Source organism: Daucus carota, chromosome 9 (genome assembly GCF_001625215.2).
Source record: "Daucus carota subsp. sativus chromosome 9, DH1 v3.0, whole genome shotgun sequence".
Classification (NCBI taxonomy): domain Eukaryota; kingdom Viridiplantae; phylum Streptophyta; class Magnoliopsida; order Apiales; family Apiaceae; genus Daucus; species Daucus carota.
In genome coordinates, this window is record NC_030389.2 from 10,664,762 (window position 1) to 10,725,709 (window position 60,948).

Below are 60,948 nucleotides of genomic sequence, written 5' to 3' on the forward strand. Positions count from 1 at the left end.
CAAACGCACTTTGATTTATTGAAATCAATGTAGGCAGACATCTCTTGAGCCTATTTGCCAAAACTTTCGACAAAGTTCGAACCAAAACGTTGCACAGAGAAATCGGACGTAAATCCATCACACCTTGTGGATTTTTTATCTTTGGAATAAGGCATACCACAGTCCGGTTTACTTCGTTCTGCATCACTCCTGTTTCAAAAAAATTTCCACAAAACTTATAGACATCATCACCAACTATATTCCAATACGTTTGATAAAAAGCAGGATTCAGACCATCTTCACCGGGAGATTTTTCTGGATGCATTGAAAAAATAGCTGCTTTCACTTCCTCTTTCAGAATAGGTTGTATCAACATCTCATTCTGTTCCTCGGTAACATGATTAACAACCTCTCTTTCAGTTAAACTTTCTGTACTCGTAGTAGCTTTAAACAAGTCTTCGAAGTAGTTAACCACAATGTTCTGCATCTCCTTATCATCATCTGTCCATTCCCCATTTGCGTTCCGCAACCCCTTGAGTTGATTTTGCTTTCTACGACCATTGGCGAAGCTGTGAAAAAATCTAGAGTTTTGGTCACCATTCTTGAGCCAGAACTGTTTCGCTCTTTGACTCCAAAATATCTCACGTTTCTCCAATAATCGAAGATATTTATCTCTTTCTTCATTATATTGCTGAACTCCATAAAAATCCCTCCTCGATCTTAGTCTTCTCAGCATTCCTTTGCTTTGCTTAATCTGCATCCCCAATTCTTTCAGTCTCCCTCCACCCCACTCCTGTAACTTTAGCGTGCAATACTTAATTTTCTCCATTATCTCCATTCCCTCATGCATATTCCAACTTTCATTTATTAAATTGTAACAATCATCCTCCTTTATCCAGATATTCTCAAATTTAAAGCGCCTACCTTTTTGAACGTGCACTTGTCTATTCAATTCTAGCACCAATGGGAGATGATCCGACGAGGACACATCCCATACTCTTATTTTCGCATCTGGAAACATGTTTTGCCATTGTTGATTTGCTAGCCCTCTGTCAAGGCGCTCCTGTATCCATTGTTGGACTAACTCCTTAAAAAATTCAACTGCGCGTAAGGTGGCCAGCCCACGACAGTTCCATCCTATTAGACTCATAATCCTTGGCGGGCCTGGAGACCAGAACCCGCCAGCTGCACGTTTTTTGGATCGTTTACTATATCATTTGAATTCATTGGCCCATCTGTTGTCATACTCTTCGGCCCATCAGTCATTGGTCCACTATTTTCAACTCTACGTCTCTTCGTATCGAACACAATATTATCTCCCTGATTTATCTCATTTTCGATTTCCATCACCCTTGATTGTTCAACAGAAACGTTATCCACTCCCTTATTTTTCTCCAGTACTGTTATTCTTCCCCCCTAATTTTGAATTTCACTTATCCTCCCATCTACCTCCTCAAATCTCGCCTGAATATCCTCCTTACTTCTGCTCTCTTCCGAGGATTGCGTTTGACTGTTTTTTCCCGCCCACTGTGATTCCCCACTGCCACCATTCCTCAGCCACCTAGAACCGGCGTTGTTCTTTGTCCCCCTGCCTGGCGCCCTTAGCCATGTCCCGTATGCTTTCTCTACTACTTTCCCTGCATTAGCATATACCACATTACAATCTCTTTCACCATGTCCCAGTATTCCACAAACAAAACAGAACGTTGATAGTCTCTCGTATTTGAAGTTAACCCAGCTCCAATCCCCTCCCGATTTCTTGATTTTCATCCTTCGCTTTATTGGTTTATTGACGTTCATTTTAACCCGAATACGAACATGTACTTTCCACAGGCCATCATAATTAGCAGGATCAGACTTTACGTAGACACCAATATAATTACCAATGCTACAGAGTATATTTTCCGAAATGAATCCGGTTGGCAGATCATACACTTGTACCCAGATTTCTGTATCATCTAACTTTGTTTCCCTTGGATCACCATTCTCTTTCACCTCATTAACAAGTAATAAACTTTGTTCAAACGACCACGGACCTCCATCAATTACCTTCTGTAGATCCATTGGATGATAAAAAGCAAAAGTATACCTCATTCCTCCTATGTCATGGATTTCAACACCCTCCTTCGGACGCCATAAATCTGCTAACATATTCTGCATTGCCACAAAGTTAATTTTCTTCTCTGTCAGGAAACGTCCCACCAAAACAAATGCATCCTTCTTTTTCACAATCTCCTGCGGAGCGATAACAATTCCTCCTTCCTCCTCGTCTTCTATTGACAGTTTTGCATATAATTCCTCCAACGTTTGTTTCGAATGTTCCATGTTTAGTGTAAAAATGAAAGACAAAACTTGAGATGAAGAAAAAACTTGTTACTAGAACAAGACAGAGAAACTCTCACTCATTGGAGAGACGAATATCTGATTGTTTATTTATTTTAATTCTTTTCAACCAATATATTTAAATAACTTAGTTTACTACAATTATATTCTTTTAAAAGAATCTACTCATTGCTGTCATATTTTTTTTAATAATTGAATTTTAATAATATATTAGATTATAAAATATTTGTCATTAAAATATATTGATTATTTAAAATAATATTAGATTTTATTAGATTTTGTCATTAAAATATATTGATTACTTAAAATAAATTATACATGTAAACAAATAAAATTAGGTGAGATTTTTAGATACTTTAATAAATATAATTTTAAAGCAATACTAGTTTCCCTTAAGTATATTTTATAAATTTCATATAATTCTACCACATATTTTCATTGTGTTGATATATTTTTTCAAATTTGTACTTTGTTGAAATAAATTTTAAGAAATAAAATATTTAAAATTTTAAGTTTTTTTCAATAAACATCATACTTTTGTTTGCTTTTCTTTCAATAGCATCATTTATTTTGTACAAAAATTCTTAAATTATTTATTACATATTTAGTTATATTATTACATAATATAATATGTTGAGGTTCATTACTTCAAAAAAAAAATGTTGAGATTCTAATAGATGTACATTTAAAGATTCTTAAGGAAATTTTACATTTTATTATTTTCTCTCAATTGGAAAAGTAACATTTAATTATAGACTCTGTTATATATTATTAAATATAATTGGGTTATTAGTTTGCAAAGTATTCAATATTCTGATATGGATTCTATAAATATGAAATTTTGAGATTTTTTAACAAGTTCGCTTAAATATGTAGAATGATATATGGTAGAATTGGTTAAATATTATTTATAAAATTGACAAAAAAAACCGTTATAAGTAATCTTAAAAATATTAATACCGGAACTATATCTATGTAATTCTTGTAAAGAATCTCAAAATTTTATTATTTTTCTTCAAAATTTTATTATTGAAATTAAATACTAACTTAGTTTATATTTAAAGAGCACTTAATAGAACTCCTAATATGAAAAATATATAAATGAATATTTTAAAGAATCTTAATTGATTGTGTGCTACAATAGATCTTGCAATATAATTTTGTAACTAAATATTTATAAATATTTTAAAGAATCTTAATTAGAAAACAAAATATTTATACAACATTTAAAAGAATCTTTGATAGAAAATAAGGTACATTAAATACTAAATACTTTCTTAATGGTAAATTTTTTGAAAATTTGAAATTTGAAATTCAAATTAATCTACATTAAATGCTTTGGGTTATTTTTTGAAAGAATTAAATGCAATGGTTGATTGATTAAGATACGGAGTATATAAAAAAGGAAATCAAGATTACATATCTTGTTATTTATGTTAATTAATATATGGTCATAAATCAATACTTGCCCAAAAGATCTTTTATTATTGATGCCCGATTATGCCCTTTACTAATTGTTAATATAAATTTATTAAATCTTCTAATTATAGTAGCCATTGGATTTAAATGGCTGATCTACGGTAGATAGGCTAGTTTACAAAGTAATAATTATTTATGCGTGCAGGGGTCTGTTTCTTTATGCATACATAATTATTTAGCTCTTTAATATACAGGGGTCTGTTTCTTTATGCATACATAAGTCCTTTTATTTGTTACAGACTAGGAAAATGAGTTGCAGATATCATTTACAAAGTAATAATTATTTATGAGTTTGTGTGTATTCATTTATATAAGTTATTTTAGATACTAATAATACCCAAGAATAAAAGAATAGTCTATCCCAAATAAAAATTGATCTTAGTAGAATTTGCGGATACAGACTCATTGCACTAGCATCGATATTTACATTTACATGTGTGCGCGTTCAGACAGAAAGAGTCGAGATAGTGTTGAAGGTGTTGGATTGTACACCGGCCGATACATATAGCATCTATGCAAGGTGGGTTTAACACTATTGTATTGAAACATATCGCAACAGATTTTATGTTCTGCGGATTCTCTCTCAACTTGCTTAGGCCGTCACCTGTATATCGAAAATGTCATTTGATTATTTATAAAAATGATGACACACACACAGATATATATATATATATATATATATATATATATATATATATATATATATATATTAGTTTTCTGCACATAATATGATACATTTTACAGACGTTATGATGAAAGAATTAAATAATAACCTTCGTTCTTGTTAGCGGAATGGGCATTTGGGAAATAAATACTATTTACCAATAATGTGAGAAGAAATAATGAAAGAAATTTGGTCATTTTAGTTTCTTTGTAAATGCAGTTGTGTGTACAAAGGACCAGGACCATCCTGGCTTTTATAATATACTTAGATAGTGTTTTGGTAGTTATGGGCTCGGTTGGCATTAATTATATGTTAGTTTGAGATTTAATTTGTGAGATTTTTTGAACTAGTTGACATTAATGATATGTTAGGTTAGGATTTAATTTTTGAGATGATTATAATTGTAGAAGTAGGTTACAATTAATAGATGGGTCTTTCTAATGAAGGGCACACAATAAACAATAACTTTGATGAGTTTGGTGGGTTTTTATTGGGGTATTTGGTGCAAATGCAGGGGGGCCATCCATATTTATGATTCGAGGACCAATAAAAATGCATCATACTCATGAAAATTAGCGCACACCACAGAAAAACCGTTAATAGAATATAGCCAAATTCTACCGAGTTCCCATTATTTTGAAATTCTTGTAGTCCATTTATATTTTACAAATAAAATATCTCGTAAAATCTATTATCTTTCAAAAAATACTTGACATATGTCATTATTTCAATAAAATCTCAATGATAAATGTACAAGTATGATATGCAACACCAACGTTCTACAAACTAAGCATGTTTAATAAAATAATTTATTTTACAATGTTCTACTTTTACTTGCAAAATGTATCGGATCTGGCAAGATTTTCAATAAAATAGTGATGTTAGTTGAACACCCTTCCAAAAATAATATAGTTTGTAATATTTTAAGTTATATCTCATTTGCAGAACATATGCATTCCAAGACCTCAATAGAACGGAGAACTTAACTCTAGAATTATAATATATTAAATAAATATTTGTACTACATTTTGTAAATCATTTAATTATTATAGGAATCTTTCTTTAAATAATATTTAAATTACTCTAAGGTACACGAATAAATAATATTACTTGTTTATGATTAATTTAACAATTTAATACTTAATTATAATTTAATATACTCATTTAGTAAATTATTAACATATGTTATGCGTTTTCAAACAGTACTACAAATTTCAGTAATAATGTAAAGAACTAGAATAATTGAAATTAAAAATGTTCATCCATATACTTAAAAAAATATTTTCTTTCCTCATGATTTTTTTTATTTCAGTATAACATTATTATTTATAATCTAATTAGAGATTATAATAAATAATTTTGAGATAAAAATGTGTATGTATTATAAAATCCGAAGAAATAAGTATTTAATAATTAATTAACTATGACACTATAAATCATTTTTTGAATTAATAACAGTAGAGTATATTTTAATATTTATGAAATTAAAGCCAGATAAAACAAATTGACAATATACTAGTTCTGTATTCCCATATTACATTACATGAAAGTAATGCATGCATTAAAATCAATATTTATGTCTAATAAAATTTAATATTAGCATATTTGTGGTATTATTTTTCAGTAATATTGAAAATTTTAAATTCAGTTCAGATTTTTAATGATTTGTTTTTCATGAAATCTAGGTGTAAAGGTGTATTTAATTATTTAATTAGGATTTGAGCCGAAAGTTGAAATTATTCTTAAAAGATTTGGTCATATTCAATTAATAGTTTAAAATTGTGCTTAAAAATCTAATGGTCTTTAATGGAGATTATTCAAAAGACATTAAAATCTGATGGTATTCAAAAATTGAAAAATCATTTTTCATTTTATAAAATTATATATTTTTGAAATTGTTGATTGAATTCTATGTTATTAGAAATATATGCATGATTGACAAGATTTTGGAGAACTGTGATTAAATCTTGAATACATGGTTAGATTGTCCATAAGATCAATATGAACTACACCTCTTTTTTTTTTTTTACAAGACTTTTTACACATACTTTTATGTGTTTGACCGTGTAGTCAAAAATATTATTTTTGATTGATCTTTATTGTGAATTAAAATTCTGATTATATATTTTTATTCAGAGAAAGAAAATTTGAAAATAATATATTTAACTTCCCGGTCAAACGACTTAAAAGTGTGTGTCAAAAGTCAAAATGTCAAATAATAAAACACAGAGGGAGTATAATTTATTGAAATTGATAGACTATTATTGATGCATTAAAATCTGAATCTATTACATATACTAATGAGATATTATTATGTCATTAATGGTTGATTGGTGTAGACCGAATTTGTATTATAATGATAATGATAATAACTAGCTCAAATCGTGATACATTTTTTTACCAAGATTTTGTCTTATATATAAGTAGATATTTCTTAACTACGTTTTCAATTTTCAATTATATTTACTTATTTATATTTTAAATATTTATTAATATAACAGTAAGCTATTGTTTGATGGGATTTATTATATTTTATTTTATTAGGTATGTAAACAAAGAGATCTCATTATCTCTTTGGTGTAGATTTTTTTAAATAATTTTTTATATAAGTGTTTGATTGTATTTTCCTTATTTTTAAAAAAATTATATTACATTCATAGTTTTTTTAATTATGAATTTGTTGACTCTTTTCCAGTGTCGTTTTATAAAGTTTTATTATTTTTTGTCAGTATGAACTTATTTTCGTTCTTTTTTGTATTGTGTTTTTTAAGGGGAAGGGGACCAGTGGATCAAAGAATGATAGGTGTTTTTTTATTGAACATAGATTTATTGTCAAATTGTCCGAAGTTATTTCTGCATGAGAGGGTTAGATGATAAACTTTATTGAACCAAATAAACTCCTAGTTGGGCTATTGTGCACTAATACGATTCCTTATAGGTCAAAGTATCTTGTGAAACAAATGTAAATACACCTAGAGGGGGGGGGGTGAATAGGTGTAAATGGCTAACTATATCAATTTTAAACTTTACCGAATATTTCAGCTTACTGTTTTCAGATCAAGTGTGATTATAGCAGGCTATTATGCAAAACAGTAACGTGCAGAAATATAAATCAGACACAAGCAATTTTAGCCAGGTTCGACCCCTATGTCTAATGGTCTACGTCCTGGTCCCTTACCAACTTGGTAAGAGAATATATTATTACTGAAAATCCAACAATTACAGAATAATAATATATATCCCTTTACCCAGTCACCTAAAGCAGCTTGCTGAAACCTTGAGCAGACAGAAAACAGCTCGACACTTTAGTCCCCTGTGCACCTGTTCTTGAACCTCTGAATTCCTTGAGCTTCCCTCCTTGAATTCACCTTGTTCCTCGAACCTTAGCACCTCAGACCTTGTGAAGACTAATTCTATCTAACTCCCCCTTTGTTCTATACTTAGAACCCCGCTAGCTTTAGTGACTAATCAAATACAAACTTTTAATAACAATGAGAGATTACAACTCAAACTATATTCTCTAATAAGATATGAATCAAACACACGATATAAGCTCAGAAGAGAATTTCAGAATGTTTTCAAGATTGTGAGTTGTTAACTATTCTTGAAAACAGCAAGCCGTTTATATACTGAAAGCTATAACGGCTATATTGAAACAAACCTCCATGAACGTTGCACAAGTGAACGTTGCAGGTTGTTAGTTCAATATTATACTCCATAGAAATAGAAGACTGAGTTTTAGAAAGACGTTTGAAGCAACAGTCCCTATTAAAATGGGATAAGGAAGTGTGTTTGAAAAAGATAAGTTTAAAGCATAATCACTTCCTTGAATTTAGGAAACGTTTTCATTTAAATAATCTGAGCTTATAATATGTATATTTAACTCATATTCAGATTAGAAAACGTACACCTTAAGTCCTATAAATTGTAGAAGTCAACAGCTGCATTCTTTGAAGTGTTCTGCTTCTGGTAGGACTCTATCATAGCTTGCTATTATAAAATAGCTCGCTATAATTCTGTTATAGTAAAATTCCTGCAACACAAGGTTAGCAATACAAAGCAGCAGGCTATAACAGTATGTCAAGCTAAAATAGCTTGCTATCTATCTGTTACTTATAAATCCTGCAGGGTTAGATTGTCAATACAATATAGCAGGCTGTAACAGAGTAAATACATTATGTTAAGCTGAAATGAAAGTAGCTTGCTAAAGTGTGTCATCATCAAAACTTGGGATTTACAATCTCCCCCTTTTTGATGATTACACAAATATCAGGAGTAATACTCCCCCTGAATATGATATCCATGCATGTTAGTTAATAACAATGATATTCTAACAGAGATTATCAAAAATAGCTACTCAAGCAATTTAACACAATAATAGCTTAACATATCATAAACTGACTTAATCAAAATCCAGCAAATCAAGTCATCAAGCTGTTATCACAGCATAATCCACAAACCAGATAAACCATGTCTTGCTGATATCTCAGCATACCAACACAAAAACCATATTAAGTCTTAACACAAAGTAGCATGGCATAAAGTCTGATAAAAATAATATTTAAAACTAAGTAATTAAATTCCCCAGCCCCCAGCCCAGAGTCAAGTACTCCTGATTTTCTCCCCCTTAATCAGCAAAAAGATTATCCACAGCCTCAGTGGTGTCCTCTGGATCCAGATGAGCTGGAGGAGGAGGAGCATCTGACGAACCCGAAGCAACCATAGCAGGAGAAATAACTGGAGAAGCACTGGAGAGTTCCTTATCAGCTGGTGGAGGAAGAAGCTTTGAAGCACGAACTGCAGTCTTCGCTTTCTGAAAATATCCGAGCAAGTCAGTGGCCATTGTCTTTATCTCGGCATTTTGTGCTTTCACTTCGCTCACAACCTGTTTATACTCTGCAAAGTCCCTCTGGATAGCAGTGAACTTATCTTCTAGCTTGGCAAATAGGTCCTGAATGCCAGTGGCAGCAGAGGATGACTCTGGCAGGCTAGAGGTAGACACAGGAACCTGCACAACTGGTGGGGGAATCTTCTCCAAAAAACCAAGTTCATTAACTTGAAGACTAGACTGAGCCAAGCTGGAGCAATCGATAAACTCAGTAGCATCCACTGCTTCCTTCTCTTCCAACTTCACACCAGAAAACTCAAATACCTTCGTGAGTAACAAAGCATATGGAAATGAACGAGTTTTCTTCTTCAAACAATCAACCATGTTATGCAGAATTAATCCAGAAATGTTGAATTTCTTCTTTTTCAGCAACAGAGAAACCAAAATGAGATCCTGACAAGTTAACAAGGACCGACTACCAACGCGAGGACTGATATTGGTACGACAAATTTTAAACAACAGATGTGCCATTGGTTCGAGCATAGCAGTAGTGGGTAAGGAAACATCAGTGTTATCAACATCACCACGAACTAAAGCATGTTGTTCTAATTCAGGCAAATCCTCAAACAAATCACAAATACCCTTTTTAGTCAGGGGCACAATCAAATCATCAGTCAAATTCTTAAATTCCAACATCCCATTCAAAATCGTGGCATTAAGAACAATACCCTGATCTCTAACCCTACTGACATACCGACCCTTAGATGGTTCATGCAAATTAGCATAGAATTCACGAACTAAGAAGGGGTAGCATACATCAGGTAAATCGATTAAAGATCTCATGCCAATAGACTCAAAAATATCAACTAAACCACAATCAGCGAATTCAGACCCAACAACAGATTTACCATAAATCACCTTACGATTAACAAAGTTGTAATCGCGATACCTGGTTTCCAGTTCAGTGTTGATGAATTTGATAGCATACCGAGACTTTTTGAGAATGGGAACAGCAGCCGAGTCGTCATCAGAACTGAGTATGTCTTCGGCAGAGTGGTTGGACGATTCAATCTCTTCAACGGTGGTGTCGATGATCACACGGTCGGGTTTGGTGTCGCGAGGGCGTTTCCTGGAACTGGAAGTCGGAGTGGTGGTGTTTCTGGTTTTCGCCATTGTTAGGGTTTTAGAGAGAGCTTGATTGAGAGTGTAGAGAGAGACGAGAGCGACTGCAGCTTTGAAAATAAAACCTTTGGGAGACTTGTGTTGAGGAGAGGCAGTTGGCTTTAGATATTCCCAAATAGATGAATAATATATCTCCGCAAAAAATCTTTTTATCGAAGAAGTAGGAGAATTTCGGGAAATACTTGACTTGATAAGATAAAATCCCCGCTTAATAAGATAAAGCATATTTGGAAATTAAATCTAGCAAGTAGCAGATAAGCATATATAACAATAATTTTAAAATTCAAATTATGCACATAATACGGAGCATAGATAACTACAATACCAATTAAGACGCACATGAACCCGTGTTGACTACCAACAGCCAAATATCTGAAACGACACATGCATCTCAGCTTGCTAGAATTAAGGGAAAAGCAAAGAAGTAAGCTACTTACCTGTAACAGCTTGCTGATTTAGATAGTGCACATACCCAATTCCCTGCGAATGATGAGAAATCTTTCTTCTGGCAGAGGTTTGGTAAAAATGTCAGCGAGCTGATACTCTGTAGGAATGTAGACTAGACTGATTTTTCCTTTGGCCACATTATCCCGCAAGAAATGATGTCGAACGTCGATATGTTTTGTGCGAGAGTGAAGAACCGGATTTTCTGAGATATTTATTGTGCTAGTGTTGTCACAATAAATTGGAACTTTGTCGCATTTGATTCCAAAATCCTTGAGAGTCTGCACCATCCAAAGTATTTGAGAACAACAGCTCCCCGCAGCTAGATATTCACCTTCAGTTGTAGAGAGAGCTACGGATGTTTGCTTCTTGCTTTGCCAACACACCAAGCTAGAACCAAGAAAATTACAAACACCACTAGTGCTTTTCCTATCCGTTTGAGAACCAGCATAGTCTGCATCACTATACCCCACAAGATCAAAAGTATTTGAAATAGGATAGAAAAGTCCAAGATTAATAGTACCACTTAAGTATCGAAAGATCCTCTTAATAGCATTCAAGTGGGACTCCTTTGGATTAGCTTGAAACCGTGCACAAACACATACACTATACATGATATCAGGTCTAGAGGCTGTTAGATATAATAGAGATCCAATCATACCTCGATATCGTGTTATATCAACACTTTTACCTGATTCATCTGAAAACAGCTTGCTGGTTTGAGACATTGGAGTGGGTTTTGACTTGACATTTTCAAATTCAAATCTCTTCAGCAACTCTTTCACATATTTGCCTTGGTGTACATAGATACCATCAGAAGTTTGCTTGATTTGAAGACCCAAGAAATAGTTGAGCTCACCCATCATGCTCATGTCAAATTCACTATGCATACACTTTGAAAACCACTCACAAAGTTCATTATTAGTAGACCCAAAGATAATATCATCAACATAAACTTGGACTACTAAAATTTCACCATTAAGAGATTTTGTAAATAGAGTAGGGTCAATCTTGCCTCGTACAAAACCATTCTTAATTAAGAACTTACTGAGCCTCTTGTACCATGATCTAGGAGCTTGTTTCAATCCATAAAGAGCTTTCTTCAACTTGTAGACGTAGTCTGGATATTGTTCATGTTGAAAACCAGGCGGCTGTTTTACATAAACTTCCTCTTCCAGCAGGCCGTTTAGGAAAACACTCTTCACATCCATCTGAAACAGCTTGATCTTTTTGTAGCATGCATAAGCCAAGAGCATTCTGATTGATTCCAAGCGAGCAACCGGAGCATATGTTTGATCAAAATCGATTCCTTCTTGCTGGTTGTATCCTTGAGCCACAAGCCTTGCTTTGTTGCGAGTGATAGTACCTTCTTCATCAAGCTTGTTTTTGAATACCCATCTAGTACCAACAACTGATGCATTCTCTGGACGCTTTACCAATTCCCAAACATCACATCTTTCGAATTGGTTGAGTTCTTCTTGCATAGCCATGATCCAATTTTCATCTTTGAGAGCTTCTTGAACAGATTTTGGTTCTTCTTGAGCGAGAAAAGCAGCATAGGCACAGAAGTTTGCTTTTCCTTTTCTTGTCTTGATTCCTTCTGAGATGTCACCAATCACTAACTCGGGAGGATGATTCTTTACTGTCCTTGTAGCCTTGGGCGGAGTTTTTTGAGATATTTCTTCATGAGATGTTCGAACCCGCTTTGTAGGAGGTACATCATCATCATAAGATCCATCAAGCTTCATTTGAGATAGAATGTTGGAGAGATTCCTCACTGCAGAGGAGAGTCCAGCTTGCTGAGATTCTTTTTCACCTTGCTGAGATGAAGATCCAGCTTGTTGAGATGTCATTCCAGTAGGCTGAGATGATGTTCCAGCTTGCTGTGATGGAGTGACAGTCTGTGAGGATGGAGTTTCAGCTTGCTTAGATGTTGGAGTAGCATCTTCCTCTGATTTCTTCTCACCAGATTGAGGTGAAGCATTTGGATCAATACTTGCATCATCTTCCTCATCTCTTGGCAGATCATTGTTAGGTTCTTTGAAGACAATATCAATAGATTCTTCAACAGTATGTTTATCTAAATTATAATATCTATATGCACGACTAGTTGAAGAATAACCAAGAAAGATAGCTTCAAAAGATTTAGCATCAAATTTACCAACTCTATCAATCTTTTTAAGAACAAAGCATTTAGAACCAAAAACTTTAAAGTACCCGATATTAGGAGTTTTATTTCTCAGCAGCTCATATGGAGTCTTGTTCAAGATAGGCCTGATGATCACCCTGTTCAGAACATAGCAGGCTGTATTGACTGCTTCTGCCCAGAAACTTCTTGGCAGCTTGCTTTCTTGCAATAACGTCCTTGCTGTTTCCTGAAGTGACCTGTTTTTGCGCTCTACGACTCCATTTTGTTGAGGTGTCCTTGGAGCTGAGAATTGGTGAGTGATTCCTCTTTCTTCACAGTATGTAATAAAGTCCTTTTGGAATTCACCTCCATGATCACTCCTTATACCTATAAGCTTGGTTTTCAACTTATTCTCAAGAAGTTTGATTAGAATTTCAAATTCTTCAAATGCACAATCTTTAGTACGAAGAAATAAAGTCCATGAATATCGAGAATAATCATCAACAACAACCAAACAATATTGCTTACCTCCAATGCTTTTATAAGCCTCAGGACCAAACAAGTCTAAGTGTAAGAGTTCTAGAGGTTGAGAAGTTGATACCATATTCTTAGCCTTATGAGTGCTTCGGATTTGCTTGCCTAGCTGACATGCTGAACACACCTCGGTCTTGGCATACTTTAATTTGGGCAGACCCCTCACTAGCTCCTTGCTTGACAACTTCTTAAGCAAGTCCATGTGAGCATGACCCAATCTTCTATGCCAAATGGTTGGATCAGCATCCACAGCAGCTAAACAGCAGGCTGTTTTCTGCAACTCAAAATCTAAGATATATATATTTCCTTTCCTTCTAGCAACTAGAGGAATCTGGTTAGTACCAACAGTAATAACACATTTATCCTTAGAGAATTCAACTTTATGACCATCATCATGCAATTGACTTACACTAAGCAAATTATATTTTAAGCCTTTAACAAATCTAACATTAGAAATAGAGGCAGTGTCATTACCTACTTTACCTTTACCTAGAATAGGGAGAGTCTTACTATCACCAATAGTTACTCCTCCTCCTCTTTTCAACTTAAGACTCTTAAACTGAGTTTTGTCTCCACACATATGCCTTGTACAACCACTATCAATGATCCATTGTGTAGACTTGATCTTAGCAGCAAGACACATCTGCAAAACAAAGAAAACAAAACTCAACACTTTGGTACCCAAGTTGGTTTGGGTCCACTTTGGTTAGAAGCACGAACAAATACATCATTTAAATCAGTTTTCTTGATCCACTTTTGGACCACAGTAGGATATGTATGCTGCTTAGTTCTGTAGCTTCTGTTTGGACCATTCTGGTAAGCTGTCTTCTTGTTCCAGTAGGCTGTTTTGCCTTCTGATCTGTTCTGGAAGTACTGTCTTTGAGGATGTTGCTGGGTTCTATAGCCTCTGTTGTAGCTTCTGTTGTAGCTTCTTCTGTTGTAGCTTCTGTTGTAGCTTCTGTTGGGACCATTGAAATTCTGGTAAGCTACTTTCTTGTTCCAGTAGGCTGTTTTCTCTTCTGGGCTGTTATGGAAGTATTGTCTTTGAGGCCTGACTCTGCAATAGTGAGCTAGATGTCCTTGTCCTCCACAGTTTGCACATTTCTTCCAGGGCATAGCATATTTGTATGGTTTGCCACGCCTTCCTTCATACTTGAGAGCATTTGCCTTCTTGTTGAAGTTGTGACCAACACCTTCTTTGTCCAGTGGAACCTTGATGCTCTTCATCATGTACTTTAGACCTTCTTCTCCTTGAACAAAAGTTCCCATTCCTTTTCTGAGCTTCAATACTTCTGTTTCGAGAATTTTGATCTTTTCAGCTTGCTGTTTTGTTGTAGCAGTGGGCTGTGAAGTACTTGCAGCAGGCTGAGATGTACTGGGAGCAGACTGAGATGTATGCAGCTTTGTGGATTCTTTTAATTTGAATGTCTCTAGGCATGCATCTCTGGCTTCTACTTCTTGTTTCAGCTGGGAGATCTCTTCTTTCTGAACTTCATTTCGTCTCATCAAAATTTTATGAAACCCTTCAGCTTGATCTAGCTTTTCTTGAAGTTCCTTTATTCTGGCTTGAGTAGGCTCTTTGGAGTCAAAGAATTTATCTATCTTCTGCATAAGCTCTTGAACCATGTTCTTAAGATAGTTATTCTTTTCAATCAGCTTGCTGTTTTCTGCCTTGAGGGAATTATATTCCTCATTTGGAATATGATCTTGCTCCTGCATGGTTAGTTGTTCTAGCACAAGATTATCATTGGAAATATCAAATTTAAACGAACTAACCTCACTGTTGTCATCCTCGGAGTCAGTTTCGACAAGACCATCATCGGTGAGTCCTCGAACATTGTCATCCTCCATGCCAACAAGTGCAAGGTTGATCATTTCCTCACCAGAGCCATCACTGGAAGCAGAATCTTCTTCATCATCACTCCAGGTCAGAAGTGCTTTAGATTTCTTCTTCTTGTCTCTGGAACCAGCAGGCTGTTTTGACTTGAGCTTGTAGCAGTCCTTCTTGAAGTGACCATGCTTTCCACATTCAAAGCAGTTCTGATCCTTTGGTTCCTTGGAGGGCCTTCTGCTACTTGAGTACTTAGCCTTATCCTTGCCTTTCTCCCTTTTCAGCTGACTATGCTTGTTAATCATTCTTTGAATCTTCTTGGAAAGGAGTGCAAGATCTTCGTCTGATTCCTCATCTGATTCTGGCTTGCTCTTTTCAACAGTAAGAGCCAAGTTCTTCATTTTCTCAACTGGAGCATCATGCTTCTTGGAATGCATCTTTCTCTCAAATTGTTCCAATTCAGCAAAAAGGGCTAGATGATCCATTGTATCAATATTGTGAGCAGCTTCCAAGGCAGTTACTTTGGATTGAAAGTCGAATGGAACAGAAGCAAGAATGTTCATGTTGAGTTCTGATTGAGGAATTATCTTTCCAAGTCTCCCTAGGTTATTGACAATGAGTTGAAACCTAGCTTGAGCTTCTTTGATTGTTTCTCCCTTTTGCAAACCGAAAGCACCAAGTTCCTTCATGAGTTGTCCTAACTTTACTTTCCTTAGACCCTTTGATCCTTCATGATAAGCTTCCAAAGCATCCCATATCTCCTTTGCAGATTTGAGAGATGACACCTTGTCATATTCAGCTTGATTAAGACCATTGATGAGAGTACTTCTAGCCTTTCCATTAGCAGCCATCTTTGTTAGCTCGTCGGTAGTAAGTTCATCAACATCTTTGACCTTGCCATCTTTATCTAGGAACTGATAGGGACCTCTTTCAACAACTTTTTGCATGAGAGGGTCTCTGGAGAGATGAGCTTCCATTTGTCCTTTCCACCAGTTGTAGTTGTCCGAACCAGTGAGGAGAGGAGCTCTAAAGTCTGATTTTCCCTGAAATTGGTCAGCCATAGGATCTATACTATTCCTGTTACAGAAATGTTAGTAAACACAGCTCTGATACCACGTGTAAATACACCTAGAGGGGGGGGGGGTGAATAGGTGTAAATGGCTAACTATATCAATTTTAAACTTTACCGAATATTTCAGCTTACTGTTTTCAGATCAAGTGTGATTATAGCAGGCTATTATGCAAAACAGTAACGTGCAGAAATATAAATCAGACACAAGCAATTTTAGCCAGGTTCGACCCCTATGTCTAATGGTCTACGTCCTGGTCCCTTACCAACTTGGTAAGAGAATATATTATTACTGAAAATCCAACAATTACAGAATAATAATATATCTCCCTTTACCCAGTCACCTAAAGCAGCTTGCTGAAACCTTGAGCAGACAGAAAACAGCTCGACACTTTAGTCCCCTGTGCACCTGTTCTTGAACCTCTGAATTCCTTGAGCTTCCCTCCTTGAATTCACCTTGTTCCTCGAACCTTAGTACCTCAGACCTTGTGAAGACTAATTCTATCTAACTCCCCCTTTGTTCTATACTTAGAACCCCGCTAGCTTTAGTGACTAATCAAATACAAACTTTTAATAACAATGAGAGATTACAACTCAAACTATATTCTCTAATAAGATATGAATCAAACACACGATATAAGCTCAGAAGAGAATTTCAGAATGTTTTCAAGATTGTGAGTTGTTAACTATTCTTGAAAACAGCAAGCCGTTTATATACTGAAAGCTATAACGGCTATATTGAAACAAACCTCCATGAACGTTGCACAAGTGAACGTTGCAGGTTGTTAGTTCAATATTATACTCCATAGAAATAGAAGACTGAGTTTTAGAAAGACGTTTGAAGCAACAGTCCCTATTAAAATGGGATAAGGAAGTGTGTTTGAAAAAGATAAGTTTAAAGCATAATCACTTCCTTGAATTTAGGAAACGTTTTCATTTAAATAATCTGAGCTTATAATATGTATATTTAACTCATATTCAGATTAGAAAACGTACACCTTAAGTCCTATAAATTGTAGAAGTCAACAGCTGCATTCTTTGAAGTGTTCTGCTTCTGGTAGGACTCTATCATAGCTTGCTATTATAAAATAGCTCGCTATAATTCTGTTATAGTAAAATTCCTGCAACACAAGGTTAGCAATACAAAGCAGCAGGCTATAACAGTATGTCAAGCTAAAATAGCTTGCTATCTATCTGTTACTTATAAATCCTGCAGGGTTAGATTGTCAATACAATATAGCAGGCTGTAACAGAGTAAATACATTATGTTAAGCTGAAATGAAAGTAGCTTGCTAAAGTGTGTCATCATCAAAACTTGGGATTTACAACAAAGAGTATAACATTTAACATACTAAATCCATAATTCTATCATATTTATAAAATATTACATTATAAATATATATATATATATAGAGTAAGGTTCGAGGGAGAACCTCACTATCAAGAGAACCGAGAGAACTCCCTTAGATGCCGTTCATTCATTAGATAGAATATATTTATTATCATTTTTAAATTCAATCAGAATATGTCCAAATCTAATATTAACAAGGGCAATTTTGGACAAAATCTGTTTGTGAATATTTTCATATCTTCTAAGTTTGGTATTTTCCACATCTCAAGCTGTAAAGTAAATAACGCAAATTATTACAGAATCTGGAATCCAAATCTTGTATTTTTAAAATATCTTCTATTTTTGGCATTTCTGCCAACTCAACCTATCCATCATTAACTTAAATCAATTCACATATTTTTGTTTGCGTAAATCTAGTCCCAATTTACAGATAACCTTAAGATATTCTAAATTATTTTAAATCAAATCCTACCTTATTTAAAAAGAACACATAACAAAATCGTATATTATATGTTAATAATTAAAGAAAGATCTAATAAAACTTTTAGTAGAATCTTGTATCTATTAAATAAACTTAATCAAATATTTGATTTATCTTACCCCTAAAATTTTTAGTAGAATCTTAAAGTATTTATTAAAAACTTGATCATATAGTTAAAAAAGTTATATTAAATTTTATATTGTTAATGGAACCTTTATTACAATATCAATAAAATTACTAAAAAAAATCTCTAATACACATAAAATATATTTAATATTAAAATAGTAAATTATAGTGAAACACTTAATAGTATCTTAATATTATCAATGTAACACTGAGCAGAGTATCAATAAATTTTTTACTAGAATCTTAATTTACTAGAATCAAATACACATTAGAAATATATCATAAATCTTGATTATCAAAATAGAAAGTTTAATACATCAGTAAATAGAATCTTCATTAATGTATCTCTAAATGATTTTAATTTAAATTAAATTTTATTTGAGAAGATCACATATCAAAACTATATAATATATATGACCAAATAATGAAACACCTAATAAATTTTTTGAATAGAATCTTAATGTACTTGTTAAAATACATCTAAATTATATTCAATTAAATTTTTTGTTGATGTACCACCTAATAAATTTAATAATGAAACACCTAATAATTTTTTTAGTAAAATCTTCGTTGATGTACCACTAAATTATATTCAAATAAATTCTATTTTATTCAAAAAGAACACATAACAAATTTATATGTTAAATATGATCAACTAACGAAACACTTAATAAAAAATTTAGTGGAATCTCAATTCACTTATTACTTACACTTGATCACGTAATTTACAGAATTATATTAACTTTTATATTGTTGGTAGAACACTTGTTATAATTTTAATAATATAATATTAAAAATGTCTCACACACAATAATATTATATTAAAAAAATCTTGCTAGGTGTTCTAATATGTTAAATCAGATAATAAAAAAAATCTATTAACTATGTTCGAAAGTGTTTAAATGCCTTTTACCAATATTAATTAAGTATTCTATAATAAAGAAAAAGTATTTTTAAAGCATCAATTAGTAGAATCGTATATAAAAAATTTAATGCATCAATTAGTAGAATCGTAATTAATGTATCATTAAAATTAGTTTTATAAAATTAAATTTTACTTCAAAGAACACATAAGAAAATCATAGTATATTATATATAACCAGCTAAATGAAACATCTGATGAAATATATTTATTATGGATAAAAAACTTAAGAGAATCTTAGTAAAATAATAAATGATGAAAATGTTTTACAAAGTATCTTTGAATATTTTGTACAAAGTCTTCTAATATTTTAAATCTTCTAGGAATTCTGGAAGTAGTAAGTAATGAAAATATTTTACTAAGATTCCGTTAAGTGTTTTTTTATATTTCAATTAAGAGAAGGATATATATGGAGCATTATATATAAATTTTATGTTTTAATTGAGAAAAAATACAGAAAATACAGAAGTATTAAATCAAAGATAAGGAAGATATGAAAGCATTAAATATTAATCTCAATAAATACGGATAAAATACCTAAAAGAATCTTAGTAAAATAATAAAAAATGAAAATAGTAAAATATTTTAAATCTTTTACGTAATCATGAATTAGTAAAGAATGAAAATATTTTACCAATGGATATTTTACTAAGATTCCGTGAAGTGTTTTCCATATTTCATTTAAGAGAAGAATATGAAAAACACATAGAAAGATATAGAAGCATTAAATTAAAGATAGGGAAGATATGAAAGCATTAAATAAGAATCTCAATATATATATGGTAATAAATTGTCATTGATTTCTTGTTTTTCGATGGTACAGAAATACCCCCGACATCGCTAGATTTGATTGATTTTGTAAAGATATTATTTCAGAATATAATTATAGTAAGATTCTTAATCAACGATAGATGTAGGAGTTCTCTCGTTCTCTTGATATATATATATATATATATATATATATATATATATATATATATATATATATATATATATATATATATATATATAGACTCATGATCAAATAGAAACCACTCTTAGAATAAAAACTAGAAACCAATACAAGTTAGTGATATTCTCAGTACAGTTTAGTGATATTCTTTTTAGGATTTAGTGATATGTGTTGCAAGAATTAGTGAAAACTTGCAGAAACTGCCCAGAATCTCTAGATTTGTTCCAGAAACTGCTCTGAATCTCCAGATTTGTTCACGTTTTCAATTCAGATGATGGTGACGGTGGTGGAGATTGTGGAGGTGAAGGTGGAGATGGAGGAGGGATGATTGTAGCGGAGGTCTGCGCGGCTTGAAGTAGGGAGTTAGAGCGTCGCCGGAATAGTGGCGGCTCCGCCACGTTTTGAAGTTGAGCCGAGGTGAAGAAGGAAGTATGAACGGGGCTAAAGGTGGTTGAAGTAGCAACCAAGATGGGGATGGTGAAGATGGAGGTGGAGATTGTTTTGTTAGAGAAATAATGGAGGTGGTGGTTATGGAGGGGGCGGGCGGCCATGAGGTGGTGGTGGTTATGGAGGAGGCGATGATAGAGGTGGTGGCAGTGGCGGATGGGGAGGTGGGGTTGGTGAAGATGGAGATGGGGTTGTTTAAGAATTTAGTGATATTTGCTTTAGGATTTAGTGATATTCCAGCTTGGTTTTTAATTTTTAAGATAAGGAGGTTTCTATTGGACTAAGACTATATATATATATATAGGGTTGGGTTCTAGAGAGTCAGTCTTAGGGGAACCTGACCCATATATATATATATATATATATATATATATATATATATATATAGATATAGAGAGAGAGAGAGAGAGAGGGTGAGAGAGTGAGTGAGGTTCCAGAGAAAACTCTATTATCAAGAAAACCGAGAAACCCTCTTAGATTCCGTTGATTAATAAAATAGAATATTGAATTAAATTTAAAATTAAGAGGGGTAATCACGGACATAATCTTATTTATATATCTGCATATTTTTTACTTTTGGTATCTTGCACCCGTCAATATGTCAATCTAATATCAATCAAATTATATCCAAATCAACAATTGGGACAAAATCTTGGACAGAATATTCTTCAAATATATGCATATATTTTATTTTTGGTATCTTGCACAACTCAATATACCAATCAAATAATGATAAGTATTTATTATAACGTTATGTTTTTTTTCAAATTTATTCTACTGACTTATAAAAAATATGTTTCTAATAATACATTTAATTACGATTCTGTTAGGTGTTTAAAATTAGAATTATCAAAAATTTAGTTAACTGAATATTTTAAAAAATCTTAAAATTATAATAGTATGTTGAGATTCTAGTAGATGTTTGATATTGGATTCTAACAAAGAGTCGTTGAATAGAAATTGATTCGAATGAATTTTTTAAATCAATTTCTACAAGTACTACTACGTGTTTTTCCAATATTTAAATTTTATATTAAAAGCAAAAGATAATTAAAGACCTTGAGTCATTGCATATAATTTTTAGTAATTTCTACAAGATTCTACTACGTGTTGTTCCAATATTTATATTTTATATTAAAAGCAAAAGATAATTAAAGAACTTAAGTCATTGTATATAATTTTTGGTAAATTTGTAATATTAATATTATAATAATAATTACGTGAATCTTAATTAATTATCACTTAATTAAATAAATTATGGTAATTCAAATTTCAATTTATTTAAGAAGAACACATAATAAATCATATATGATCAACAAACGGAACACTTAACAACTTCAAATTTAGTTATAATTTTACTTACATTAATCTCATAATCCTATGTTGAGATTCTAGTAGATGTTTGACATTGGATTTTAAAGAAGAGTCGTTGAATAGAAATTGATTTGAATGAATATTTTAAATCGATTTCTACAAGATTCTACTACGTGTTGTTATTATATGATATGATAGGTGTCCTTGTAATCGAACATCATCAATCAGGTATTTATTAAAAATTTAAAAAATGCTTTAAATAAAAAATTAATATATTATTTTTTACTTGGATTTTTAGATTCTGCTGTGTGTTTGATATTGGGTTCTAACAAAACAAATAAATCAATTTAAAATTTCAAAATAGAAAAGAATTAGTAACTTAATTGAGAACTTATCTATAGTTTCTTATGAAAATAATTTTTTAAACAAATAAATTTTTATTTTAATTTCCAATAACTATTCCATATATCATGATTCTTTTAAATATTTTAATATGACTTGTTATTTTATTTGACTTCGAATAAGGGTTCTTATTATTTTTTTACACAAATGCTGAGGTTTTTAAAATGGTTCACTACAATAAAGTAGAATAATGCACAATAGATTATATCTCAAGGTTTAGTTAAATTACTACATATTATAATATGCTGAGAGATTCAAATATATATACACTTCAAGATTCTCGTAAATATTTTATAATAGAATATGTACACAATATTGGAAAGAATCTCTGATAATTAATTATCTTCGATCATGGTGAATATTTTGAAAATTTGAAATTCAAACTTAATATACATTAAATGCATTAAATGATTGATTAAGATAGAGATAATATAGAAAATGAAATCAATTGATTACCTATCTTATTATTTATGTTAATTAAATCAACTGTATATATGGTCATAAATGAGTACTTGCCTAAAAGATTTTTTATTATTGATGTACGATTATGCCCTTTACTGAATTGTTAATAAATATTTACTAAATCACCTAATTATAGTAGCCTTTGGACTACAATGACTAATCTACCGTGGATAAGTTTTCTGCATAAATTGGGTTTTCTTAGGATCTTCCCCTATATACATATATATATATATATATATATATATATATATATATATATATATATACTATACCCTCTTATATGGAGTTACATAGCACACCATTATAAATATATACATAATATATATTCTATTATATTTTTATGAAATATAATTGCAAATTTTGATTATTAAACCGGAAACGAAGTTATACAATATTTTTATTCCAAAGATCATCTAAAATTATGCAATATCTCAACATGATTCTATAACAGAATAATAATCATCCAGAATTATTCTGTTGTAGAATTAGTTTTGAAAATATACTTTTTTTAATCAAATTTTAAGTGTTAAATTACTTAAAATAGATTTATTTTATAGTATTTTATATTAGAATCACGTTTTATATGTATTCTATAACAGAATTTATAATAAAATTGATGATTTATAATGACGCACTATGTAACTCCATATAAGGAGTCCCTCTCTGGAGAACCTTCTTATCAAGAAAACCGAGAGATCTATTTAAGACCATTGATATATCCTAATTTAAATAAATTGGTTTTATATATGACAAAGTTATTTGGGTGAATAAACTAAAATATATTTACTAATTTAAAACAACCTATATACAACTATGTATGCGCATTTAATTCACGAGTTAATGCAAAGATTTTAATATCAGACATAAGCAATCAAATCTTCTAAATAAGGTAATCATTAATCATAGTTATTTTGTATATATTAAGATTTTAAAAATAAGCGATTCTGAGTTGTGTTCCTTACACGATTCTAAGATTTATATGAGCACTTTGTACATTTTATTAACAATTAAGTGAATATATTAAAGAACACAAGCAAAATTTTTAAAGAACACTGAAAAGCATTGCAATTTTATTATTTAAAATCATTCAAAAAATTAATGAAATAATTAGTAGAACACTTTAATATTATTTCAATCTTATCAGCACACTAAATTATTTATTATTATTTTTTGGAAACAATAACATTAACTATTTATTAACTATTTTAAAGTAAGATTTAATAAAATTTAGTAGCACACTTAATTTTAAAGTATGTTGAAGATTATGTTAGAGAACTTAGTTGAATTTTAATACAGTTATATTTACTAAAAAAATCTACTAATTACTACTATATTTATCATTGTTATCAGTAGAAGAAAATTTATGAAATCTTATTACTAACGAATTTCTCATTATTAAAATATAGTTTAATAAATCAAGATTTTTTTTTATTTTAAACACTTAAGAGAATCTCCCAACAAATAATAATTTTAAAATAAATACTTGTGTATTTAGTTTAATACACAGATTTATTCTCTCAAGTGTTTTAAATAACTTAGTTTACTAAAATTATATTCTTTTAAAAAATATACTCATTGCTGTCATATTTTTTTTAATAATTGAATTTTAATAATATATTAGATTTTAAAATATTTGTCATTAAAATATATTGATTATTTAAAATAATATTAGATTTTATTAGATTTTGTCATTAAAATATATTGATTACTTAAAATAAATTATACATGTAAACAAATAAAATTAGGTGAGATTTTTAGATACTTTAATAAATAAAATTTTAAAGCAATACTAGTTTCTCTTAAGTATATTTTATAAATTTCATATAATTCTACCACATATTTTCATTGTGTTGATATATTTTTTCAAATTTGTACTTTGTTGAAATAAATTACAAGAAATAAAATATTTAAAATTTTATGTTTTTTTTTCAATAAACATCGTACTTTTGTTTGCTTTTCTTTCAATAGCATCATTTATTTTGTACAAAGTTTCTTAAATTATTTATTACATATTTAATTAGATTATTACATAATATAATATGTTGAGGTTCATTACTTCAAAAAAAATGTTGAGATTCTAATAGATGTACATTTAAAGATTCTTATAGAAATTTTATATTTTATTATTTTCTCTCAATTGGAAAAGTAACATTTAATAATAGACTCTATTATATATTAATAAATATAATTGGGTTATTAGTTTGCAAAGGATACAATATTCTGATATGGATTCTATCAATATGAAATTTTGAGATTTTTTAACAAGTTCGCTTAAATATGTAGAATGATATATGGTAGAATTGGTTAAATATTATTTATAAAATTGACAAAAAAAACCGTTATAAGTAATCTTAAAAATATTAATACCGGAACTATATCTATGTAATTCTTGTAAAGAATCTCAAAATTCTGTTATTGAAATTAAATACTAACTTAGTTTATATTTAAAGAGCACTTAATAGTACTCCTAATATGAAAAATATATAAATGAATATTTTAAAGAATATTAATTGATTGTGTGCTACAATAGATCTTGCAATATAATTTTGTAACTAAATGTTTATAAATATTTTAAAGAATCTTAATTAGAAAACAAAATATTTATACAACATTTAAAAGAATCTTTGATAGAAAATAAGGTACATTAAATATTAAATACTTTCTTAATGGTAAATTTTTTGAAAATTTGAAATTCAAATTAATCTACATTAAATGCTTTGGGTTATTTTTTGAAAGAATTAAATGCTATGGTTGATGGATTAAAATACGGAGTATATAAAAAAGGAAATCAAGATTACATGTCTTGTTATTTATGTTAATTAATATATGGTCATAAATCAATACTTGCCCAAAAGATCTTTTATTATTGATGTCCGATTATGCCCTTTACTAATTGTTAATATAAATTTATTAAATCTTCTAATTATAGTAGCCATTGGATTTAAATGGCTGATCTACGGTAGATAGGCTAGTTTACAAAGTAATAATTATTTATGCGTACAGGGGTCTGTTTCTTTATGCATACATAATTATTTAGCTCTTTAATATACAGGGGTCTGTTTCTTTATGTATACATAAGTCCTTTTATTTGTTATAGACTAGGAAAATGAGTTGCAGATATCATTTACAAAGTAATAATTATTTATGCGTCTGTGTGTATTCATTTATATAAGTTATTTTAGATACTAATAATACCCAAGATGAAAAGAATAGTCTATCCCAAATAAAAATTGATCTTAGTAGAATTTGCGGATACAGACTCATTGCACTAGCATCGATATTTACATTTACATGTGTGCGCGTTCAGACAGAAAGAGTCGAGATAGTGTTGAAGGTGTTGGATTGTACACTGGCCGATACATATAGCATCTATGCAAGGTGGGTTTAACACTATTGTATTGAAACATATCGCAACAGATTTTATGTTTTGCGGATTCTCTCTCAACTTGCTTAGGCCGTCACCTGTATATCGAAAATGTCATTTGATTATTTATAAAAATGATGACACACACACACACAGATATATATATATATATATATATATATATATATATATATATTAATTCTCTGCACATAATATGATACATTTTACAGACGTTATGATGAAAGAATGAAATAATAACCTTCGTTTCTGTTAGCGGAATGGGCATTTGGGAAATAAATACTATTTAACAATAATGTGAGAAGAAATAATGAAAGAAATCTGGCCATTTTGGTTTCTTTGTAAATGCAGTTGTGTGTACAAAGGACCAGGACCATTCTGGCTTTTATAATATACTTAGATAGTGTTTTGGTAGTTATGGGCTCGGTTGGCATTAATTATATGTTAGTTTGAGATTTAATTTGTGAGATTTTTTGAACTAGTTGACATTAATGATATGTTAGGTTAGGATTTAATTTTTGAGATGATTATAATTGTAGAAGTCGGTTACAATTCATAGATGGGTCTTTCTAATGTGTGCCCAAGGGCACACAATAAACAATAACTTTGATGAGTTTGGTGGGTTTTTATTGGGGTACTTGGTGCAAATGCAGGAGGGCCATCCATATTTATGATTGGAGGACCAATAAAAATGCATCATACTCATGAGCACACCACAGAAAAACCATTAATAGAATATAGCCAAATTCTACCGAGTTCCCATTATTTTGAAATTCTTGTAGTCCATTTATATTTACAAATAACATATCTCGTAAAATCTATTATCTTTCAAAAAATACTTGACATATGTCATTATTTCAATAAAATCTCACTGATAAATGTACAAGTATGATATGCAACACCAACGTTCTACAAACTAAGCATGTTTAATAAAATAATTTATTTTACAATGTTTTACTTCTACTTGCAAAATGTATCGGATCTAGCAAGATTTTCAATAAAATAGTGATGTTTGTTGAACACCCTTCCAAAAATAATATAGTTTGTAATATTTTAAATTATATCTCATTTGCAGAACATATGCACTCCAAGACCTCAACAGAACGGAGAACTTAACTCTAGAATTATAATATATTAAATAAATATTTGTACTATATTTTGTAAATCATTTAATTATTATAGGAATCTTTCTTTAAATAATATTTAAATTACTCTAAGGTACACGAATAAATAATATTACTTGTTTATTATTAATTTAACAATTTAATACTTAATTATAATATAATATACTCATATGTTATGCGTTTTCAAACGATAATACAAATTTCACTAATAATGTAAACAACTAGAATAATTGAAATTTAAAATGTTCATCCATATACTTAAAAAAATATTTTCTTTCCTCATGATTTTTTTTTATTTCAGTATAACATTATTATTTATAATCTAATTAGAGATTATAATAAATAATTTTGAGATAAAAATGTGTATGTATTATAAAATCCGAAGAAATAAGTATTTAATAATTAATTAACTATGACACTATAAATCATTTTTTGAATTAATAACAGTAGAGTATATTTTAATTTTGGTCAATATAATTATTCGGTCAATGCATAAATCTTAATGAAAATATGTAATATATTACAACAAATTTTTAATATTTATGAAATTAAAGCCAGATAAAACAAATTGACAATATACTAGTTCTGTATTCCCATATTACATTACATGAAAGTAATGCATGCATTAAAATCAATATTTATGTCTAATAAAATTTAATATTAGCATATTTGTGGTATTATTTTTCGGTAATATTGAAAAATTTAAATTCAGTTCAAATTTATAATGATTTGTTTTTCATGAAATATAGGTGTAAAGGTCTATTTAATTATTTAATTAGGATTTGAGCCGAAAGTTGAAATTATTCTTAAAAAATTTGGTCATATTCAATTAATAGTTTAAAATTGTGCTTAAAAATCTAATGGTCTTTAATGGAGATTATTCAAAAGACATTAAAATCTGATGGTATTCAAAAATTGAAAAATCATTTTTCATTTTATAAAATTATATATATTTGAAATTGTTGATTAAATTCTATGTTATTAGAAATATATGCATGATTGACGAGATTTTGGAGAATTGTGATTAAATTTTGAATACATGGTTAGATTGTCCATAAGATCAATATGAACTACACCCTTTTTCTTTTTACAAGACTTTTTACACATATTTTATGTGTTTGACCGGGTAGTTAAAAATATTATTTTTGATTGATTTTTTTGTGAATTAAAATTCTGATTATATATTTTTATTCAGAGAAAGAAAATTTGAAAATAATATATTTAACTTCCCGGTCAAACGACTTAAAAGTGTGTGTCAAAAGTCAAAATGTCAAATAATAAAACCAGAGGGAGTATAATTTATTGAAATTGATAGACTATTATTGATGCATTAAAATCTGAATCTATTACATATACTAATGAGATATTATTATGTCATTAATGGTTGATTGGTGTAGACCGAATTTGTATTATGATGATAATGATAATAACTAGCTAAAATCGTGATACATTTGTTTACCAAGATTTTGTCTTATATATAAGTAGATACTTCTTAACTATGTTTTCAATTTTCAATTATATTTACTTATTTATATTTTAAATATTTATTAATATAACAGTAAGTTATTGTTTGATGGGATTTATTATATTTTATTTTATTAAGTATGTAAACAAAGAGATCTCATTATCTCTTTGGTGTAGATTTTTTGAAATAATTTTTTACATAAGTGTTTGATTGTATTTTCCTTATTTTAAAAAAATTATATTACATTCATAGTTTTTTTTAATTATGAATTTGTTGACTCTTTTCCAGTGTCGTTTTATAAAGTTTTATTATTTTTTGTCAGTTTGAACTTATTTTCGTTCTTTTTTGTATTGTGTTTTTTAAGGGTAAGGGGACCAGTGGATCAAAGAATGATAGATGTTTTCTTATTGAACATCAGATTTATTGTCAAATTGTCCGAGGTTATTTCTGCATGAGAGGGTTAGATGATAAACTTTATTGAACCAAATAAACTCCTGGTTGGGCTATTGTGCACTAATTGTAAAGCATAATGTAACCTAAATGTAATTACGATAACTCAACACAACAAAAGGACAGGAAACAATACGTAAGTATAATACAAGAATCTATAGGTTGGAGATCCGATACGAACAGACAAAGACAATCAAGATATCTGAGACGAACATCCGTCCACTGGAAGAAGTTCATTCATATGTTCAAGCCTCAGTGATGAATAAAGTCCAATCAGTTTCTGCTATCAAGATTGCCTGAAGACCAAGTTTCAAAGACCAAAAGATTCTAGTATATTTATTTTGATTATTTAAATCAAATTTATCGAAGCAACATCTAACCCGGAATGACTGATCAAGTATATTATCAAGCAAAAGGATTCAAGGAATTATTTCAGTTCGAGTCGTTCGTGAACCAGACCAGTGCACAGGACGTCAGGCCGTACGAAATTATTTAGTGGATTCGATCAACAAATAATTGATCAAGACAGTCAAGATATCCTATTAGGTGTCAACAAAGAAATAAATCTGTATCTGTACATATACTTATATATATTGGTAATTGGAATTTACTTGAAAGTAATAAATCAAGTAAATTCATAAAACAATTTACAATATATGTATATATAGTACTCCTGGCGGAAGTTCACTATTTCAAGTGAATTTGTCCAAGGCAAATACATACACCTTCAGTATATCCCTGGAGACGCAACATTTGACTTAGTCAAATGTTGCGCAACCCTCACCTAGAAAATAATCTAAGTACACCATGTACTCCCTCTGTGCTCCATTGGAGCGCAACTTTTGACCAAGTCAAAAGCATACTCCATTTGACAATACTTGGCGCAGCATTTGACTTCCAAGCGCAAGTATTGACCAAAGGAGAGAATTCGCACAAGTTCAACAACTCAGAAATTTTTTAAGTACTCTACACAGTGGGCATTCCCTTGGCGCAGCCCTTTGACTAAGTCAAACCGCAAGTTTAATTGATTAAAAAGATTCTAAGTCACATACACAGGGATGTACTACTGTATGGCGCAGCTTTTGACTTCCAGGCGCAAGGTTTGACCACCTCTGGTCAATTGGCGCAAATTTAGTATTATGGAGTTAGTTTTTGGACAATTTGTATTTAACTAACCACAGTTAAATATGAATTCGTCCAGTACGAACTCGTTAACCATGGTTAGATGTTGAAAGTCTATAAATAAGGCTTTGTTGTTTCATTTTGAAACTAACTACACACTTTGTAAGTGCACACACTATACACATTCTCGAGAGCAAAGTTAGAATATCGATTTAATCGAGAGTTTGTATTAGAGTGGTTGTAGTCTCTGTAGCCGACATACGTGTTGGATTTGTAGCACCCGAGGATTATTTCTAATATAAGAATATTCCCCAACTTGCTGGAGTTGTTTGATTACGATTGATTTAACTGGACTTAAACAGAATTATTCCGTAATCAAATTAAATCGAAGATATTGGTATAGGCGTATTCAACCCCCCCTTTCTACGTCTGATTGGACCTAACAATTGGTATCAGAGCTACGCTGATCGATATACAAATCTGAGATCCGTTACCAATCTGAGAAGCTAGTTGTTCGTACAATCGTAATTTTATCTGATAACAATGTCGACACACAAGTTAGGAATCAAGGTACCTCCATTTGACAAGGATGACTACAACAACTGGAAAATGAAGATGTTGATGTATATTAGAGTTGCTAATCCCCTGTACATTGGGATTCTGGAGAATGGTCCGTTTGTGCCAATGAAGATTATTCCTGAATCTGTTGAAAATGGTGTTCGCATTCCACAAAAGTCTGTTCCCAAAGAGAAAAGTGAATACACTGAAACTGACAAGGAATATATTGCACATGACCATAATCTGCAACTCATAATTGTTGAATCAATGACCAAGACTATGACACATCTAATTCTGATTCTGAAAACATCAAAGCAGATGTGGGATACTGTCGAGGCATTGATGGAGGGATCTGAAGAAGTAAGGGAAAACAGATACGATATGTTGATTGCCAGATATGAAGCATTTCAGGCAATACCTGGAGAGAACATTTCTCAAATCTACGAAAGGTTCATGTTACTGTTAAATGAACTCACTCTGCAAGGAAAGACTTATCCACAGAAAGAGATTAACAAAAAGTTCTCATTTGTGATGGCACCTCATTTAGTTGTGAAGACTGAGACCATCCGGGAAAGAAGCGACTTCAGGACTATGACTCTGGAAAAACTGTTTGGAAAACTGAAGACGTTTGAGATGGAACTCAAACAAAGAAAGATTATATATGGTGGTGGATCATATGAAGCCAAGAGTATGGCCTTACAAAAGACCACTGCACTTATTGCTGATGAACCGTACTTTGGTTACCAGTAACTAGTTGAATATGGCATTAATGATCACACTGTTGCACAGAGTGACTGTTCTTCTATCAAAGCTGATTATTCTTCTACCAAGTCTGAAATTGTAGAAGCTGAAATTGATGAAGTTTCTGTGGAACTGGAGGATGAGTTTATACTCCGGAAGAGCTGGAGCAGCTGGAGGATAAGTCTATGGCTTATATGGCTGCAAGGTTCAAGCACATCAAGTTCAGGAAGTAACCCCGGTACAAGAAAACTTCAGGGAACAAGTTTCAGAACAAAGGAGGATACTCAGGATCAGGGTCTAGAAGCACTGGCAATTACAAACCAATCATGTATGACAAGAGCAAAGTCAGATGCTACAACTGCAATGACTTAGGGCACTTTGCAACGGAGTGCAGGAAACCCAAAGCGGCTCCTGTCAAAGAAAGAAGCAACTCATATGATAAGAAGAATTCTTATGAGGATCTGAAGAAAGAGAATGAAAAGCTGAAAGCTAAGTTGGAAGCAATGGTTGACAAGCATAAAGGAAGGGCAAACATTGCTGAGGGAAAAAGCTGGGATGACACAGATTCTGATGATGAACCTGTTCAGAGTAATTATGCATTTGCATTAATGGCTGACACTGTCGAGGAATCTCCATCTCAGGTATCTCCTGAAATTTCTGTTGATGACATGACTACTGCTGATTATAAAAAGACTATAAATGAACTAGGTCAAGAGATGTATAACTTGCACACTAGTTTATTAGCTTCAGAATCAGATAACTGTAGTCTCTCTCTAAAGATAGCTAAACTTGAAGAACGGATAGACGAGTTAGCTTTAGAGAAACTCATGAACACTAACCTTAAAGAAAGAATTGAATATCTAGAGAATAAGGAAAAGTGTAGTGCAGAAATTCGTAATGCTGTTCTTAATTAATTCTGTACTGATAAGGGTATTTCTCGTCAGTACTCAGCTCCAAGGACTCCACAACAAAATGGTGTCGAAGAAAGAAAGAACAGGACCTTGATTGAAGCAGCAAGGACAATGATTAGCCAATCAAGACTTCCAATCTATTTCTGGGCTGAAGCTGTGAATATTGCTTGATACACTCAAAATCGTACCCTTATTAACAAAGATTTGGATAAGACTCCTTATGAAGTAATGGCCAACAGAAAACCATCACTGAGCTACTTTCATGTGTTTGGTGCAAAATGCTATGTTCTAAAGGAAGAGCATCTAGGAAAGTTTGATGCCAAAGCTGAAGAAGGCATTTTTCAGGGTTATTCTTTAGAGTCTAAGGCCTACGGGGTTTATCTGATCAATGACGACAAGCTGATTGAAAGCATCAATGTAAGATTTGATGATACCAAGCTCCCAAGTCTTCAAAAGGAAAATGAATCTGATTCTCTAGAATTTGAGAATTCAGATGACATCTACATATGAGAAGATGAACCTGAAGCTGATACTAGGGAACCTAATGCAAATGAAGGAAATGCTGATCCTGAACCATCTAGAGGAAGTATTGGCAACAATACAAATGACCATCATGATCACAATGGGCAAAGTGGAGGATCATCAAATAGAATTAGCATCAGCTCAGGGGGAGCAAGTCACATTAGTGGATCTACTAGTCATCACACTCAACACAACTATGATTACAGTGAATCATCAAGATTGAATCTGCCAAGATAAAGGGTATGGAGTAGAGACCATCCTGTTGAACAAATCATTGGTGATCCAGACACAGGAGTGCAGACTAGCAGAGCAACTCAAAATGAATGCAACTTTGCTGGATTCTTGTCTCAGACCGAACCAAAGAAACTTGAAGAGGCTCTAAGTGATCCAGATTGGGTATCTGCAATGCAGGAAGAACTCAATCAATTCGAAAGGCAGAAAGTTTGGAAGCTGGTGCCAAGACCTAAAGGAAAATCAATAATTGGCACTAGATGGGTTTTAAGAAACAAGCTGGATGAAGATGGTATTGTTTGAGGAATAAGGCAAGACTGGTAGCAAAGGGTTATTTGCAAGAAGAAGGAATCGACTATGATGAAACCTATGCTCCAGTTGCTAGGCTTGAAGCAATCAGGATGTTCTTAGCATTTGCTGCACATTCCAACTTCAAAGTATATCAGATGGATGTGAAAAGTGCATTCCTGAATGGTGATCTAGAGGAGGAAATCTATGTTAAACAACCCCCTGGGTTTGAAGACAAGGAATTTGTAGACTTCGTATACTTTTTCTTCAAAGCACTCTATGGCCTGAAGCAAGCCCCTCGAACATGGTATGACACTCTTTCCAAGTTCCTACTTTAAAATGGTTTCACCAGAGGTATCATCGATAAAACTCTTTTCCATAAAAAGCATAAGGATGATATAATTCTTGTACAAGTATATGTCGATGACATTATATTTGGTTCTACTAATGATCTTTTGTGCGAGAGATTTGCTAAACTTATGCAGAGCAAGTATGAGATGAGCATGATGGGAGAATTGCCCTTCTTCCTAGGACTTCAAGTTATTCAGAAGCCTGACGGTATTTTTATCTGCCAATCTAAATACATCAAGGATCTTCTGAAGAAATATGGAATGGAAGAAGCATCTCCTGCCAAAACCCCTATGCCAACTGCTGTCAAACTTGATCAGGACAAATCTGGTAAGTCAGTTGACATCACGAAGTATCAAGGTATGATTGGCTCTCTCTTGTACTTAACTGCTAGTGGGCCAGATATCATGTTCGCAACTTTTTTATGTGCTATATTCCAGGCTGATCCTAAAGAGTCTCATCTTATAGCTGTTAAGCGTATTTTTAGGTATCTTAAGGGAACCCCCAATCTAGGGATATGGTACCCTAAAGACACAGGTTTTAATCTGATTGGCTATACAGACTCTGACTTTGCAGGATGTAAGATTGATTGGAAAAGTACTTCAGGAAGCTGTCAGTTCCTTGGACGAAGGTTGGTGTCATGGTACAGCAAGAAGCAACACTCCGTGTCTACGTCTACAGCAGAAGCTGAATACATAGTTGCTGGAAGTTGCTGCGCTCAAATCTTGTGGATGAGAAATCAACTACAAGATTATGGACTCATGTTGGATAAAATTCCGATTCTGTGTGATAACACGAGTGCCATTGCCATTGCCAACAATCCTGTTCAACACACCAGGACAAAGCATATTGATATTAGGTATCATTTCCTTCGCGAGCATGTCATGAATGGAACAGTAGAGTTACATTTCGTACCTACTAATCAACAAATTGCAGACATCTTCACTAAACCACTAGATGAATCCACTTTCTCTAGATTGGTTGGTGAACTTGGGATGTTAAATATGTCTAATTAATTAGACAAGAAATAACTGCAATTTGTTCGTAAGTTCACAAGTTTTAAAATGTCCATACTTTCAGGACTTGTGACTTTACAAAGAGCATCCAGTATTTTACATATTTTTCTGATAATTAATTTTAATTATTTGCCATGATTTATGTGATTTGCATGATTTTATATATTTATGTGATTATTTGTTATGTGGTAGATATTTAGAATTAATTTTCTTGAATTAATTAAGTACTTATATTCAATTAATGAATATTAGTGTTTATTTGATTCATATTTTAATTATATTTGATTAATGAATTTGAAGCAATTCAAATTATTTAAGTTATCCATTAATTAAATTTTGATTAAAATATTTGCAGCATAATTATTTAAATTTTGTTTAACTAATATTAATTTGGTTTAACATTATTTAAATTAATTGTGAATTTTTCAACACTTTATTGAATTATTTTGTTTCGATCAAAATTATTTGATAAAATGATTGAATTTGTGTGTATTATCAACAGAGCGCAACCTTTGACTTTTCAGTCAAACCTTGCGCCTCTGTTCAGTGTATATGAGCTGAATGAGATTTTGACGTAGAAATTTTTCCCAAGTCAGCAAAGTTGCGCCTCTATACACCTTTATAGAGGGCAAAATTGTCCGTTCAGAACTTGCGCCACACTCCCCTATCTATGTTCACTGGGGGGGCAATATTATAATTGTCCAAGTTGTGCCTCTATGCACAAGGGGCGTGTATAGAGGGCATCTTGGTAATTACAATTGTTGCGCCCCGTTTTCCCGTGTGTTACACTGTACACACTTAGAGTTTTTCGGTTCTATATGAGCATATAACAGTTGTTTTTCTTTTTAAATTATTCATTCTTTCAAAAACTGTTATATACGCATATACACACACGGAACCAAACCTCTCCACTGCCTTCTTTTTTCACGAACTCGCCTGAGTTTAATCGAACAAAAACACACCGAAATCTTGTCCATTTGAAATTCAGAGAGTAGTTTGTGATCCCCTTGACAAACTCTTCACTTTCATATAAGAATATTTACGATCCGTCGTCATTTTTCGAAAGGGTTTTTCGAGACTTTTGAACTTCTAGGCTATATTTCTACGTGTTTTTGTTGTCGAAAATTTGCAAGACCGATACCACAATTCTTAGAATTTCGAGAGGAACAACATATTGTAATTTCATCGAAATATGAAATTCTTGAATTTAGAGTTTTTCGGAGCGTATTTAACTAATTATTTTCGTAACAAAAGTGAATATTTGTTCGTTATTTCTCTTGAAACGAAATTTCTAATCATTTTTAATTTTAATTAAAAATGGCTGCAAATTTTGATATTCCGAACACAAATTTCACAATTGTTGAAAATAATAATTTAATTACGGTAGCAAATTATCGACGCTGGGTTCGATATATGTCTGAGTTTTCTTTTACTAGATTTGATTTAACTGAATCTGTAATGCTTAACAAGTCTCTACTTCGAGATTTTCTGTCTTCTGTTTCCGTTGTAAATGAAGGACAGGTACTTGGCATTAAATGTGTCATCCAGGGACGAACACTGATAATTACTGAAAACACCCTGAACACTACACTTCAACTGCCAACAGAGGATTTCGAAGCAGTACCTGACAGAGCTGAAAGAATAAATTTTTCTATGCCATCCACTGTCAGAGGGAAACAAATGGTGAACTTCCATCCAAATTGTATGTCAGACACTTGCCTAGGGAATGGAATTTCTTCTTTAATTCCATTTCCCATGTGTTTGCACCCAAGACTGGTGGATTTCATGGCATTACAACACTCAATCAAGAGATTGGAATAGCAATAGCACAGAATACAAGGATCAACTTGGGTCATCTGATAATGGGAGCTTTTCAGGATTCTCTGAGGAAAGCTAGTCATGTACGTGCTCCTATATCCTCGATTCTTCCAGATAGTGCTGAATCAAATGCTGACCCCTACTGAATGTGCTGTCTATCCAACTGCAGACAATAACATATCTTGCTTCATGACAAAAAGAGTCATTTCAATGCTGGAAAACCATCAGAACTACACCAACAATGAACAAGTGGTGATCCCTGAGGCCATGCAAGCATTTCTAAATCAGAATCCACTCCACCACCTGCTCAGCCTGTTGCTGATCCAGTGGTTGCTGAAGAGGTTCCTGTGCAACAAGCTGAACCTGAACCTGAGCCTGCTGTTCCAGAAGAAATTCCTGAGGCTCAGAATGTTGAGGAAGAGGACGTAATAGTGGAGGATGCTGCAAAGAACTCTTCTGAAAATGATAATCAATCTGATGATGGAGAAGATTCCCTGCAGGACAATACCACTGATTCTGAAGATGACGTGGATGTTCCTATCCAACCCACTGAAGCTGAAACCAATGACAATGAAATGCGGGATATTGATGAGCTCTTCACGAATACCTACAATCCAGTACTTCAATCAGGTATGCCTACTTCTGATCCTGATAACTTGTCATTTAGTGCACCTGAAGATTGGGTTCAGAATTTACTGGATCTCAATCCACTCACTCCACTTCCTCCACGTGCCAGTGAATTTGACAACCCACAAATTCATAACCCAGGCACCTATACACAAACTACTGTAGCAGAAACATTTCAACCCCTTAGCCAACCACTTGATGTATTTGAGAACGAGGGAGAAAGTGTCTGTGGTGCACCACACAAGGAGAATGTTTCTGATTCTGCAGCTCTGTCTCCTAGTCAAATCAAGAGAATAGTTACTGAGGCATCTGCAGACATGTCTATTTCTTCACCACCTCAACCACATACAATTTCAATGCACAGTGAGGTTGCACACACGGTTGAAGAATTGACGGTTGCTAACACTTTGTCGTCCATGTCAGGGATAGACACTGTTGTTTTTGATCCTATTCAGGGTCAAGTGCCTTCACATGCTTCTGGGGGAAACTTGGGTGATTTGCCACAATCTCCACCCTTGTCTACCCCCCTGGGAGGAACATTCCCAGATCCCTTAGGGGACTCTTCAACTCTGGAAGGTGAACGGCAATCTGTTTCTGAGCCCCTCATATCAAGAAGTGTGCCAATTACAGAGGACTTGTCACAAAGTCTTTCGCCATCAAAGGCAGTTGTGGGAAACCAGGGTGCTTCGCCAATTCAAGGATCACATCCTTCGAGCCCTGTGTCTACCCACCCTGAGATTCCAACTCAGGATCCAATTAAGGACTCACTACCTTCGCATAGTTGGCAACTTGTTTCCTATGAATCAGATTCATCTAACGAGGAAACTGAGGACGAGGGCTCACGAACCCTCACTGCACCTTCCGTGACCTCTCTATAAGAGGCTAAGAAGATCTCTTTTGCAGGTACATCCAATATAGATGCTGGAACAACTTTGAGTGTGAGGGAAACACCAACAGAAATTGATATACAGAAACCCTCTAACCCGCGGAGTGTTCAATCTATGAGTGACACGAGAGAAACACCTACAGAACGTATCAGTGAGAACCCCACAGCTCAACCTACATTTGAAACAACTATTCCAACTGTATCTGTGACAGAATTTGAGGCTCTGGAATTCAAAGTTCAACACTTGAAAGCTGAAAATCTTGTTCTACGGGAGGAGCTAGTTGAAATCAAGACAACAATGGAGCAAAGGTTTGCTACACTAGAGGCTAAGCTACTGGCATCTCAACTTTCACGGGAGGATTACTCAACTGAGGAGGAGAGAGTAGTGGAAAAAGCACGAGGAAAGCGGGTAATCACTGGAGTGTCAGAAGAGCTGATTGACTCCGCTCTTAGAGGTCAATCAAGCTATGATCATGCTGAGTATGTTCCTAAGTTTGTAGACACTATCGACCTCCTGGTGTTATTTGGATACGCCCCTCAGCAAACTTGGCGAGTAGTAAAATTTCATGTGGTCAATTCAGTCTCCTGTTATAACGCCATCTTAGGACGGACGTCCCTAACGGCTCTACGGGCAATCACCTCCATCACCCATTTGAAAATGAAATTTCCAACGGAGTTCGGTGTAGGAGAAATGCGAGGTGATCAGGGAATGTCTCGCCAGTGCTACAATGATAGTGTTGTACCTAAAAGAAAGGGCAGTAAGTCAGTCAATCAGGTCACCATCGAGCCTGAGAACCCTTCTCCCGATGAACCGCTAGAGTCAATTGACCAAGAAAGAAAAATGGTATGTGAACCTATTGAGGACACTGAAGAGGTTGAGCTCCAACTTGATGATCCCTCCAAGGTAATTAAGATTGGTAAATCTCTATCCCCGTTAATCAGGACCGGATTGATCGCCCTACTTAGAGAATACAAAGACGTATTCGCCTGGATGGCCACTGATATGCCGGGAATTCCAGAGGAGATAGCACTCCATCGCCTTAATATTAAGCCAGGCATCAAGCCAGTACGGCAGAAGAAGAGGATTTTCTCAACAGAAAAACAGCAGGCCATTGAGGCAGAAATTAATAAACTCCTCGAGGCCGGGTTCATCAAAGAGGAGCAGTTCCCCAAATGGATAGCAAACGCAGTATTAGTAAAAAAAAAGCAATGGCAAATGGCGCATGTGCATAGATTACTCAGACTTAAACAGGGCATGCCCTAAAGATTTTTACCCTCTACCGAACATCGACCAATTGATCCATTCCACCATAGGGAATGAGTTGATATCTTTCATGGATGCGTTCTCCGGTTATAATCAAATAAAATTAGCCAAAGAAGACCAAACCAGCACGGCTTTCATAACTCACCGTGGGGTCTTTGCGTATTTGGTTGTCCCATTTGGTTTACTAAACGCAGGAGCCACGTTCCAACGAACAATGGACAAAATTTTCGCCCCCCAAATCGGCCGAAACATGAGCATCTACGTTGACGACATGATAGTAAAGTCCGTCAAGGCCACCGACCACTTGGCAGATTTAAAAGAAACGTTTGACAGGATTCGAGCGCACTCTGTCCGGCTCAATCCAGCCAAATGATCCTTTGGTCTATCAGGAGGAAAGTTCCTAGGTTATCTGCTGACCCGGCGAGGCATCGAGGCCGATCCACACAAATAAAAGCAATACAAAGCATGTCGTCTCCCAAATCTTTAAGGGAATTACAAACCTTGACCGGGTGCATCGCAGCACTGCGACGGTTCATCCCTCAGTCTTCGAAGCGTAACCTCCCACTCCATGAATCCATCAAACAAGCTCTAAAATCTAGCACGTTCACGTGGGATCACGAATGTGAGAAGGCCTTTACAGCCATTAAACAGTTCCTAGCATCGCCGCCCATACTGTCCAAGGTGGAACCTTGCGAGCCTCTTAAAATTTATTTGTCAGCCGCGGACCTAACCACCGCTACTGTCTTGGTAAAAGAGGAGAATGGTGAACAGAAAGCGATCTATTATGTGAGCCATATGCTTAAAGAAGCAGAAGTACGGTACTCCAATGTAGAAAAGTTGGTACTATCCTTGGTCAAGGCTAGCTGAAAGTTAAGACACTACTTCCAAGGCCGGTTGATTTCGGTGATGTCGAACCAACCCCTTCGAAGAATACTCCATCGCCCCGACATGTCAGGTCGCCTGGCAGCATGGACCATAGAACTCAGCCAGTTTAATTTGGAATTTAACCCACGACATTCCGTCAAATCACAAGCCCTCTCAGACTTTGTGGCAGAATGCACCTTCTCCACAGACCTAGGCATCATCAAGGAGCCATCTTCCTCGGACAAATCTTGGACACTATTCACCGATGGGTCTTCCACCGCATCAGTAGGCGGATCAGGCATTATCTTAACAAGCCCTGAAGGGTTCAAGGTCCAGCAAGCAGTAATATTAGGATTCTCCGTTACGAATAATGAGGCAGAATACGAGGCCCTGATTGCCGGGTTAAAGCTAGCCTCTCATCTCGAGGTAAAAGTGATAGAAATATTCTCGGATTCTCAGCTAGTAGTAAAGCAGTTAAACGGCGAGTTCAAAACACTTAACGACCGCATGGTGTCTTACGTAAAAATCTGCTCCCAACTACTTAGTCATTTCGCCTCATGGTCACTGAATTGCATCGACCGATCGGCGAACCATTGGGCTGATGCACTGTCTAAATTGGCCACCTCTTCGGTAGCACCAATAGCTGAACCTGTGTACATACGGGAATTGATTCAACCATCAACCACAATCACAGACGTTCACGTCATCGAAGAGGTAACAGACTGGAGAACCCCAATCATGCAATTCATACAAGGTGGCTCAACGGAGGCTGATAAAAATGAGCTGAAAAAGTTAGCAAACAAGGAAAAGGACTACTGCATCATGGAAGGAAGGTTATACAGGAGAGCGTTGACAGAACCATTGCTAAAATGCGTGGGAACGGAGGAGGCTCAAGTCGTTATGAAAGAAGTACACTCAGGAATATGTGGCGAGCACTTGGCAGGCAAAAATATGGCTCTAAAGATACTACGACATGGTGTTTACTGGCCAACCATCAGGAAGGACTGTGAAGAGTTTGCCAAACATTGCCACCCATGCCAACTTTATGGCCCTATGAACCACAGGGCTTCAGTATCATTCACCCCATCAGTCTCTCCATGCCCCTTCTTCATGTGGGGAATGGACATTGTCGGTCCTTTACCAAAAGCTTTAGGACAAAAACAGTTCATCATCGTGGCAGTGGACTATCACACTAAATGGGTGGAAGCCAAGGCACTAGCCCGCATCAGAGAAACTGAGGTAATTCACTTCTTTATGGAGTTCATCGTCTTCCGATTTGGAGTCTCACGAATAGTGGTGACCGACAACGGGTCCCAATTTACGGGAAAGGATTTCGAATCCACCTTGTCTCAGTTGGAGGTTAAACACACAAAATCATCACTGGCATACCCACAAGCAAATGGATAAGTGGAGATAACAAACAAAATCATTTTGCAAGGGATAAAGAAACGCCTGCTGGATACAAAGTCAAATTGGGTAGAGGAGCTCCCTAATGTCCTATGGGGTTATCGGACCACACCCAGGAACACATCGGGTGAAACGCCCTTCCGAATGGCTTACGGCACAGAGGCCGTTTTACCCCTTGAAGTAAGCATGGGGTCTGCAAGGGTCCATCACTTCTCCCCTCAGACGTCACAGGAGGGCCTGAACGCCAATATCGACTTAATCGAAGAAACAAGGAACAACGCACAATTCAAAATAGCCCAGTACCAGCAGAAAACTGCGAGCTATTATAATTCCAAGGTGAAGGCGCGGGAATTCCAAGTCAACTCGCTCGTCCTCAGGGAAGCAGCAGCCTCCATGCCAGCCAAAGCTTCAAAGATGTCTGCACCTTGGGAAGGCCCATACAAAGTGGTCCAGGTGGTCAGGCCAGGAACCTATCGCCTAGAGAGCATGGACGGCTCGCCGGTTCCTAGCACTTGGAACGCTGTCCATCTAAAGAAGTACTACCAGTAACAATGCTAAAACAGCTCCCAGCACTACTGCAAGGCCCCATCACTGGCCAAAACGGGAGTATATAAACCAAATACTACGGTTATACTTTTGCTCAAAAAACATAATGTATTATCTTTAATCCTGCTAAGTTCATTTTGAATTCTATGCGCCGCCTGGTAACCACGGGTTAACGTTATAAGACGCTGTGTTTGTTTTGGATTTCGTACTACGCTCAGTTATCGTGGGATGGTAGTAAGTAAAATGCTCAAATATTGTTATTAACATAATCGTGTTACCTGTTTAGTATCTAGAATATAGATATCCTTATGTTCATTCATACATTAACACGCCTGAGATACCCATCCTCCGTTCATGGATTTGTCTAAATAAACAAGCTTATGTCTTCAAGAGGCCAAATTACAGACACATTTCATACATTATCATCGCCGTGTTTACTTGTTACAAAAAATTATATTCCCGTCAACTTGCGTTATCCCCGCTAAAACACATCCATCCTTTTTATATGATTCGAGGCATGAGTAGGTGACCAAAAAACTACAAAATACATTCACCTCGCACGTAACAGAAATCTAGTACACTCCATATCGGTTCGGCACAAGAAGAAACCAAAGAGCATAGTCAAAATCCGTAAAACAAAAAAAAAACAAAAAAAAATGAGAAAGGGGGAGAAAGTATCGCTAAATTATCCCAACAATAACAACCCAAATAAACCAATACTTGTGGAATAAAACAGCAAGTCAGAAGCAATATAACAATGGTAAGAACAACAAGTTGACAAATCATCAAAACAAGTTATAAGCCATTCAAGGAAACAAGCCAGTTCAAAGTAAACGCAAATCCAGGAACCAAATAAGGCTTGAAGCAAAAAACTACCATAACCTATCGACATAAGTTCAAAACACCCACCAAAGAAGTAGATAAGTTCAGGATTAAGGAAGCAACAGGAACTAATAATAAAGTCATTACAAAAGAAACCTATAGGGCATCCCCCAAGTTAACACCTCATTCAACCGGAACATTCTCGCCACCCTGAACGGAAGAGCCCACACCATCAACTGCCATGGCCGTCTCCTCACAATACTTCTGAAAAGTGTGCTCCACCATGTCATACCCCGCAGCCACGGCACGGTCCCAACAGAGGACATAACCGTTTTCCAGAGACTTGAAGGCCTCGTCAGCACTTGTCGCGAGAGCAGATTTAGTGGCAGCCAATTCATCCTCTAGCACTTTCTTTTCCGCAGCAGCAGCAACAATGAGCTTGGCCTTCTCTTTTTGCAGAGCACGAGTAGTAGCAGAAAGATCTGTCTCAATCTTTTGGTATGAAGCAACCAAATCATTAAGGGCCCCCTTATCAGTAAGCAAAGAGGTCTTCTCAACCAGGAGAGACTCGACCAACTTCAAAGCACCCTGATACTTCTCCTCAACAGCTCGCTGCCCAGCCTGGAGGGCAATAACCTCATATTTCAGTTTGCTCAGTTCCGCCCCGCCACTCAACAAGTGAGGCGAGGTGATCAACTTCTCAAAGTCAGCAACGAACTGTGAACCAAAACAACACAAAAAGCGTCATTACAAGCAAGCGTCATTACAAACAACATCAACAAACAAAAAAAAGAAGAAAAGAGAGAAGGAAGAAGAACGAAAGAAAGAGCAAGTAGACAAAAGGGCCGTTACCTGCTCAAAGTTGAGTTTAGCAGACTCAACCAAAGCATCCAACTCAGGTTCCTCATCATCACCAAGAGCTAACCCTTTTCCCTTCATTTTGAAAGACACAGGAGTTGGGATCTCAGGGGGCCGAGGCACCGAATCACGAGGCCGCTTAATACGAAGCCGAGGCGTATTATCTCCTTCTCGGCGGAGCTTCCTCCTATCCTTGGTCGAAAGATCCACCATCACAGCTTCGGTGTCATCTACCTTCTCACCTACAATCAAGTCAGGAGTGACTTCGCCCGAAGCGTTATCCACACGAACATAAGAGGACTCTTCAGGCCCACGCTCTTCAGGAGCACGACCCACCAGGGAAGAAGCCCCACGTTTCACCAGCAAAGCTTGGACGCTATCACTAATCATGTTAGGTTTAGAGCGAATAAATGCTTTAAGTGGCCCTCCTGACACTGGAAAGAAGAAAAAAGAAAAACGAGGTTAAACACAGCACAGAGACAACTGTCAGGCTATAAAAAGAACAAATCTTACTACAGCGTCTAGCCAAGAAAATATCTTTGGCAAAATCTTCGGAAGTAAACTTTTCTTCATCACCGTAGAATTTGCGTAACGTAACATCAGGAAGCAAGGGAAGGTGATTGAAGGTCTTCAGCCAAACTTTTGAGACGTCTTTCCAAGCGCCTATACGCTCCAAACCAGGACCTTCGAAGTACAACCACTTGGTGTGCCATCCTGAGTTAGAGGATCGAACATTCACCGTTCGAGCCCGACCTACCTTCTTATCAAGATACAATTGACCGCCCAAATTCTTCACACGAAAAAGTGAAAAGAGTAACTCAAGAGTCGGATCTTCCTTGAGCTCATGAGCAAGGGCTGCCACCCCAGTAATCTGCGCTACCGCATTAGGGGACAGTTGCGCAATACCACAACCCAAAACTTCAAAAACAGCACTAAACAAGGGATGCATAGGGAGCCGGAAACCCAACTCAAAGAAAATCATCGGAATGGCCTGCCAACCCTTAACGGGATGATCCCACAAACAATCCCCAGGCTGGGGGAAGTGATAAGTATACCCCATCCCAAAATCACAATAGCGAGCCAGATTATCCAAATCAGTAGACCTAGGAGTGATGACACTGTTACAATTAAAAAAAGATTTGGACCTAAACAGTTTCACTTCATCCAAAGACATCCCCTCAGGAGGCATCATGTCGCCCCAACCCAAAACGTCTTTCTCTCCCCAAATTTCCACAGAGGGATCAACGCGCTCGGAACTGCCAAAGTCACCTTCTAGAGAAGCAAGACTATGAGAAGATGAGTGAGGAATCGACACAGGCGCAAGGGGAGTCAACCCATCAAACAGACCATCGTCAGCCTTAACAGGAGGCCTTGGAACACGAGAACTCGAAGCGCGAGTAACAATATTACGGGGTGTGGACATTGTTACAAAAAAGAAAAGAAAGTAAAGAAGTCAAGAACAAAAGGATACCTGACGGAAAGCTTCAACAGGCAAGACAAATCGATCAATCTTTGGAAGAGAGAGCGAAAGATGAAAGCTTGGCAAAAGAAAAGCAAAGTGTTAATATTTAATAGAAAGAATTTCAAAGGATCTTGGAAAACCAATTAAGAGAAAGGAGAGGGTTTCGAAGCAAATATTACAGCGTTCGAGGCACTGACCAGTCACGTCGGAAACTCTTTTAGCACCTCGCAGTTTCCCAAGGAAGGACAGCGAAAAGGTTTTCTCGCATGCAAAAGACAAAAAAAAAAAAGAAAAAAGAAAAAAAAAAGAAGAAAAGAGCAAAACAAGCACATCTAAAGATCTGCTCCAACTGGGGGGGACAAATGTTGGGCCAAGCCCAAGAAAGGCCCGGTCTGGAAGAGCCCAAAAGCCCAGAATCCTAGGAAGCCCGCGAAAGCACTATAAATATAGAGAAGATGCCTCATTGTAAGGGGTTGGCAATTTGAGTAAAAGAACCTGTCACTGAGACTCCCAACAGTTAAATATTTATATGTATCGTATAAATAGATAAGAAAATAATAAAAATATATAAACAATTTCTCTTGAATCATGTTTAAAATCCAATTGGTCTTATTTTTTAAATTTAAATCCAACTCTTTCCAAATAATTAAAAACCAACCAAACTTATATCTTATTTACTGATACAAAGTATGATTTTTAAGTTATTAAGAGACTGATCGGTAAGTAATGGCTAAAGTGGTATGAAGTTGATTTTGGTTGATCAGTTTTGAAATCAACAGGGAGATGATTAAAACTATTATTGTTTAACAAGATATAGTTACGTACCTTTAAATAATTGTAAATATTGTCTTTATATAATTTTAACTTATTAAAACTCTTTTATACTAATAATTTATGTTGTTATTGTTTTCATCTTAAAGACTTGTCGGTTTCTAATTCCCATGCCAAGAAAGTGAACCCATAATAAAAAAAGATACAATACTCTAAAAATTGATTAAAATATATTTTTGTTTACACTTTTTGGTACTTTAAGTATTTATATTAAAATTAACAAAAGGAGATCAAATTTTTGTCCAATATTTATTAACAACAACTAATATAGAAACTACTAGATAAAAACATGCTACTGAAGTTATAGAACTAGATTGCAGAGGAACGAGCTTCCTTGATGAACTTCTGTTCCTTCACTGCCAACTACTCGCCCTTATCACCTGCGAAACCCATTGCAATCAACACCTCATCCACTGGCATTAATTGAAACTCCTTTTCGGACATTGGGAAAATAATTTAACAGTGCAATGCATGTCTTGTGTTTGGCTGCTGGAGATATAGAAAATCTCAATGGAACTAGGAACTCCGCTGTGCTTTTTCTCAGACTAGTGTACAGAAAAGTAGACCATGATCTTTTGCATAAAGTAGACATTTGTAGGTATGTCAGCACATTGTGCAAACAATTGAAGGACGATACATTTGTATTTATGTTGCCATCTAGATTAGCAATCACTACTAGAAAAAAGGCCTTAGACATCGGGTTGTCTATCTAAAATTCGACCGATGTCTTCGCGTGTGATGTTAAAGGTACCCGTGCAAAGACATCGGCTAAAACCCGATGTCTAAAGTGGGATTATACAGCGCTTCTGGGTGTACCTGATGTCTAAGATCCCATTTTTGTTATAAAATTAACTACTTCAAGATCAATATTAGGTGCATTAGGTGTAGTAAAACATATCAGACATAAGTAGTTTAATGGCTTTAACATCGTGAGTTACAAAACAAACGATGTCTTTTTGGGTTTTTAAAATTAGTCTTTTTTTAATGTGATGTCAAAGAACTTAATAACACATCGGTTATATCTATTTAACTGTTGTTAAAAGTTGTTATAACATTAGGTTTTTTTGCTTTCTAACAGATGATGTTTAACTGATGTTATAGACTTTTTTAGACATCGGTTATCTTCCATTAGACTGTTGTAAATTCAAGGTCTTTAACATCAGTTTTTATGTGCAAGCTAGTAATCGATGTCTGTTTTGAATGTAATTAAAAAGAGCAGCCCTGTTTTTCCATGAAACCAAAATATACCAAATGAAAATGCACATTTCCAACAGTAATCCCAACAACAACCATATATATATATATTTCCACACCTCCAATTTCTCCAATTCCAAAAATCCAAACAACTTGATACCTAGATAGCTACCAAATTCTATCATACGCAACCGCAATTACATCCACTCAAAGCATTTCATACGCAATTTACAGTAATATTTTACCAAAAACCACTGACTTAATGATTACAGTATTGTTCAATAGCCCAAAATGAGACAATGGAATTGTGTATCACATTTTGTCCTGGATGAAGTTGATGGCGTCGAAACGAACCTCGTCCAGCTCTTCCGGAGTATAAGACTTGCGAGTCTTGGACGCCCACTACAAATTCAAATAGAGAAGGGAGATTAAAGAAAATTGAAAACAGTAAACATGGCACAAATAAGTACCAAACTGATGTACCTTAGTAGCAAAAGATATTTCCTTGTCAAAAACAATCTCTCATATACCGCATAACCACATAACCGCATTCAACGCCACCAGGCTGTTTCGGGGATCCTTATATATTCCAGTAACAATAATATATAGTCAGATTGAGAAATAAAGTGATTGAATGGCAAGTAGACAGTACTATCACAATGCAAATCAAAAAAAAAATACTTACGGAAAGATTTTTGATTTTAGGAGCTTTGTTTACCCTGCCAGTTTCAGTATTAACTTGCTTTAATTGTCCTGCAATTATTAATGTGATTTATCCATAATTGATAATATATGAAAGTAATTAATTAAGACAGCTTAATTAAACAGAGTAGTCTTACTCCAATATAGCTTTTTCCAGTTCATCAAAACGACCATGATGAGCCAAAGGATTGAGAAGGTAAACATCGCCATCCCATATGACCACCAAAATCCAATGAACACTATATGATTATAAAATTTCACACACGTCAAAATATTTTAAAAATCAGCTCAATCAACTTAAAAGCCAGAATCTTAGTTACAAAAACTTAATTATGATTATGTGGCATGAAGTATATGTGATTGAGATTACCCTTTCTCAATCGACTACCAACATAGCTTTGAAAATCCGCATTCAACTTAAGTGTGGCGGCAGGATCAAAGAATTCATATAAGAACACGTCATCATTGTTGCGCTCATTTTTAATTGTACTGTGCAAGTGCCTATATATGTGGTATAAAACCAATGATTAAATGAATTCTTGTAAACTAAATACATGGGAAAAAAATTATAACACATAAATAAAAGTACTTACGCCATGTAAGCAGCTATGGCAGCTTGTCCGATTATGTCAAACTCTAACAGTGCTCGCAAATTCTCATGCAATATATATATAGTCTTGTCAACTTCAACCACATCAGGATCACATGGAATCGGGATCGATTCCCCACTGGCTTTCATAAATGTCGTGACATGTTTATATAATACCTTGTACTAGCGGGGCACTTTGTTATTCACCTTCATTTTATTGAGCACCTCGTGAAGTTTTTGCACCTCACCCTTGTTTTTCGACTGTGGCACATCTCTTTTCTTTTTCTACAAAAGAATGAATAAAAATGTAATTAGACAATTTCTAGAGAATTAGACAATTTGTAGTAAGCAATTAACAAGCAAATGTAGAATACCACCACAACTGTTCGGAGGCTGACCAGATTTCGAGGCCATGCCACGTGAGAACCAACTGCCTCACGAACTAGCTCTATCTCACCAGGAACCGGCACAGGAGCTAACGCATCTGGTTGAATTTGTCTGTCAACTGACACACGGACATGTCCATGCTTTAAGGGAACCCCGTGCACAACAAGATTCAAATTGTCATCATCGAAAACAGTACCAAAAGCAACCTTGTTTTCGATGTTTTCCACAGATAGCTCAGACATTTGTGGACCCTACAATTATAAGGAGTCAATTATAAAATTATTTTACGACTATTAGGACACTTAAATTATAAGGAGTATATTTGGATTATTATTCTACAATTACAAGAATATATGTGAAATATACCTTCTTTTCAGTTGGGGGAGGATGGTCATAAGCAACACAATCGTCTTCATTATCGAGTACTTCCTTGTCTACTGTTTCTTTATGCTTACCTTCTTCTCCAAACGGTTGGCAGCTTGCTTTGTCGGACACATTCGAAGAGCCAAGATTAGATGCAGTGAACAATGCCTTCAGCTCAGCCATTTCCCGCCTTGTTCTTTCCAACTCCTCCACCATCAGTCGATCGCGGCCAACAACTCGGACTTCGTAATTCCCGACTTTTTCTCCTTTGGCACATTAAAGAACATTTTCGGCGTCACATATACGCCAACTCCTCGGACTCTTCCAGAATACTCAGGAGTCCCAAGTGCCGTAGACAACACATCAAAACTTCCAGATGGAATAAATTCTCCCTTCTCCTTCTTTTCGAGTAAATCATCCTATCAATAAAACAAGAATTAGTTTAATTATGCTTACAAATATGGCAAATATTTGGCAAAAATATAGCAGAAATATAGCAAAAATTTGGCAAATATATCTTACAAATATGGCAATTAGGACACTTAGAGGCATCAGAATGTATGCCCCTGTACAATACACAGTCATTCGGGCAGGCGTGGATTTTAATGTACTCAAGGCCTAAATCGGATAAAGTTTTCTTCGCTTCATATGAGTTAGGAGGCAGTACGTGATCTTTCGGAAGGTAAGAGCCAACTGAAGACAGCAGCTCAGTGAAGGCAGTATCGTTAATCCCGAACCTAGCTTTCCAATTGTGCAATTTTATCATCGACTCTAAGTTGGTGCACTCGCTGCCCTCAAACAATGGTTGTTCGGCATCAACCACAAACCTCCTAAAATCATAAGAATCCTTATCGTACTCACTCGCATTAAACGCCGCTTCACAGACCTCAACGGTTTCAGATGCAGCAAAATGCTCCGTGTGTTGGTCTGAAGCGGGATGTGTACTGCATATGGATGACCTAGTACCCCTAGCAGCATTATCTTCGTGCCAAATCCAGTCAACATAGCCCAAACTAAATCCATAATCATAGATATGTCCCCTTATTATTTTGGTTGAGAACTTTTTGAAATTAACGCATCGACAACATGGACAAGGAATTCTTTTAGGATCTTTACTATTTTCTTCCGCAAAACTCAAGAATTCTTCAACACCTATTTCAAAATCTAACGAATCTCTGTCTTTCGATATCCACGACTTATCCATAATTGCAGTTCTAAAGTCAGCTACCTACCTGACCACTTGTTTGTTAGTTTAACAAATTACATAACTATCATATCAATCTAGAGCAACTGTCATATACAATTATGTATTATAATTGAAATCAACAGATAACATCACATCACAGAGATAGTATTATTATCATTATCTTTTAATTCTTCTTAATAAGAGGTACAAACATGTTAAGTCCTATCAAATTTCAGAAATAGGCAAAATAAATCAAGATATCTCAAGTACACATAATAATATCTCAAGTAATAGATTATCAACTCAGTATACATATCTCAAGTAATATCCAAAACAAAGTTTTATGTAATATAAATGCAAGAGCTACAGGACATCTAAACTCCAAAATTAACAGTGCACTAAAGGAACACATATCACACCTTAAATTAACAGTGAAATCAGAAATTAACATCAAACATGAAGGAACACATATCTCACCTTAAAATAACAGTGAAATCAAAAACCCTAAAAAATTTACATAAAAATCAAACTAAATGCACATATAAAGGATGAAGCTCAGTACCTCTTATTCAAGCTCTTCAAGCTCAGTAAACTATTCAAGCTCTTTAAGCCTTGAAACCTCAAGATCTGTTCAAAAATCAAAAACCAAAAATTAGTCAAAACAAAACCGAGTAGAAATTAACCTAATTAGAGAGAAATAAACCCAAAACTTGGTGCTTGAGGTCGAGAAATATGGGTTCTCGAAGCACCAATCTAATGCTTCATCCAATTTGGGGTTCAATTGGAACCCTAATTTGCAGAGGCGAAAAGATGTGAGTGATGTGAGAGGTGCGAGAGATGTGAGAGGCACCAGAAATGCGGCGGTGGCGGCGGCGTGGTTGCGGTGTGACGGAGTGAGGAGGGAGGGAGGAGGGAGGAGGGAGAGTGATTGTGTCGGGAGGGAAGAGGGAAAGTGAATGTGTCGGGAGGGAGGGGGAATGTTTTGTTTAAGTGTCGGGAGGGAAAAGAGGGGGAAATAATTTTGGTTAAGTGTGGGAATCGAAATAAACGGGTCAGTACTATAGCTGTTGTTTTAATTTTCATTTTTTTTAAATTATACTTTAACAACGGTTAAAAATTTAACCGATGTCTAATACAAATCTACATCGGTTATTTTCTCAACCGACGTCTACTATACGATTCTCATTTTTTTAAAATGAGTATTGACATCGGTTATTTTTCCAACCGATGTTTAAATTTCACGATAACATCGATTAAAAAAAACCGATGTCTGAACTTACCTTAACATCGGTCGACTGATCAACCGATGTCTAAGCACCGATATCGTAGGCACTAATTCTAGTAGTGAATACAACCATGAGCAGCAGAAACGCAAGGAAGAAGCAACTGAGTGCATGTCACATTTCTTGGTTGCCAATAAGAATAAACGTTATATTCTAGCACCTTACATCCAAGAGCAAGAACACAATCACTTTTTGTTAGTAATTGTATTTCCATACAATATAGCTCCATCTAATATATGTTTGTATTATTGTAGTGATCACTGCATGTTGCTCCTTTTCTGTCTCAACGAAAGTGTCATCTACATGTTTGATTCACTCAAAAAAGAAAAGAAGATACAGTTGACAATACCTGCACGAATGTATGTTAATTATTATAAGTTCAAATTTCATACTCTGTAATATAAAGTATATATTCTAGTTCTATAAGTGATTTGATGACATAGGTATTTTACAGGGTGTTGTGAGAGGAATTGATACAACATCCCCAGAATTATACGTCACAATAATAGGGATATTTGTTATAATTGCGAGAATCACGGATAGTTTGTAGGGGCTACCGTTAGTACAAAATATAGAGAAACAAGTGTGTTTAGGGGCTGAGCTCAAATAGGACCAAGCAAAGAGGCCGGAATTATGGAATTCTGTCCTGCAATTGCTCGGAAAATGTGTCACGAAGGTTACATGTGCCTCTCTTTAGAGTGCAGAACTTGTGAATCCGAATCCCTTTGCAAGGTGCCTACATACCCTATTTACAGGGATCAAGCCCATGTAGTTCTTGATAAGAATTGTGAAAAGATAAGCTCTTATCCCCTCTAGTTTGGGATAAACCAGCCTTCTTTAGTAGTTATCCAGCGGAATCCCACTCCAAGTAGGTCACTTGAAGCCTTCATCTTCTAATGTATATCCGAATACTTGCACTAGATATGTATATATGTTGTAATTATCTCCAAATAAGCATGATTATCCTTTAATTCGTGGATAACGATCAGCTAGCATACTCCCAATCCACCTCCAATTCGTCCTCCTAGAAACAAGGAAGAAAAGTCCTTCTTGGAGTCTGCCTGCCATTCTGCCCAGGCGGCGGAAGCCCTACCAGCGGCATCCCCTAACTGCAGCGCTGTAGCTGCAACCCAGGATGCACTTAGCGGTAACCCCTAGCAGAAGTAACCCCTAAAGCGCTTTCAGGTGCAACCCCATTCTGATGGCAGCCTCCATTATGCTTCCAACGCAAGCCCATAAGTCTTCTTACATGTCTTCAATGGTTCACCCCGCCATGGCGAAGCCCAATATCCTTTACCAAACGATTTCAATAAATCCAAACAAAGCTTAAATAATATAATGGGTTATAAAATAAGCCCAGGAAGATTTTATGGCACAACACAGAGCATTCAAATTATACGTGTCTCAAGGTCGACTGAGGAATAATAGAAAAGAATTTATATGCCATCACACTAAGGTTCAGGTATAACTTTTTGTCTACAATTATTTTCTTCCTCAATTAGTTAGTATTATTTACTGAATCTTGTTTATTTATAGTGTCCTCAACAAGCAGGAGGTACAGAATGTGGGTTTTGTCATGAGGTACATGTACGACATAGTCATGCTTTCTCAGAAAAATTCTAACATGAATTGGAAAGTGATAAGAGACTCAAACACTGTTTTACAAGTTTCAAACTCAAGTTTTTATTGTTAAAATATGTTATATTTTATATTTGCTAGGGTCTTGGTTCTAGAAGTTATGGCAAAAAGGAAATCAATAAGATTTGGGAGATTTGGGCTCAGTTTTTTACTCTTGAATGTCTTTAGTCGGGTAATTTTTTGAAGTACAAGTAATTAATTCACATTCGCAATTCATGTTTTCTCGAAGAGTCATTTTCTATATGCTTTATGTACTAATATAAACTATCTTTATTCATGACAGTTGGGAGTTAATGCGAGAAAATGAGGAAGCACACAAATGGAGCTTCAAGAAAAACTGAGTTAGTTGAAAGATTTTTATGCTCTAAGATGTTTGATGTAACTAAGTTAGTACTACAATTAATATTGTACTCTTCTTTTTGAAACAAATATTGTAATCTTCTTAATGTAGACATGATCTTTTGGATTTTATAATTTATAATAATTTCTAAGTTATATTAAAATTTTGGATGTACTGTATTAATAATTTTTTGAGATATATTAGTTTTTGAGTACAGTATTTTATAACGAAATAGGTATAAAAAGGAAGGGTAGTATATAATAAAATGAAATTAAGGGATGAAAAAGAATCTGGGAAAAAAAATTGTAATACCTATAGCGTCGGTTAAATAGGGGCAGCAGGCGACACCATATCAATACTAAAGGCGTCAGCATTCCAAAAGACCGACGCTATAAGTGACGACCAACAGCGTCGGCATTCAAGAAGACCGACGCTACTAGTCTTGTCCTATAGCGTCGGCATTCTTAAAGACCGACGCTGTTGGTCGAGACCTATAGCGATGGCATTCATAAAAACCGACGCTACCAATAGCGACGACCAAATAACCGACGTTGTAGGCACATACGTACAGCGTCCCCTGTATTTGATACGCCTGTTGACCGACGCCTTAGGTCTTTTTTGACCGACACTGAAAGTCACTTTTGCACTGGTGATAACAACATCCATCCGCGCGTATGAGAACATTCTTGTGTGACCGTGTCACAACAATATTTAACCAAATTATAAATATTTAGTAAGGGAGTCCTAAATATTCGCAAAAATATTTGACCGTAAGAGTATTATTATGGTGATACGTCCGATTAATTGAGTATCAGGGTGATACTCCAATAGTAGAGGGTATCAGTGTGATATTTCACTCGGAGTGATACATCTTATATATTTATAAAATCTTAATTAAATTATTGGGTAATATTTAGTGAGAAGGTCCCTCGATACCTATAAGATATTTTATTGTTGGAGTATTGTGATGATAATACACGACAGCCAGTTAAATATCGATATGATACTCCACTTGTAAAAGAATATCAGTGTGATACTTTGCTCGCATTATTATAAGGACATATATTTTTAATTCATATTAATGGTTAATGTATCACTCTACAATAACAAGAACCCAATCCTAACACTTGGACAACGTCAAGAATAACAACATCCATCCACACGTATGAGAACATTCTTGTGTGATCGTGTCTCAATAATATTTAACCAAATTATGAATATTTGGTAGGGAAGTCCTAAATATTCTAAACATATTTGAATGTAAGAGTATTATCATGGTGATACCTTTTATTAATTGAGTATCAGGGTGATACTCCAATGGTAGAGGAGTATCAGTGTGAATTTCCACTCAGAGTGAAACATCTTATATATTTATAAGAACATAATTGAATTCCTGGGTGAATGCTTGGCCAAAATACCTAATTTTGAACAATATTTGACCAAAATATGAAAATATTCAGTATTATGGGGCCCTAAATACCCAGCATGTCTGTGCCCGGTCAAGATATCTAATTTTCAGCAACATTTTACCTAAAAATGAATATTTAGTAAGAAGGTCCCTTAATACCTACAAGATATTTCATTGTCGGAGTATTGTTATGATAATACGCGACAACCAGTTAGATATCAATATGATACTCCACTTGTAAAGGAATATCAGTATTATATTTCGTAGTTGTCATCACTCTTAAGTGAGGCGATCTCTCATCCATTTCATTTTGCGAGCAAGCTGTGTTCGTCCATTTTGACATTTAGGTCAGCAAGCTGTTTTCGCCCGTTTTGACATTTAGGTGTCCTACACTGTCCGAAAAAAATAAGGATACCCATTTATACCCAAACAAGTTTCGGGTTGCCCAAAAATGTGCTTCTACTTAGGGATGAGCGCGGGGCACTTCGAGGTGCTTTTGATAAAGAAATAATAACTCTATAATATATAATTTTAATTTTAATAAAAAAACCAAACTACTAGCACCTAATATACTAATAAAATGATATTATCTCATATTTTCAACATTAAATTATATTAAAATTGATTTATAATATAAATAAAAGATAATTTTAAAATTATAAATATAGTATATTACAATATAATTATAACCACCCAGGCAACCAATAAAAATAAAGATTATTTTTTTAATTTTAATAATATTATAAAAGGTATCTATTTTTAATAATTTATTTAGTATAAAATATATAAATATATTATTATTTATATATATATACAATCAGGATCGGGGCGGGGAGACATGAATCCCCGACCCCGCATCGATCCCTGAATTTTTTATAAAAAATTTCCCGTCCCTGAAAAAATTCCCAAATCCTCGACCGAACGGGACGGGATCGAATCGGGTTCGAGCGGGGCGGGGTGAATGCCCATCCCTACTTCTAATCAGGTAAATGATTTTCTTCATCAGCTTTTATCGTAGTATTTCCCAGAATAACAAAATGACATTTCTAAGGATTCTTACCTCCTACTAAAATTAGCCCATCAAATTTATCCCGATATGTTCTAAAAATAATCGATTTATTGAAAAGATTTTCGATTTATTTTTTACAAAATATTTTATCGATTAATTGACTAAAAATCTCTAATTTATCGAAAAATATCCGATAAATTTAAAATGGATAGATCTACTAATTATTCAACTAATTAGTTCTTGCGCCAACTATAATTTATACCTTTTTTTGTTTATTTCTCTGATTCCTTTACTTTTTCCTACTCTTCTTCTAACATCTCTTCTATTTCTCTTTTTCTTTATGCTTTCTATGTAACTAGTTGAGAATCCGCGCGTTGCGGCGGCCTATAAAAATTATATTAATGATCCAATATTAATATTTGTAGAATAAAATAATTTTATGTCTATCTATAAAAAGTATATTAATGTTTCAAGTTAATATTTGTAGGATAAAATAAATTTATATTATAAAAATCTTGATGTGATACAAATACTAATATATAAAATTGTAAAATTGGATTATAATTCATGGTGAAAAAATAAAAATAAATTTATACACGTAATTATCAATTTAAAGCATGACGAATCTTAATTTTATTTGTTTTTTTTTTTGAAAAGTAATCATGTTCTTACATTGTCACCTTCTTCCAATTTTTTTAGATTGATTGTGCACAAAAACATTTAACTTAAATATAACTACCCTCTTAAAAGTTGCTTGAACGGAGCAAACAGATAATGCATGAATAATTTTTTCATGTATACAAAGTAAATAATATAAAAATAACAACAACAAACATGTCCGATGAACAAAACAAATATTATAAAAGAATAACCAACAAACATACATCATTAATAGTTAATTTATTGACATCAACCATCAATATCATGTGAACTATATATTCTTTTCCTATGTTTGAATTTGTCGACTCCAATATAACGGTCTATAACTACATTTCCTTGCAACAATCTTTACTGTAACAGGCTAACAGCCTTCACTTATCGTTGCAGAAGAACGACACCTCCGAGTTAGAAATCGGGCAAGAGAAAGGTATTTCTAATTTTTGATATTTTTCATCCAAAAATTTCAGAAAATTAAAAAATAGAACGGAGCGATGTGAGAGGCGCCACCTACACGCCCCTCGCTTCTCCTTTAAAAATCGAGTAAGAGAACTATCATGTAGGTTTGTGGTATTGAGAGAGGAGGTTGTGTTTAGATGATCCAAAATCCTATGATCTTTACGTGTATTTATAGGTGGAGAGAGACTTGTTTGCTACTCTTTCCCATAATTAAATAATATGAACAAAATCAGATTAAAATTTTTAAGCTACTATATTCCATAAATAATCTGTCTTTCCCATAATTGAATAATCTGAAATAAAATCAGATTAAAACTTTCAAGCTACTATATTCCATAAATAATCTGAAACAAAATCAGATTCTGAAACTTGCTTTTAATATACCCGAAACTAAAAAAGGTAGTTCTAATTTTTGATATTTTTCATCCAAAAATTCCAGAAAATTAGAAAAATAAAATGGAGCGATGTGAGAAGCGCCACCTACACGCCCCTCGCTTCTTCTTTATATAAGTATATTGATACATGACGAGGCCCTATCCTGCACAGTTTCGACTTGTGTAAGAATGTAACTGAATGATTCCAGTACAAATAAGCATTCAGCTCCTACTAGAAGCAGATTTCTAACCAAACTTAATCGCATATAGTTATAGTACTTGTACAGTACCGTAACTACGCCTCTGAATACAGGTCATGCAGACTAAAAATTTACATGAAACACACTTAAGACATGGCTCCCATTTATAATGCATAATTCTGTCTCTGCCACAATCTCCGCATTCGAAATTCATTCTTGTCCCGGTTAATTCAAGGCCGTGTTCATGCAGATCATCGTATTTAACAGTCCCTCCATACTTGATATTTGAGTAGTGACCTTTGTCCGCGCAAAAAGTATGAAACGAAGTATCACAAGGGTCGCAATGATAGAACCAAAAGTTCGGATTTATATCCTCCGAGCAGAGTTCACAATTGAACGCGTGTGGATGGCCTTTAACCGGAGGATACATCAAGACAAGCTGATGCTCATCCCATCTGTGCTTTATTTTCCCAGGCTTTAGTGCACAATTTATATGAATGTAGTAATCACAGAATTCACAGCCGAATGAGCTGCGAAAAATATGGAATGCACACCCTTTGCAATTTTGGAAAGGGCTAGCACTCAATTGCAGAGTGTGCCTATGGCTATCATGTTTGAACTTACTAGGTAATGAGGCGCAGACAATATCGACCCAAAATGGATTTGATTTATCAGAATATAGGATTCCGTTGCAGTAGATTCCACATAAATTGCATAAATAGAATTGAAATGGCTTACTTGTTTGGTAACATTTAGTGAGCTTGTTTTCTGGATAGGACGCGTGTTGGAACTCTCTTGGTAGCGCTGTGGCGCAAACATCATGGAGAAAGAACTTACAATTGAAACATCCGTAGAAAGTATTGTGTGGTGGGGAAAGAGGTTGCACACATCCGTCACATATGCCTTCATCAAGAAAGTTTTTGTTGCGAAATTTTTTAAAGAAGGTGAGTGAATGACCATTGTGACACTTGGTGATTTCATTGTAAGTTGTGAACTTCTTTGCAAATTGTTCAATCAAGTGGTGGAATGAATACGGTTGATTTTCAGTGACTGGGAGATTTACCAAATTAGATCCTTCAGCATCTTCGTTACTAATCTCGTTCCCATCTTTGGCAGAACTGAATCAAATAATTAACAAATTATGTATCCTCAACAGAAAGGAAAAACAGAAGAGTAAACGTGGCTCCCGTTAAATGTCACTGATGGGAGCCTAACGGCAGCCACATTTTTGAAAAAAGGGCCAGAGTTTGGCCACTTTTCTGAGAATTTGGAACTCATTTTTATACTTCCGTCCGTTACTCCATTAGTGACATTTAACGGGAGCCACACTTTTAAAAAGTGGAGTCAAAATTTGGCCACCTATGAAAATTTGTAACTCTAGCCAACTTTTTGAAAATCGGCGTAAACTTTGACCACAACTTTGAAGTTTGCTCAAAAAAAACTCAACATAGGGAAAGATTAAAGGACATACTTTGTTGCTGATAAAGCGCATTGGACATGAGCAAAATATCTACATCCAGCACAATAGTAGAGCCAGTAGAACGGATAAACCTTCTCAGGGCACAAACTACATGACACTCCGAAGGACTGGTACTCTTTCGGCAATGAATAGGCTAGAACAAGTGGATGATCATTGTGATGGTCTTTACGCATGAGTTCAGCCGGTGCAGATGCACAACTCTTGTGTATCCAGAAGAAGCAAGTTTGACACAAATACGAAAAGTCCTTGGTGCCTTCCATGCCGCAAGCTATGCACATATGCGACCCTTTTAGAGGCAGTAACGTTAACGTGTGTTTATGCGACGGATGTTTTAGTTCACGATCTAGAAATGCACATTTCAAGCAAACTGCAAAGAAACATTTTCTGGTGCACTCATAAACAAACCACTGTGAGAGTGACTTGTCACAGACATTGCAATTTAGCCATGCATTTTGTGATAGAGTGAGCATGTGCTCTGCGTGGAGATGGTGCTGGATCATCATAGGCAAGTTTGCGCATGTCTTGTGGAGGAAAAAATGAGTGCAAGGAGAGTTTTGAGCCGAGATTGATCGATGAATGCAATGGTAGGCAGAGGTGTTTGATGAAATGGGATCGTGGCAGGCGCGGCAGAGTGCATCTTTGGGAGATTTGTTGTATTTGGAGAGGACTAGGGAATGCTCATGGCTGAAGTGTTCCATCATTTGTATTTGTAGTGCACAAGGAGAATGAGGGAGTGCTAGTTTATATATAAAATTGTTTTGCTTCAAACCATATAATTTCTGCTCTGCATAGTGAAATTCGTTGCGTGTTGAGAGCTTCATTTGTATGGCTTCAGGCTCCTCTTTATTTTTCCCTGCTAAAACAGATTCCTAGTTTGGTGTTTTTCTTTAGCTTATTCTTCTGCTTTATCTTTTTCTTTTTCTGGATTCTTCAAGGGTTTAGCGAAAGAATGATATTATATTTAATTGTCATAAAATCAGATAAAGCAAGTGCAATGCGTATGTTGTCTGACATCTATTGAATTTGTAAATCATTTTAATTATTTTTAATTATAACATAAAGATACTATTTATAAATAGAAACGCTGATGCCTTTGAACAAAAACATTTATGGTAAACATATGGCTCCATTGTGGTTGCTTCAGCACCAATAAAATTTAAAACGAAGGAAACGGTGATTATTTCGACCATGTTTGTGT

At 34.5% G+C, this 60,948-nt stretch overlaps 3 protein-coding genes across 3 annotated transcripts; 1 reads left to right on the forward strand and 2 right to left on the reverse strand.

The window, feature by feature from the left end:
• Positions 1-1,395: 1,395 nt before the first annotated feature.
• On the reverse strand, positions 1,396-2,304 carry LOC108201245 (uncharacterized). Its single transcript, XM_017369537.1, has one exon. The coding sequence runs from the start codon at positions 2,302-2,304 to the stop codon at positions 1,396-1,398; it is 909 nt and encodes a 302-aa protein (XP_017225026.1).
• Positions 2,305-40,639: 38,335 nt separating this feature from the next.
• LOC108201246 (uncharacterized) lies at positions 40,640-41,962 on the forward strand. The gene has a single exon (XM_017369539.1). The coding sequence runs from the start codon at positions 40,640-40,642 to the stop codon at positions 41,960-41,962; it is 1,323 nt and encodes a 440-aa protein (XP_017225028.1).
• A 16,287-nt stretch (positions 41,963-58,249) lies between these two features.
• Positions 58,250-60,723, reverse strand: LOC108202078 (uncharacterized). Its single transcript, XM_017370454.2, has 2 exons — positions 59,742-60,723; positions 58,250-59,388 (listed from the first exon to the last, which is right to left on the reverse strand). Exons 1-2 carry the CDS (start codon positions 60,569-60,571, stop codon positions 58,341-58,343), a joined length of 1,878 nt encoding a protein of 625 aa, XP_017225943.2. The 5' UTR covers positions 60,572-60,723; the 3' UTR covers positions 58,250-58,340.
• Between the last annotated feature and the right edge of the window lie 225 nt (positions 60,724-60,948).

What these genes read in the sequence shown, in the direction of transcription:
- LOC108201245 (XM_017369537.1), bottom strand. Translation starts at nt 2,304, where the DNA reads ATGGAACATTCGAAACAAACGTTGGAGGAATTATATGCAAAACTGTCA.
- LOC108202078 (XM_017370454.2), bottom strand. Translation starts at nt 60,571, where the DNA reads ATGAAGCTCTCAACACGCAACGAATTTCACTATGCAGAGCAGAAATTA. An exon ending in TGCGCTTTATCAGCAACAAA is followed by an intron (nt 59,389 to 59,741) that starts GTATGTCCTTTA and finishes TATTTGATTCAG; the next exon opens with TTCTGCCAAAGATGGGAACG.
- LOC108201246 (XM_017369539.1), top strand. Translation starts at nt 40,640, where the DNA reads ATGTCAGGTCGCCTGGCAGCATGGACCATAGAACTCAGCCAGTTTAAT.